The sequence below is a fragment of the Oncorhynchus keta genome, chromosome 17, assembly GCF_023373465.1.
Source record: "Oncorhynchus keta strain PuntledgeMale-10-30-2019 chromosome 17, Oket_V2, whole genome shotgun sequence".
In the NCBI taxonomy this organism is placed as follows: Eukaryota; Metazoa; Chordata; class Actinopteri; order Salmoniformes; family Salmonidae; genus Oncorhynchus; species Oncorhynchus keta.
This window is the reverse complement of record NC_068437.1, coordinates 28,730,880-28,802,968: the sequence shown is the minus strand read 5'-3', so window position 1 is coordinate 28,802,968 and position 72,089 is coordinate 28,730,880. Positions and strand designations below refer to the sequence as shown.

General features: G+C 44.3%; 3 protein-coding genes across 12 annotated transcripts in view; 2 read left to right on the top strand and 1 right to left on the bottom strand.

The window, feature by feature from the left end:
- The first annotated feature begins 13,657 nt into the window (after nt 1-13,657).
- On the top strand, nt 13,658-35,678 carry LOC118371319 (protein FAM107B-like). 10 transcript variants are annotated; one of them, XM_052465827.1, is made up of 6 exons: nt 13,660-13,898; nt 14,142-14,252; nt 14,351-14,407; nt 29,680-29,854; nt 34,734-34,890; nt 35,081-35,678. In XM_052465827.1, the coding sequence occupies exons 4-6, from the start codon at nt 29,727-29,729 to the stop codon at nt 35,198-35,200; spliced, it is 405 nt and encodes a 134-aa protein (XP_052321787.1). In that variant the 5' UTR covers nt 13,660-13,898; nt 14,142-14,252; nt 14,351-14,407; nt 29,680-29,726; the 3' UTR covers nt 35,201-35,678. The 10 variants fall into 10 exon arrangements, with proteins under 10 accessions (XP_052321794.1, XP_052321791.1, XP_052321788.1 ...); XM_052465834.1 differs by lacking the exon at nt 14,142-14,252 and having other exon boundaries at nt 13,658-13,898; nt 29,720-29,854; XM_052465828.1 differs by lacking the exon at nt 14,142-14,252 and having other exon boundaries at nt 13,659-13,898.
- On the bottom strand, nt 35,522-44,804 carry LOC127908457 (TATA-binding protein-associated factor 2N-like). Its single transcript, XM_052466997.1, has 9 exons — nt 44,770-44,804; nt 37,133-37,337; nt 36,951-37,059; nt 36,770-36,915; nt 36,644-36,734; nt 36,405-36,477; nt 36,222-36,368; nt 35,915-35,954; nt 35,522-35,677 (listed from the first exon to the last, which is right to left on the bottom strand). The coding sequence occupies exons 1-9, from the start codon at nt 44,802-44,804 to the stop codon at nt 35,522-35,524; spliced, it is 1,002 nt and encodes a 333-aa protein (XP_052322957.1).
- Nucleotides 44,805-60,375: 15,571 nt separating this feature from the next.
- LOC118396254 (FERM domain-containing protein 4A-like) overlaps nt 60,376-72,089 on the top strand; it is a 232,967-nt gene continuing 221,253 nt past the window's right edge. Inside the window, exon 1 of the mRNA XM_052465817.1 lies at nt 60,376-60,645. Within this exon, the coding sequence (XP_052321777.1) occupies nt 60,601-60,645 (45 nt within the window). The 5' untranslated portion in view covers nt 60,376-60,600. The remainder of the gene's footprint in view (nt 60,646-72,089) is intronic.

Sequence of the window (72,089 nt, the reverse complement as noted above, 5' to 3'; positions counted from 1 at the left end):
CCGGCCCAGAAGGCTTCCCTAGCCGCGTCCTCAGAGCAAGCGCAGACCAGCTGGCTGGTGTGTTTACGGACATATTCAATCAATCCCTATCCCAGTCTGATGTCCCCACATGCTTCAAGATGGCCACGGTTGTTCCTGTTCCCAAGAAAGCTAAGGTAACTGAACTAAATGACTATCACCCCGTAGCACTCACTTCTGTCATCATGAAGTGTTTTGAGAGACTAGTCAAGGATCATTTCACCTCCACTCTACCTGTCACCTTAGACCCACTCCAATTTGCTTATCGCCCCAATAGGTCCACAGGCGATGCAATTGCCATCACACTGCACACTGCCCTATCCCATCTAGACAAGAGGAATACAACCAGTTGAAGTCGGAAGTTTACCTACAGTTGAAGTCAGGGGTTTACCTTCAGTTAGGTTGGAGTCATTAAAACTCGTTTTTCAACAACTCCACAAATGTATTGTTAACAAACTATAGTTTTGATAAGTCGGTTAGGACATCTACTTTGTGCATGACACAAGTCATATTTCCAACAATTGTTAGCAGATTATTTCACTTAATAATTAATTATATCACAATTCCACTGAGTCAGAAGTTACATACACTAAGTTGACTGTGCCTTTAAACATCTTGGAAAATTCCAGAAAAAAAGTCATCATGGCTTCAAAAGCTTCTGATAGGCTAATTGACATCATTGAGTCAATTGGAGGTGTACCTGTGGATGTATTTCAAGGCCTACCTTCAAACTCAGTGTCTCTTTGCTTGACATCATGGGAAAATCAAAAGAAATCAGCGAAGACCTCAGAAAACAATTGTAGAAGTCTGGTTCATCCTTGGGAGCAATTTTCAAATGCCTGAAGGTAACACGTTCATCTGTAAATACACAATTATAAACACCATGGGACCACGCAGCCATCATACCGCTCAGGAAGGAGAAGCGTTCGGTGTCCTAGAGATGAACGTACTTTGGTGCAAATTGTGCAAATCAATCCCAGAACAACAGAAAAGGACCTTGTTAAAATTCTGGAGGAAACAGGTACAAAAGTATCTATATCCACAGTAAAACGAGGCCTGTATCGATATAACCTAAAATTACCGCTCAGCAAGGGAGATGCCACTGCTCCAAAACTGCCATAAAAAAACAGACTACGGTTTGCAACTGCACATAGGGACAAAGATCGTACTTTTTGGAGAAATGTCCTCTGGTCTGTTGAAACAAAAATAGAACTCTTTGGCCATCATTATGTTTTGAGGAAAAAGGGGGAGGCTTGCAATCCGAAGAACACCATCCCAACCGTGAAGCACGTGGGTGGTAGCATCATGCTGTGGGGGTGCTTTGCTGCAGGAGGAACTGTTGCACTTCACAAAATAGATGGCTTCATGAGGAAGGCAAATTATGAGATGTTGCTTCAATATATCCACAAGACATCAGTGGTCGCTAATGGGTCTTCCAAATGGACAATGACCCCAAGCATACTTCTGAAGTTGTGGCAAAATGGCTTAAGGACAACAAAGTCAAGGTATTGGAGTGGCCATCACAAGGCACTGAACTCAATCCTATAGAAAATGTGTAGGCAGAACTGAAAAAGCGTGTGCGAGCAAGGAGGCCTACAAACCTGACTCTGTTACACCAGCTCTGTCAGGAGGAATGGGCCAAAATTCACCCAACTTATTGTGGGAAGCTTGTGGAAGGCTACTCGAAACATTTGACCGAAGTTAAACAATTTAAAGGCAATGCTACCAAATACTAATTGTGTATATAAACTTCTGACCCACTTGGAATGTGGTGAAAGAAATAAAAGCTGAAATAAATCACTCTCTACTATTATTCTTATATTTCACATTCTTAAAATAAAGTGGTGATCCTAACTGGCCTAAAACAAGGAATTTTTACTAGGATTAAATGTCAGTAATTGTTTTAAACCGAGTTTAAATCTATGTGTCACGACTTCTACCGAAGGTGGCTCCTCTCCCTGTTCGGGCGGCGCTCAGCGGTTGGCGTCGTTGGTCTACTAGCCATCACCGACCCCTTTTTCCTTTTCTGTTTATTTTGTCAGTGGTTCTTTTTCACACCTGGTTTCATTTACGTTAATTTATGTGTGTATATTTGTAACCTGTTGCCTGCCTAAATTTGTGTGGGATTAGTCTTTTATTGTGATGTGCTCGGTTGGATTTACCGTTATTTGTTTTCACGGTTACATAAATTGTATGAGTGTCAGAACATTGTTTGTTCCTCCGTGCATTTGCACGGGTTCTCTGTTAACGAGGGCGTTGTCCTTCTCGATTGTGCCATTTCTGTGTTGGTGGACTGTGTTATTATAGCATGCTTCTCAGACATCCCTGCTCTCCTGCGCCTGACTCCTACACCTACCACTTAGACGCACCTTATCACAGTATGTAAACTTCCAACTTCAACTGTACATGTTTCAAGCAGACTTCCATAGTCCCTATGCCCAATAACACGAAGGTAACATGCTTAAATGACTACCGACCCGTAGCAATCACATCTGTAGCCATGAACTGTTTTGAAAGGCCGGTCATGGCTCACATCAACACCATCATTCCAGAAACCCTGGACCCACTCAAATAGCATACCGCCCCAACAGATCCACAGATGACGCAATCTCTATTGCACTCCACACTGCACTTTTCCACCTTGACAAAAGGAACACCTTTGTGAGTATACTGTTCATTGATTACAGTTCAGAGTTCAATACCATAGTGCCCACAAATCTCATCACTAAGCTAAGGCCCCTGGGTGTAAACACTTCCCTCTGCAACTGGATCCTGGACTTCCTGATGGGCCACCCCGAGGTGGAAAGGATAGGTAACAACGCATCTGCCATGCTTATCCTCAACATGGGGGCCCCTCAAGGGTGCATTCTTAGTCCCCTCCTGTACTCCATGTTCACCCATGACTGCGTGGCCAAGCAGGACACCAACACCATCAATAAGTTTGCCGACGACACAACGGTGGTAGGCCTGATCACCGACAATGATGAGACAGTTTAAACAGAGACAGGTCAGAGACCTGGCAGTGTGGTGCCAGGACAACAACCTCTCCCTCAATGTGATCAAGACAAAGGAGATGATTGTGGACAACAGAAAAGAAGGGCAGAGCACACCCCTATTCCCATCGATGGAGCAGGTCAAGAGCTACAAGTTCCTTGGTGTTCACATCACCAAAAAACTATCATGGTCCAAACACACCAAGACAGTCAGGAAGAGGGCACGAAAATGCCTATTCCCCCTCAGGAGACTGAAAAGATTTGTCATGGATCCTCAAAAAGTTATACTGCTGCAACATCGAGAGCCTCCTGACTGGTTGCATCAACACCTGGTATGGCAACTGCTCAGCATCAGACTGCAACAGGCTACAGAGGGTAGTGCGTACGGCCAAGTACATCACTGGGACCAAGCGTCCTGCCATCCAAGTATTCTATACCAGGCGGTGTCAGAGGAAGGCCCTAAAAATTGACAACAACTCCAGCCACCCGAGTCATAGACTGTTCTCTCTGCTACCACATGGCAATTGGTACCGGAGCGCCAAGTCTATGTCTAAAAGGCTCCTTTACAGCTTCTACAACCAAGCCATAAGAATGCAGAGCAGCTAATCAAATTGCTACCTGGACTACTTGCATTGACCTCCCCTTTTTACGCAGCTGCTACACACTGTTTACTATCTATGCAGTAGATTGGCCTGTACTGAAGAGCTCAGTGACTTTCAACGTGGCATCATCATAGGATGTAGCCCTTTCCAACAAGTGGGGCGGCAGGGTAGCCTAGTGGTTAGAGCGTTGGACTAGTAACCGAAAGGTTGCAAGTTCGAATCCCTGAGCTGACAAGGTACAAATCTGTTGTTCTGCCCCTGAACAGGCAGTTAACCCACTGTTCCTAGGCCGTCATTGAAAATAAGAATTTGTTCTTAACTGACTTGACTAGTAAAATAAAGGTAAAAAAAAAAAAAGTCACTTTGTCAAATTTCTGTCCTGCTAGAGCTGCCCCGGTCAACTGTAAGTGCTGTTATTGAAGTGGAAACATCTAGAAGCAACAAAGGGGTAGGCCACACAATCTCACAGAACAGGACCACCGAATGCTGAAACGCGTAGTGTGTAAAAATTGTCTGTCCTCGTTTGCAACACTCACTACCGAGTTCCAAACGGCCTCTGGAAGCAACTTCAGCATAAGAAAAGTTCGTTGGGAACTTCATGAAATGGGTTTCCATGGCCTAGCAGCTACATACAAGCCTAAGATCACCATGCCATGTGCAATGCCAAGCGTCGGCTGGAGTGGCGTAAAGCTCGCCACCATTAGACTCTGAGCATGGGAAATGCGTTCTCTGGAGTGATGTATCACGCTTCACCATCTGGCAGTCCGATTGACAAATCTGGGTTTGGCAGATGCCAGGAAAACGTTACCTTCCCAAATGGAAAAGTTGAAGGAGGAAAAATGGTCTGGGAATGTTTTTCATGGTTTGGGCTATGCCGCATAATTCAAGTGAAGGGAAATCTTAACGCCGCAGCATACAATCACATTCTAGATGATTCTGTGATTGCAAATTTGTGGCAACAGATTGGGGAAGGCCCGTTCCTGTTTCAGCATGACAATGCCCCCATGCACAAAGCGAGGTAGATACAGAAGTGTTTTGTTGAGATCAGTGTGGAAGAACTTGACTGACCTGAACAAAGCCCTGACTTCAACCTCATCGAACACCTTTGGGATTAATTGGATTGCCGACTGCAAGCCAGGAATAATCGCCAAACATCCTTTCCCGACCTCACTAATGCTCTTGTAGCTTAATGGAAGCAAGTCCCCGCAGCTAGTGGAAAGCCTTCCCAAAAGAGTGGAGGCTGTTATTGCAGGAAAGGGGGGACCAACTCCATATTAAAACGTCTTGATGCACCCATCCCGTTGCCGGAATCATTTTCTTCAACATCCGCTGAATTGCAGAGCGCCAAATTCAAATTAAATTACTAAACATATTTAATTTTCATGAAATCACAAGTGCACATCACAAAAACACAGCTTAGCTTGTTGTTAATCCACCTGGCGTGTCAGATTTCAAAAAAGATTTTAGGCGAAAGCATACCAAGCATTTATGTAAGGACATCTCCCTCAGTAGACGAAACATTACAAACAGCTAGCAGCCAAGTAGATTGGTCATGAAAGTCAGAAAATAAATAAAATGAATCACTTACCTTTGATGATCTTCGGATGTTAGCACTCACGAGACTCCCAGTTACACAATAAATGTTCCTTTTGTTCCATAAACATTATTTTTACATCCAAAATGCCTCGATTTGGTCGGCACGTTATGTTCAGAAATCCACAGGCTCGAGCGGTCAAGACCGGGCAGATGAAAATTCCAAATAGTATCCGTAAAGTTCGTAGAAAGATGTTTTTTATAATCAATCATCAGGTTGTTTTTACAACATATAATCTATAATATTTCAACCGGAACTGTAGCTTCTTCAATAGGAGAGAGAGAGAAAATGTCTGCTCCAAGCTGTTGCGCATGCAAAACGCTGCTGGCACCCAGCCATCCAATTCCGTGATATGATCTTTCTCGCTCATTTTTCAAAATAAAAGCCTGAAACTATGTCTAAAGACTGTTCACACCATGGGGAAGCCATAGGAAAAGGAAACTGGGTGATATCCCTTTAAATGGAGCGAAGGCAGGCTATTGAACAGAGAGCTTTCAGGAAAAACAACACTTTCGGATTGGATTTTCCTCAGGTTTTCGCCTGCAATATCAGTTGTGTTATTACTCACAGACAATATTGTGACCGTTTTGGAAAATTTAGAGTGTTTTCTATCCTAATCTGACAATTATATGCATATTCTAGATTCTGTGCCTGAGAAATAGGCAGTTTCATTTGGGTAAATTTTTCATCCAAACATCAAAATACTGCCCCCTACACTCAACAAGTTTATGTCTATGCTTTTGGAATGAGATGTTCAACAAGCAGCTGTTCACATACCTTTGGCCATGTAGTGTATGTAGGACAGGCTTCCAGTCCTTCACAACTAAGTCACACAGAGAAGGACTTTGTGTAATTCACTATTTATCCATCAACATGAGGGCATGCTGTCCGGTCCTCTGGCAGTCTCTATGGGGGTGCCGCAGGGTTCAATTCTCGGGCCGACTCTTTTCTCTGTATATATCAATGATGTTGCTCTTGCTGCGGGCGATTCCCTGATCCACCTCTACGCAGACGACACCATTCTATATACTTTCGGCCCGTCATTGGACACTGTGCTATCTAACCTCCAAACGAGCTTCAATGCCATACAACACTCCTTCCGTGGCCTCCAACTGCTCTTAAATGCTAGTAAAACCCAATGCATGCTTTTCAACCGATCGCTGCCTGCACCCGCATGCCCGACTAGCATCACCACCCTGGATGGTTCCGACCTTGAATATGTGGACGTCTATAAGTACCTAGGTGTCTGGCTAGACTGCAAACTCTCCTTCCAGACTCATATCAAACATCTCCAATCGAAAATCAAATCAAGAGTCAGCTTTCTATTCCGCAACAAAGCCTCCTTCACTCACGCCGCCAAGCTTACCCTAGTAAAACTGACTATCCTACCGATCCTCGACTTTGCCGATGTCATCTACAAAATTGCTTCCAACACTCTACTCAGCAAACTGGATGCAGTTTATCACAGTGCCATCCGTTTTGTCACTAAAGCACCTTATACCACCCACCACTGCGACTTGTATGCTCTAGTCGGCTGGCCCTCGCTACATATTCGTCGCCAGACCCACTGGCTCCAGGTCATCTACAAGTCCATGCTAGGTAAAGCTCCGCCTTATCTCAGTTCACTGGTCACGATGGCAACACCCATCCGTAGCACGCGCTCCAGCAGGTGTATCTCACTGATCATCCCTAAAGCCAACACCTCATTTGGCCGCCTTTCGTTCCAGTACTCTGCTGCCTGTGACTGGAACGAATTGCAAAAATCGCTGAAGTTGGAGACTTTTATCTCCCTCACCAACTTCAAACATCAGCTATCTGAGCAGCTAACCGATCGCTGCAGCTGTACATAGTCTATTGGTAAATAGCCCACCCATTTTCACCTACCTCATCCCCACACTGTTTTTATTTATTTACTTTTCTGCTCTTTTGCACACCAATATCTCTACCTGTACATGACCATCTGATCATTTATCAGTCCAGTGTTAATCTGCAAAATTGTAATTATTCGCCTACCTCCTCATGCCTTTTGCACACATTGTATATAGACTCCCCTTTTTTTCTACTGTGTTATTGACTTGTTAATTGCTTACTCCATGTGTAACTCTGTGTTGTCTGTTCTCACTGCTATGCTTTATCTTGGCCAGGTCGCAGTTGCAAATGAGAACTTGTTCTCAACTAGCCTACCTGGTTAAATAAAGGTGAAATAAAAAATAAAAAAATAAAAAACATTGACTGGACTGCATACAAGCTTACATGGAACACACACACAAAACAGATAGCAACAGTGAGAACAGTGAGACTAATTGCTATTAGTATTGTTTCACATTGTAGGCTATAACTACATTACTGGGTTCAGCTCTGATGTTTAGTCTAGCTATTGAAACTATCATGGACTGAAAGTCATTAGAGCATATGATTTCCACATAGCCTATTAACGTTTTTTAGGAGACATGTTCACTACATTTGTCAATAACTGCATAGAACAACCAAAAGCAACGTACCAACTAACAGTCATGAATAACATGGTTTGGAGAGTGCAATAATCTGGAAGGAACAGAGAGAGTCACTATCACTCACAGGAAGACAACCCAGTTACCATGTTTTAAGATAACCACCACTTCCTGTTTAAAGAGAAGGCCCTTGGTGGTCTCAGGAGCAATGGTTGTAGCTGAAATCACACACACACGCACACACACACACACACACATAGTCAGTTTGTGGGAAAGACTCCTGTGATGATAGTAGAAGCAGCTGTGTCTGAGATATGAGATAGTCAGACAGGGCCAAGACACACACAGTGGAAACACAGCTTGCCAGTCAACAGCATCCCAGTGAGAACAAAACAGTATTTGAGGTCAGAAACAAATACATACGTAACAGACCCACTATACTGTATCCTTACGGTATACACTACAGGTCAACCAAGGGCATGAGAGGAGATGGCTGACAAACCAATGTGTTTTGTGCAGAACGCCTTCTACCCTTGGCAGACTTCGGAGACTCTCGGGGGAACTCGGGTAGTCTCGGGTTCTCTCGGCAACAGAGCCGTCGGGGACTTCCAGGATGTCTCGAAGGCGAGGTGGAAGCCATGGGCGGGAGAGAGAAATTGAACCTCCTCTCCTTCCTTGGCTCCCATAGTCGCCCATCGATCCGAATGGTCAAGGCGATGAACGAGTCAGTGGCAAGCTCGTCCTTTACTTACTCTATGCGGTAACATGTCGAACAGCGCTTCTGGGTTCCAGGCACTCTCAGTTTGCCAACGTGCGGAATTCCACTGCATAGTCTGCCACACTGTGGGAGTCTTGCCAAAGCTGGAGTAACTTCCAGACAGCCTCTCTCCCGGACAGTGGAGCATCAAAACTTTCTTCATCTCCGCCATGAACTCCTCCAGACTGAAGCATACTGAGGCTTACTGTTGTTCCCATACTGCCGTAGCCCAAGCGAGAGCCCTCCTGAAGTAACAAACGTTTATTAATAGAACAGGGGGCAGGCAAAACGACAAGTCAAGGTCAAGCAGAGGTCAGTAATCCAGATCAGAGTCTAAAAGGTACAGAACGGCAGGCAGTCTCGGGGTCAGGGAAGGTGGAGATCAATAATCCAGGGTGGTGTGACAAGGTACAGAACAGCAGGCAGGCTCAGGGTCAGGGCAGGCAGAATGGTCAAAACCGGGAAAACTAGAAAACAGGAACTAGAAAAAGACAAGAGCAAGGGGAAAACGCTGGTAGGCTTGACGAACAAAATGAACTGGCAACAGACAAACAGAGAACACAAGTATAAATACACTGGGGATAATGGGGAAGATGGGCGACACCTGGAGGGGGGTGGAGATGTTACGTCCGTCGTTAGATGAATGAGACCAAGGCGCAGCGTGGAAAGTGTTCATGATTTTTAATACTGAACTCCGACAAAACAACAAAATACAAAACCGAACGTCAAGTTCTGCAGGGCTAGACAGCAACTATGTAAAAACAAGATCCCACCATCTAAGGTTTGAAAAAGGGCTGCCTAAGTATAATCAGAGACAACGATAAACAGCTGCCTCTGATTGGGAACCATAATAGGCCAACAAAGAAATAGAAACATAGATTTGCCCACCCAAGTCACACCCTGACCTAACCAAATTGAGAATAAAAAAGTATCTCTCAGATCAGGGCGTGACAGGAGACAAGCACAATGACAGGTGAAACAGATCAGGGTGTGACAATGTTACTAATTTTTTGTGCTTAATATCCTAGAGTTGATCTGTAACAGAGATATCTATGACAAAGTTCACATGTAGCTGTCTAAGTTAGCATCAGGCATTGATTTTCCATTCCCGAGGCTTGAAAAACTGTCACCATGGACATGGAAATGTCTTGATTTTATGGGTTAATGGTATCAACAGTGTTTAGGGTACATAAATGACCTGGTATTTACTTAGAAATTAATTGGTAGATACTAGTTGTATAAAATTATTTTATGTATCAAGAATTACCCATTCATGACTTCCTTGTAAATGCCAGCTAATTTCTGTTTCATAAAATAAAGTATTCTAATGAACCACACAACTTTAACATTTTAGTCATTTCGCAGATTATCTTATCCAGAGCAATTAGGGTTAAGTGCCTTGCTCAAGGGCACATCAGCCATTTCTTTTCTTTTTTTTTACCTAGGAAGCTCAGGATTCAAACCAGCAACCTTTTGGTTACTGGACCAACGCTCTTAATCGGTAGGGTATAAAAAAGTATCCTAAACCTCCCGCTATAACAACCAAGCCTTACCCCAGAACCGAAGCCGTTGACAGATGTGTGTGATAAGACCTCTGATCAGTGGCATGCTTACCTTCCTACACTTAAACGTTTCCATGACAATCCTCAACTGAAAATTAAGTTAAGCAAGTCTTCAATAAACAATGACTACATTGCAAGACTATATGACTTCATATGACTGTCTGGATTTGAATCGGGTTTCATCTGCGCACAATAATAGAGTTTTAGCCCACTTAGCCAAAACCCAGGCATTAGTATAGGGACCTATTGCATGTCTTCAGGTTTAGGCAAGCTTACTCATCAGAGATCTTAGTGTACTTCTGTCGTCAGAAGCTCTGCATGAGTTATGCAATACAATATCAAGTAATATTTGCTCTCAATGATTAATCAGAGTCCTACCTGCTCTCAAAGATTGATCAGAGTCCTACCTTCTCTCACTCTCAATGATTAGTCATAATCCTAACTATGTACTTACACTATATTTAATTCCTATGATGTCTCTCTCTGTCTCCACCTGTTTCCTGAATGATGGAAGGCTGCAGTAACAGTGGTCTCTAGTGGGAGTGTCCTCTCAGTCAGTGGTGACCTCGTCATGACTCACTGCATTGTTCACACACACACACCACACACACACACACACACACACACACACGCACGCACGCACGCACACACACACACACACACACACACACACACACACACACACACACACACACACACACACACACACACACACACACACACACACACACTCACACTCACACTCACACTCACACTCACACTCACACACACACACACACACACACATGCATATTGACACCATACACTCACACATAGAAATTCTTTCACAATCTGCCACTCTGTTTATTATCTATACTGATTGCCTAGTTACATTTACCCCTACCTACATGTACATATTACCTCAATTACCTCAACTACCTCATACCCCTCCCTGCATGTTACTCGGTAAGGTAATCCTTGTACATAGCCTCATCATTGTTATTTTACAGTTTTTTTCGATTGCTAAACGACAGTGGACACAACTGGAGTCACAACACACACACACATATTACAGTATATATAGGTAGAGCTCAGAAAGACTCATTTTGGAAAGGGAACAAGGAAGATGGGTTCGTGGAGGGAGAAGGGTGGCAGGGAGAGGGTGGATGCGTGGAGGAAGACAAAGAAGACAAAGAGCTGTTATTTCAGATGAAATAAGGGCTACACTTATAGACCATGTCGTGAACCATGGTCTCTCATTGAGAGAGGCAGGGTTGAGGATGCAACCCAATCTGCAAAGATCCACAGTGGCATCTGTAATGCGAATTTTCCATCATGCAAACAGGTGAGAGTTACATCCTTACAGTAAATGAAAACATTACAGGAATCTATTTTGTATTGCAATTATAGAATATTTACACAGATATATATTACAGTAAATTTGACTGTAAAATATATTTTTACAACAGGACCAAAAGGTGCCCCCAAAAGGGGGAAGAGGAAAAATATTTTCAGATGCGCAGGAAAATGCTATTGTTGACATGGTTGTTGTCAACAATGCAATAAAACTGCGGGAGATTCAAGATAGAGTGCTGGCTGATAATGATATATTTGAAAATGTTAATTCTGTCAGCAACTATTGCTCGAGTCCTAAAGAAACACCAAGTTACAATGAAACAGTTATACACTGTACCGTTCGAGAGAAACAGTGAACGGGTAAAAGAGCAAAGATACCAATATGTCCAGGTAAGACGTCTGAGGTTACGTACACAGCTATAAAAAATATTTACAGTAAAAAAAAAACACTAGCATTTCTACAGTAAAACTGTGCACTTACTGTTTTTCAGAGAGTAATGGACGTGGAAGCACTGGAAAGACCACATTCATTTGTATTTATCGATGAAGCTGGATTTAACCTTGCCAAAACACGGCGCAGAGGAAGGAATGTTATAGGTCAAAGGGCCACTGTGGAGGTTCCAGGCCAAAGGGGGGGAAATATCACCATGTGTGCTGCAATGGCCAATGATGGTTTGCTTCTCAACACACCATTCATTGGCCCATACAACACAGAAAGGCTTATAGCTTTCCTAGAACAGCTCTATGCTCAGCTAGTGCCCGCAGAACAGGGGGAGCCAGTAAGAAACCCCCTAGTTTTTGTCATAGTTTGCGATAACGTTGCTTTTCACCACTCTGCAGCTGTCACAGATTGGTTTGCAGCACATCACAGTTTTGGTTTTGTACCTGCCTGCATATTCACCCTTCCTCAACCCAATAGAGGAGTTTTTCTCTGCCTGGAGGTGGAAAGTGTTTGGTCACTACCCACATGACCAAATGTCTCTTTTGGAAGCCATGCGTGCCGGATGTGAGGACACGAGTCCAGAGGACTGCCAGGGATGGATAAGGCACTCCAGAAGGTTCTTCCCCAGGTGCATGGCAAGAGAAAACATTAGATGTGATGTTGAAGAAAACCTGTGGCCTGATGCTAGAGAGAGGCAGGATTAGCCCCTCAATTATTTGTTCGAATTACAGTATGTACTTTTAGTTTCTACCTTTTTTTCTCATTACTGTAATTCTGTAAATTACTACAGACTATTGAAGCAAACTGCTAATTTTCATTTACCTTAAAGACTTGTTATGTTCTAAAAAAATGTATAAATCATGTGAAAGAATGTCACTCTTTTCTTTGAAGAAAATATTACTTTGTATGAAGTCACTGAAATTGTTCAAACTGTAAAGATGAAAAGTTTGTATTTTCTGTATTGGTGTTTGATGCTCGTGTTTTTACTCTCAGTGTGTTCTGAGTGACAGTGTGCGTTATCTCAGTGAGGGTTGTGCATAGTGTTTGGCTGCACTGAGCGTGTTTTGAGCCATGTGTTAAGAGTTGTGTTGCTTGGAATGAGTTCTGCAGGTGATGTGAACTGTTTAGCTCAGGTGACTGTTGGTAGTGCAGACTGTAGTTAGAGTTTTGCACATGTGACTCCAGTTGTGCCCACTGTTGTTTAGCAATCGAAAAAAACTGTATTATGTTACTATTAAAATTATAGATTTTTTACTTGTTAACTCTGCATTCATGGGAAAGGGCAAATAAGTAAGCATTTCATGGTAAAGTCTACAACTGTTGTATTCAAAGCATGTGACCAATAACATTTGATTGAACCTCTTTGGCCCCCTCTCACATGTTCAGTCTTCAGTCTCCCCAACAACACACACAGAATCCTGGACCACCATGCCTATCAGTGGGCCTGGCCATGTGGTCACCGGGGAGATAGTAGCCTGAAACGGGCAGATCTCTAGTTAAACTAGTGGTTTCATACAGCAGCTTAAACAGGAGGAGGTAGCTGAGCAGACCCAGTAGTGGCTGATCTGTATGAAGATTAACTACTCTACCGCAGCAACATTTATTCTGCTAACTAATACAATACAATACACACATGTTATGATAATAGTTGGGATATTTAGCATTTTTGAGCGCAAACGTATAAAATCAGTAGATGAAAAGTAGCTTATTAACCTTAAAGGTTTTCTATGTAACGGATGGATGCACTCTTTATATGTGGGTGCCGCTCTGTATTGTGTGTTGCGCGCGCCATCTCCCAGCCACAGCCCATCGCTACCCTGCCACGCCCCGCCCCGGGCGTAAGGGGTCTCCCCCATAGAATGTAAAAAAAATATGTCTCTCCCGTCAACAGCTTGAGCAGATAGAGAAAGAGAGGAGGAGTATGACATCACAATGGCCCGCCCATTCAGCATTAATCTATATTTTCTATGGGTCCCGAGTGTGTATGTGTGTGCAGTTGAACAGTTTCGAAGGAGAAAAGCAGAATAGCAGGGAAACCTAAACGGAGAAGTGATCTGGAGACGCACCAATGAGGTTAAAAACCACGTTGTCCTTTTAATTATTAAACTAGTCCATTTGGAGAAGTAACGTCGGGATCGAGTTTAGGTAGGTGTGTGTGTGTGTGTGTGTGTGTGCGTGTGCGTGCGCGCGCGTTTTTGTTCTGTCTGAGCGCACAGTACACAAAGCAGTGCGCCTGCTTTGGTTATAACATATACATTGGTCCGCGTGTAGTGTTCGATATATAATAATCTAGTTTTGTTTAATATTTTTTAAACAAAGCCGCAATGATAAGTGTTGTATTGGAGGTTATAGAAAAAAACTGAAACTCGGGGCTCATTGTTGCTTCAGAAGCGCATGTTGTTTTTCTTACGAACGGGACAGTGAAGAAAGAAGCAGCGTACATTTAGAATCAGACGGTTGTTTCGCCCATCTGTCTGCCTCCAATCAATCCTTATAAACGTGAGGAAGTTTAACCTATGAGTTTATGAAACATGTTATTTTAAATCTTATGAAGCAATGTGTGTGAGTGATTTTCTGTACTTATTTGATATCGACAGATAGGACTGCAAGCTACATATTGTTACTGAAGTGGGCTAAGATTCCCGCTTTATCAGGTAGGTGCCTTTTGTTATTTTGGAGTTGGATAGCAGAAGTCTGAGTGATCAACTGTTTATGAGATGGTGTGTCCCCCAGTGTTTGACAGCATCATATAGACATGCCATGATGAACTGCTCTGCTGTCTGGAGCACATGGCCCTAGTAATCACTGACACACTGGTCTATCACTGTCAACCAGAAATCCACTGTGTGTGTGTGTGTGTAGTCAGTAATAACATATAGACTAGGCTCCTTCTGACAGCTACAGTAGTCAAACTTGAACCATACTCAACTCAGAAGTATCTCATATCTATCAGACAGAAGTGAAGCAATGTATGGGGAGAGTCAATCTCCAGGTCAATAAAATATTATATTCTACAGATACTAGTTGGAATTGACTCAGAACCACATCTTAAGTAAACAAGTCATTGGGTCACAGAGGAAATAATTGTCTTGAGTAATTTCTCTGAAGTTCACTTACAGTAATCAGGGGCTGCCAGAGAGTTGGGGGGGGATACATACGAATAAAGGGTGAGCAAAAGAGAAGGAGATGGGAGAGATGAGTGAAATAGATGAATAAGAGAAAGGGAGAATATGAATGAGTGAGTTGCACTGTGTTCCAGAGTAGAGAGAGTGAGTGAGTGAGGAAGAGAGGGAAGTGCCAACACATGTGGTAGTCATTTAGAAGGCAGTTTGCTTTACATCTGTTTTCTGATCTTTGAACTACCCCCTCCTTTTCTCTCTTTTTCTCTCTCTATCTTGCTCTCGCTTCCCCTGATCCTGCTCTTTCTTTGTTCATCATGTTTCCCGTATGGGACACACACGCACGCACGCACACACACACACACACACACACGCACACGCACACACACACACACACACACACACACACACACACACACACACACACACACACACACACACACACACACACACACACACACACACCACACACACACACACGGGTTCCATGGGATCTCCATGGAATGAAGACATATCATCCCCAGTGATATATCAAGGATATACATTACCAACTGCAATGTGCAGCAATACGCCACAAATAGATGTCTGTCTCAGGTATTCTGGAATGGAATGTGTCCCTGTCTCAGGTATTCTGGAATGGAATTTGTCCATATCGCCGGTATTCTGGAATGGAATGTGTCCCTGTCTCAGGTATTCTGGAATGGAATGTGTCCCTGTCTCAGGTACTCTGGAATGGAATTTGTCCATATCTCAGAATGCACATGTGTGTTTAGGGCCCTCTAGGTATATACTGTACATCAATCAGTGTGCCATATTTCTCTGTGTTGCTGTGCGGTTGGAGTAGGACAACCATGTTCATTAGTCAGCAGACTATTCTGAGCAGACCTATACTGCCAATGCTGCACATACCTCCCTCTAGCTCTCTCTTGGTCTAGTTCTCTCTCTCTCTCTCTCTCTCTGATTTAGTTTCCACTAACCTCCTCCCATATGATTAGCATTTATGAGCCGTAAAGTCTACCTTGTTGCTTATGTGTCTTTGTCTGCGTATTCGTGTTTTTCTTTGTGCAAAGAGCTGGTCTTTTAGGGCTTGATCTGCCTCAGATGACTCCGCTAGTGTTGGAGGTTGTGAGTCTGATTGCCACATGCTCCACATATATATTTGTCTTGGATAAAATCATCTGATCATGTCATAATAAAGACTTGTCTTTGTTATGTGCTCCACAACCACTGGTTCCCTGACAGTAGATCACTTTGCTGAATATGATCTGGATATATGTGTATAGGCTAGGCTAGGCTACATAAGATACAGTGCAGATGCAAAGTTTGGTAACATAATGATTCTGTTACCAAACGTTGCATTTGTACTGTTCTTCAAGTGAAATGTGTTTTTGTAAAATGTTCTGTGTAAATTGTAAAACGTAGTCGTTGTGGATAGAGTTGTATGCTGTGTTAAAGTTCTGAATCAGCGTAATTCATTTACCATGGAATTGCCCATAACCTAGAACCCTAGAACACAAAGGATGTATTTACACCATGCTGGCGCTATGGTTGCCATGGATCCGCATTATGGCGGCATGGGGAGGAGGAGGGGGGGGATCTCTCCCCTTTCCTCTGTGTGTACTAGACTTGATGATAGAGCTGAGGGCTGGAGGCGGTCACACACATGCAACATGTTTGACTCTCTCTTTCTGCCCTACAAATGGTGTTCAATAACATTAATAAAACAGAAGATGGGGCCATACAGCATGTGCTTACACACTTACACACCAACACTGTTTTATTATTACATATTCATACACTACCTCTCTGAATGTTTATGGCATGGAACAAAGACATGAATGCATGCACACACACACACAACTTCTCTATGGTGTTGCATTGATTTCTCTTCATTGGTTTAGGAGGCTCAATCAGAATAAAGTACCATTACCACACCAGCCACTCTATATTTAAAAGAAAATGGGTTTACACACTGACACACACACACACACACACACACAGAAACACAGAGAGACTCTAAAAGCTCCCCTTCCCAACAGTAAGAGAGCTCATCGGGCTGAAGGATACAGGACAATGGGAGTTTGAGCTAAATTCATTAGATTAACACCTAGGCTGAATCATATGATAAGACATATGATCCTGTATTATTTAACACACACACACACACACACACACACACACACACACACACACACACACACACACACACACACACACACACACACACACACACACACACACACACACACACACACACACACACACAGTCTTTCTTCAGAATGGAGGTACATGACCGCATTACTGTACTCTTTGAGCTCAATCGGAAACTAAAGTCACCGAGTAGGCCAACTAACTAACTGTTCATAGTTATTATAATGGGCAAGAGTTTCAGAGCCGTAATTTGAATTTGTATTTATTATGGATCCCCATTATCTGCTGTCAAGGTAGAAGCTACTAATCCTGGGGTCCAGCAAAATTAAGGCAGTTCATACAATTTTAAAAACATTACAATACATTCACAGATTTCACAACACACTGTGTGCCCTCAGGCCCCTACTCCACCACCACATATCTACAGTACAAAATCTATGTATAGGTGTGTGTATAGTGCGTATGTTATCGTGTGTGTATGCATATGTATGTGCCTATGTTTGTGTTGCTTCACAGTCCCCACTGGTCCATAAGGTGTATTTTGATATGTTTTTTAAATCTAATTTTACTGCTTGCATTAGTTACTTGATGTGGAACAGAGTTCCATGTAGTCATGGACTATGTAGTACTGTGCGCCTCCCATAGTCTGTTCTGGACATTCTGTTCTGTTCTGGTGGCATGTCTTGTGGGCATATTAATATTATTAATATTATTTTTAATATTAGCACTCTGTGGACATCCAAGGGCCAGCCGTGCTGCCCGGTTCTGAGGCTAATGCAATTTTCCTAAGTCCCTTTTTGTGGCACCTGACCACACTACTGAACAGTACACCAGGTGCGACAAAACTAGGGCCTGTAGGACCTGCCTTGTTGATAGTGCTGTTATTATGGACAGACTTCTCCCCATCTTAGCTACTGTTATATCAACATGTTTTGACCATGACAATTTGCAAACCAGGGTTACTCCAAGCAGTTTAGTCAGGTCAACTTGCTCAATTTCCACATGATTTAGATTTAGTTGATGTTTAGGGTTTAGTGAATGATTTGTCCCTGCGGCTCTTTGTTAAGTGTTGCAGTCATTTTAGTTGCTGTAGTAGCTGACATGTATAGTGTTGAGTTATCCGCATACATAGACACACTGGCTTTACGCAAAGTCAGGGGCATGTCATTAGTAAAGATTGAAGAAAGTAAGGGGCCTAGACACCTGCCCTGGGGAATTCCTGATTCTACCTGGATCATGTTGGACAGGCTTCCATCAAAAAACACCCTCTGTGTTCAGTTAGACAGGTAACTCTTTATCCACAAAATAGTAGGGTGTGTAAAGCCATAACACATACATTTTTTCCAGAAGCAGACTATGATCAATAAAATCAAAGCCGCACTGAAGTCTAACAAAACAGACCCCACAATATTTTTATTATCAATTTCTCTCAGCCAATCATCAGTAATTTGTGTAAGTACTGTGCTTGTTGAATGTCCTTATCTATAAGCATGCAGAAAGTTTGTTGTCAATTTGTTTACTGTAAAATAGTACTGTATCTGGTCAAACACAATTTTTTTTACAAAAGTTTACTAAGGGTTGGTAATAGGCTGATTGGATGGCTATTTTAGCCAGTAAAGAGGGATTTAGGTAGCGGAATGACTTTTGCTTCCCTCCAAGCCTACTTTCTAGTAGGCTTAAATTTAATCTATGGCAAAATAGGAGTGGCAATATCGTACACTACTAAAAAATTACAATGCTTGTCTTTAATAATTTGGTCAGATATACTTGGATATGTAGTATCAGTGTTTGTTGCTGGCATTGTCAACAAAAGTTACCTCCATTGAGCTGCAATAATCATATAGCCAGTTGTGAAGAGAAAGACTCCTGCTAAAGTGTTCAATGCCACGATTCAGAGATGGCACAGAGCCAGATATGATGGGTCTTTTGTTAGTGTCTAGCAGAGAGTCAATCAGCTCTTTAAAATCCAGTTTCAACTGTTCAGAGCTGCCCTTCATAATGTTATTAAAAACACATGGACTATGATAGAATCGATTTCCATGTCCTGGCCTAGTACATTCGGGAGCAGCTTAGTAATTTAATTTACTCTCGCTCCTGGATAGGACATTGTTTTTGCATCAGGAACGGTCACAATTCTTACCATGGAGCTGCCCAAAATCACGGCTGGCGAGAAGGATGAGGAAATCCGTCCACTCCCATGCTTCACAGGATTCAAAGAACCCTTTATGGACTGGCGAGAGCCAGGATAACTTGAGCCCGTTGCTCCCTGCGCCTGGTGCAGGCCTCCGACAGATGGAGAAGTCCCGCTCGACCCAGAGCAGGGACGGAAGATTGACGACTTCAAAATCGTAGTAGTAGGCACTGAGGCTGCAGACACAGGCACCAGGACGGCAAAACTATTCGTTGTTTGTTTCCGCTCCGGGCCTCTCGTTGGGAGTGTCGACTGCTTTGTGGGAGGCCGCTACATTCAAACTTCCACAGCTCGTAACATGCGACCATCGTTGATTGCCTTGCCCCTCTTGCTGTGCACCTTTAACTCCACTATCAGATGGGGGAGCTCCGGGCAACACCGGCCAGTCAGATAATGACAAACGACAAGTCGGAGATGCACCCAACAAGCGTGAACGCTGTCCAACCACCGGTATAGAAAATGTTAACATTCCACTCTGCATTTTCCCCAGTTTCTTACATAGACTGGCAACCTGTGTCATCAAGGAATCCACCTCAAGCCTATAATCCTCTGGCAAGCAAACAATTGCCGCATTGAGTGATCGTTTTTTTCCCGAAACAAAGCTAAGAAGCGTTCATTTATTTCTCCAGACAAGGAGGGCTCCATTGCAAAACTCATCTGGTACCAACTTTGTTAGCTTGATGACTAGCAGCTTAGCGTCTCTGTCAAGCAGTATATTGAAAATAGCTTGTTGACAAAAAAGATTGAAAACATTTTTTGTCTGTATATTGTGTTTTGCTACATTACAACTCCGATTTGTGCTGCAATTTACAACAAAACACAAACGAGAACAAAGACAGTGTATGATGATAACTCCTATTAGTCTGCTATTGGGACACCTGGTTGTTTGGTGACAAATGTGTTCAATTAGTGTTTGTGGTTGTGTACCATTACCCTGTTCTGTGTGTGTGTTTTTGTGCCCCTGTGGTGCATGTGTATGTGTATCTGTCTGTCCCTCACTGTTATGGTATCAAACATGTTGCTAATGGAAACAGTTGTTGTTGATGCTGTTTTTTGCAGCAGCATGTAAACAAAGGATACCTAATCTGCGCTACCATACCCTCCATCCAATCAGGGCTTAGCTCACAATAAGAGATCCGCATGGGTCTGACTGTCTGTTCAAACGGTATGTGTGTTTGTTGAAGTAAGGTCATTCCTCCTCGCGGTGGTGTCTGACCTAAAGTGAAGAGATATGGTTGGTCAGATATACCTTGAGGATTCCTATGCACACATGTGTTGATCCCAGCTGTGAGGGGTATATGTGACCCATAGAGCTGCCATTGTGTCAGGGGGACAGGAGAGAGGGACAGCTGCCACCCAAAACAGCCCCCTCTACCCCACCCCCATCATTTGTGAGGCTGGTGTCCAGCAGGGGTGTCGGTGTGTGTGTGTGTGGTAGGGGGGGTTATGAACAGGCTTTGATTTCCCCTTGTCTGTCTGGAGGATAGTGGTTAGTTACACAGCCACCTGTGTATTTCACTCTACTATCCTCTGTTCTCTGAGGTGTGTACTGTATGTGTGGATGGGGCCGTGCTCCAGTATTACAATAGTTCTGCAGGTTCATCACATTCCTATGGCGGGACTCAAACTGATGCCTCTGCTCTTTCAATGAGCTCCATTCACTCTTTATTCTGCCTCTGACCCTGCCAGTCATAACGTGTGTGAGTGTGTGTATGATAACACAAGCCTCTCCTTGAAAAATAACCCTTAACAATGAGGGAGGAACATGACTTCACTTTTCCCTCCCAGTATATCTATTTCGTGTCAAACTAAGAGATATGCTAAAGCTCATGGATAAATACCACACTCAGTGCCTCAGAAAATCTGTTGAGTTAAAACAGACAGTTTGTCTTCACAGGTTTCAGAGATACATTGGGTTTTAATGTAGAACTGGCACCAGCGAGTTAGCTAGTTGGTTAGTTAGGTAGTTAGCTAGTTTGGTTGGTTAGTTACTTAGTATGACACAGAAAGCTCCTAACAACAGGAAGTACACATTAAGTGGAGCCATCTCACTGTACAGTGTGGAGATTGCCCCACAGGGCCTGGGTGTGGCAAAGAGAGGGAGAGAACATCTCTGTACAGATAGGTTTATGAACAAAGCTACATATATCCTCTGCTATAAACCCAACGTTGAATTGCATTGAATTCATTATACTGTATGTCGGGCAGAGATGAGCGTTTGAATCAGGAATGTTTCCTTTCAAGACCTCTACAAGCCGAAACGTGAAATGAAATAACCGGGTGGTCCTTTTGGCGGTAGGAATGTGAGACAATATATCCACCGGAAAGTACAATTACATCATGTGCACAAGATGAAAATACATGCACTAGCACATGCTTCAGGTGATATAAATCTGAACACACTACCAGCACTTTGAAATGTCGAAGAAATCATACTTTTTTATGGATATTTTATCTCAAATTCCTATCGCCAAAAGGAACAACCACACAGGCAACTGGTAAAATATTTCATTTTATTCAATGTTCTGGCTTGTAGAGGTCGTGAGAGGAAATGTTCCTGATTCAAACAGTCATTTCTGCCCGACGTAGAATTGAATCCTAACTCGAGCCGCTCGTACACTCTGACCATGGCATGTTAAATGCTCAGGTCATGGTTGGGAAATGCTGCTGTTGCACTTTCACTTCCCAGAAAAGACAAGTTTGCACAAGCTGCAATGGACAAGAATGGTGTACTTGAGGAAAGCAACATTCTCTGTGCCTGTAGACATGATGTTGTGGTGTGTCTCTTGGCTGGTAGCTATACTGCTAAATCCCTCAGTGGAAGGCTGACACTGATAGGATGTGTTGTACTTTGGCTGTCTTAATGTTTTCACTGTTCCCTGAGGAATGACATCAGGGCTGATTACAGTTCACAAATGTTCCATTTCACTGTTTCAGTATTCCCAGTGTTATGAATTTACAGCCTTACAGGGCTCCTCCTAGTGAACTGAAGTAGCGTTTGTAGTTCAGTTCACATTCCTAGTGTCTGACACAGAGCATGCCTGGCATGACTCACTCAGCTCTATGTGGGTGTGTGTTCTGAGAAAAGTCTGATGTATAGAACCAGAACCCCAATTTGACGTCATTCAGTGTGTGTGTGAAGGGAGCGGTGATCTCCCAGCAGTCATTCAGGGAAGAGACCCTAAAATTCCAGCCCTCTCCTCAGCCCCTTCAAATTCGAGCTCTGGGACAGGAAAAACTAACCAAACCTCAGCCACCCGAAACTCATTCTGGGTGTGTGAGCTTCGTGTGGGGACCTGAGTGAGAAACAGCATCTGAACTGCTAAATGTCACTGTTCCACATATTCCTCCGTTCCCCCTCCTCCTCCTCCTCCTCATCTCTCCATCTCGTCTCTGTCAGTTAGAAGGCTGTATATCTCTATCTTTTTCTCAGGGTTTTCTTCATAGCTAAATGTTTTTATTTATTTATTATTTCACCTTTATTTAACCAGGTCAGCCAGTTGAGAACAAGTTCTCACATACAACTGCGACCTGGCCAAGATAAAGCAAAGCAGTGTGACATAAACAACACAGAGTTACACATGGAATAAACAAACGTACAGTAAATAACACAATAGAAAATCTATATACAGTGTGTGCAACTGTAGTAAGTTTGGCGCCGAATATGAAGCGAGGGCCAGCCAGTGAAAGCATACAGGTTGCAGTGGTGGGTAGTATATGGGGCTTTGGTGACAAAACGGATGGCACTGTGATAGACTGCATCCAATTTGCTGAGTAGTGTGTTGTAGGCTATTTTGTAAATGACATCACAGAAGTCAAGGATCGGTAGGATAGTCAGTTTTACGAGGGTATGTTTGGCAGCATAAGTGAAGGATGCTTTGTTGTGAAATAGGAAGCCGATTCTAGATTTAATTTTGGATTGGAGATGCTTAATGTGAGTCTGGAAGGAGAGTGTACAGTCTAACCAGACACCTAGGTACTTATAGTTGTCCACATATTCTAAGTCAGAACCGTCAAGAGTAGTGATGCTAGACGGGCAGGCGGGTGTAGGCAGCGATCGTTTGAAGAGCATGCAATTAGTTTTACTTGCATTTAAAAGCATTTGGAGGCCACGGAAGGAGTGTTGTATCGCATTGAAGCTCATCTGGAGGTTTGTTAGCACAGTGTCCAAACAGGGGCCAGAAATATACAAAATGGTTTTGTCTGCATAGAGGTGGATCTGAGAATCACCAGCAGCAAGAGTGACATCATTGATGTATACAGAGAAGAGAGTCGGCCCGAGAATTGAACCCTGTGGCACCCCCATAGAGACCGCCAGAGGTCCGGACAACAGGCCCTCCGATTTGACACACTGAACTCTATTTGAGAAGTAGTTGGTGAACCAGGCGAGGCAGTCATTTGAGAAACCAAGACTTTTGAGTCTGCCGATAAGAATTAGGTGATTGACAGAGACGAAAGTATTGGCCAGGTCGATGAAGACGGCTGCACAGTATTGTCTTTTATCGATGGCGGTTATGATATCGTTTAGGACCTTGAGCGTGGCTGAGGTGAACCCTTGACCAGCTCCGAAACCAGATTGCATAGCGGAGAAGGTACGGTGGGATTCGAAATGGTCGGTGATCTGTTTGTTAATAACTTGGCTTTCGAAAACTTTAGAAAGGCAGGGTAGGATAGATGTAGGTCTGTAACAGTTTGGGTCTAAAGTGTCTCCCCCTTTGAAGAGGGGGATGACCAGTGGCAGCTTTCCAATCTTTAGGGTTCTCAGACGATACGAAAGAGGTTGAACAGGCTACTGATAAAGGTTGCAACAATTGCGGTGGTTAATTTTAGAAATAGAGGGTCCAGATTGTCTAGCCCAGCTGATTTGTAGGGGTCCAGATTTTGCAGCACATTCAGAACATCAGCTATCTGGATTTGGGTGAAGGAGAAATGGGGGAGGCTTGGGGAAATTGCTGTGGGGGGTGCAGAGCTGTTGACCGGGGTAGGGGTAGCCAGGTGGAAAGCATGGGCAGCCGTAGAAAAATGCTCGTTGAAATTCTCGATTATCGTAGATTCATCGGTGGTGACAATGTTTCCTATCCTCAGTGCAGTGGGCAGCTGGGAGGAGGTGCTCTTATTCTCCATGGACTTTACAGTGTCCCAGAACCTTTTGGAGTTTGTGCTATAGGATGCAAATTTCTGTTTGAAAGCTAGCCTTTGCTTTCCTAACTCCTTGTGTATGTGTGTGTTGTGTGTTGTTGTGGGGGATAGGGGGGCACATCTCTCCCTCTCACTCTGAGGGCATTAGAACTACATGAACAAAGTGAAAGGGGTTCTCTCAACCTCCGACCTTGCAATAAGCAAGTGTAATTTCCCATGATTTAGATTATTTTAATCTAAATCATCTCACAATTTGCACTCAACTGTCATTGTTCCACCATCACCATGGTGACCAGTCATCACTCACACCCTCGGCACCAGGCCAACAACAGAAAGTTTGTGTGTGCATGCCAACATATGTGAGTGTGTGCGTGCATGTCTGTTGAAACTTGTAGTGCTGCTGTTAGTTCAGACCCAACGAAGAGCAAGCAATGCTGATGCAATATCCTAGTGCAGCACTCTGTGTGCTGTGCCAGGACTGTCATTCAATTAGCCCTAATGCAGCCTGCAAGGGTAGACACAGGGACGCACATGCACACCTCCTTTATACACACACTCACACCGTCATTCCCTCCCTTCCTTCATCCCTCTCACTCTTTCCTACTTAAAAATATAAACACAAATGGACACCCATTAGTTCACTCATTAGTATTTCTTTTGATATGTTGACACCCTCTGATTCTCCCCTCTCTATCTCTCTCTGTTTATTTTTACCTTTCACCCCTGTCTCCTACCCGCTGGTTTCCCAGTGTCACTCACACACAGGATGTGAGGTCATAGTCGCGTAGAGTTGGTGGCAGGGGTGACATGCAAAGAGTGAAAACTGCAGTTTGACTCCTCTCCTTTCCTGTGTGGGTAGTACAACAGTGTCCTCTGAACATATAGCAGTGTGTTTACAGTGTTAGTTCCTCTGTGTTGAGGTTGTCGGACATAACTGGATCTCAATTGCATGCTCGTCTCGTCTTCTCTACTCGCCTCTTCCTAGGTCCCTCCCCTCTGACATTCTCCTCCAATGGGTTTTGAGAGGGGGGCAAGAGGACACGAGAAGTATGCAATTGAGATTCTAAAATAAAAGCTGTCTGGTTCATACACCTATAAAAATTAAGGAGCTGTTTTAATTGGGATGCCTGGAATAGCAGGAAGTGCACTCCAGAAAATTAATGTACACACACACACACACACACACACACACACACACACACACACACACACACACACACACACACACACACACACACACACACACACACACACACACACACACACACACACACACACACACACACACACACACACACACACACACGGTGTTGAAAGCTTTGACCTATAAATGGTGATTGGGGCTTAGTGTTGACAGATATGTCCCACAGGACAAGGTGTGTGTGTGTGTGTGTGTGTGTGTGTGTGTGTGTGTGTGTGTGTGTGTGTGTGTGTGTGTGTGTGTGTGTGTGTGTGTGTGTGTGTGTGTGTGTGTGTGTGTTTTTTTTTACTGTCATGTGTGTCACCTTCCTAGGCAAAGGATTCATCTGGGGAGTATGACCACACAGACGGTCGAGTGACCAACTAGATGGGAAAGAAAGGACAGAGCTCTCTGTGACAGTATTGTAGTGCGTATGTCTGGTGGCAGTATGTCACACCTCTCTGAATGTCTGTCTGTCTCAGGCAAGAAGGGAGAGGACATGTCTCCATACTCCTCCCTTTTATTATTTTTTAAAAACCACAGGTAGATTTTCTGAACCATATTTTCACCAGTCCGGTCGTCCTTGATAATTGGTCACGAAGAAAAGGAGATGAAAAGGAGATGAGGATAGTAAAAGCAGACTATTGAGATGTAGCCCATCTGGGACTTTAGAGGGGGCAGTAGTTGAGTGTTGGCCCTTTCAACTCCCTATGTCACTTCCTTTTCCCATGAGGCGAGGAAGTGGAACTGCCACCAGATGTGTTAAAGCCAAACGGATGCTTTCTTAACACCCCCCACCTGCTTGCTCCACCCCCCACCTGCTTGCTCCACCCCCACCTGCTTGCTCCACCCCCCACCTGCTTGCTCCGCTACCCACCTGCTTGCTCCACCCCCCACCTGCTTGCTCCACCCCCCACCTGCTTGCTCCGCTACCCACCTGCTTGCTCCACCCCCACCTGCTTGCTCCACCCCCACCTGCTTGCTCCACCCCCCACCTGCTTGCTCCACCCCCACCTGCTTGCTCCGCTACCCACCTGCTTGCTCCACCCCCCACCTGCTTGCTCCACCCCCCACCTGCTTGCTCCACCCCCCACCTGCTTACTCCGCTACCCACCTGCTTGCTCCACCCCCCACCTGCTTGCTCCACCCCCCACCTGCTTGCTCCACCCCCCACCTGCTTGCTCCACCCCCACCTGCTTGCTCCGCTCCCCACCTGCTTGCTCCGCTACCCACCTGCTTGCTCCACCCCCCACCTGCTTGCTCCACCCCCCACTTGCTTGCTCCACCCCCCACCTGCTTGCTCCGCTACCCACCTGCTTGCTCCGCTACCCACCTGCTTGCTCCACCCCCCACCTGCTTGCTCCACCCCGCACCTGCTTGCTCCACCCCCCACCTGCTTGCTCCGCTCCCCACCTGCTTGCTCCGCTACCCACCTGCTTGCTCCACCCCCCACCTGCTTGCTCCACCCCCACCTGCTTGCTCCACCCCCCACCTGCTTGCTCCGCTACCCACCTGCTTGCTCCACCCCCCACCTGCTTGCTCCACCCCCCACCTGCTTGCTCCGCTACCCACCGCTGCTCTCACTTACGGTTATTGCTTTTGATGTACACAATCAGCACACGCACACCCACAGCACAGACACGCACACCCACAGCACAGACACGCACACCCACAGCACAGACACGCACACCCACAGCACAGACACGCACACCCACAGCACAGACACGCACACCCACAGCACAGACACGCACACCCACAGCACAGACACGCACACCCACAGCACAGACACACATACACACAGTATGCATGAGCACACACACTATTGCCTTCATATGAAATACACAGGGGTTATGTGTAGTTATGACGGCAAAACGTTTTGTTTTGTTCAAGTGCAATGTCTGCACATGTATACGCCACACGGTGTAAAAAACAATAGTCTCATCTCTCACATGATGGGATCTAAGTATCATCTTTCTGTTTTTCTTTGTCGACTGTTCCTCTCTGAGGATGTTCCTCTCATGCAAATTATTTATCGACTGTTCCTCTCATGCAAATACTTAGTACATCTGGCCCTCATCAAGAGAAAAACCCCATTCAAAACGTGTGGGAGACATGGTTGTTTATCCGTCTCTTTGTTATGTAACTGGCTCTTTGTTATGGTCTTCACTGGGATGTGAGGCAGCAGCGCGCTCTAGTGGTGAGATAGAAACATTACATATCTTCAGGGCACTTGTTTTTAATGGGACATACAGTATTACAGCTCCATGCTTGTGATGTTATTATTGATGAAAAAATATATATATTATGAATTAGGCTGCAGGCCTGTATTGCAGACGGGGTGTTTTTGGTCATGTAGCCGACACTGCGTGATGCTGATGATCCATTCTGAGAAATGCTTCTTATGTCATAGGCTATGAAATGTTACTATTGCCTAAGTAATGCCCACAGTTCTAACATCTCAGAGTAATTTTGGCCTAGGCTACTAATTCATAGAAACACATACACATTGGAATGCGACCAATTACACACCTAGCTCACCTTTGAACTCTGAGAAAGAGAATAGCTTGTTGTCGGTTATTTGACGTTTCCAGAGAGAGATAGAGAGATAGAGAGAGAGAGAGAGAGAGAGTGTGTGTGTGTGTGTTTTGTGTGTGTGTGTGTGTGTGTGTGTGTGTGTGTGTTAGTGTGTGTGTGTGTGTGTGTGTGTGTGTGTGTGTGTGTGTGTGTGTGTGTGTGTGTGTGTGTGTGTGTGTGTGTGTGTGTGTGTGTGTGTGTGTGTGAGTGAGTGAGTGAGTGAGTGAGTGAGTGAGTGAGTGAGTGAGTGAGGGGAGGGCGTGTGTGTAGTGGGCTGCTATTAGATAATAGTGCATCTCATCAAAGCTCATTCCAACCAGAGGCTCCATTCTCCCCTCAGTAGAATAGCTGCGTGCACACAGACCAGCAGGAGCTCCTCTGTTTTCTCTTCTCCTGTCCAGAGGTCATACCAGGCTATTGATAGTACAGTGCCACTATTATTATTATTATTATTACTATGACTTCAAATCAATAGTCCAGATGGCAACTATGTGTAGAATACCACTTTTTCCTCACCTCCTGCAGGGTAAGTTGAAGAGTTTGTAAAAATGTGCGTTGTTTGATGAACACTTGACGCCTTCTAGCCGGTCTTATTATGCATATGTTTTACTGATATAAGTGTATCTCATAACTTGTTATACCTGGCTCTGGTAATGAATGGATACGGGGTTAGATTTATGCATGTCTGTGTGGGTACTGTTATCCTGATTGTCAGGAGTTGTGGCGTTATGAAGTTATCTGATAGCCATATTTCATGTTCTATAATGACTTTTTGTCTCCAAAGGGGAAAAGGCTGTAGACTATATGAAATAGATATCTAGAACACATAGGCTACTATCCATACATAGCACTCATTCATTTGGTGGGTGCAGGAAATTGTGCTCTGATGATCTGAATAGATTACCAAATGTATGAAATGGAAATGTGTCGCCTTTATATTTGTATATTGAAAGCAGTTTGTGAGAATAGGTCATGAGATGAACTCCCTGTTTGATGATTGACGTCTGATTGGCTTCGCAACTAGTATTCTATGTGTGTAGTAATATATCCCAATGCAATCTCTGTATAGTATTTTAAATACAGAATATCCATACAAAGAAGTGGAGATTTGTATATGTTTGTATTGTTGTTCTCAGAACGGCATTTGAGAAACCTGCAGTGAGAGCAGTCTGTCTGTATGCAGATATGGTTCTCCTTATGGAGAATAGAACATTCCTGTGGTGGAAGGGAATGATTATATAACTCCAGACTCTGCCATCAGTAGTGGGGGTCGTAATGTCTGGGCACAGAAACACACAATGCCTTAAAACAGCTACATGTAATGGTGCCCAAAGTGAGGTGTGATTTTAGAATGTGTGTGTGCGTATGTGTGTGTATATATGTGTGTGTGTCAGAGCGAGAGAGAGAGAGAGAGAGAGAGAGAGAGAGAGAGAGAGAGAGAGAGAGAGAGAGAGAGAGAGAGAGAGAGAGTGTGTGTGAGTGTGTGCTTGTGTAGTTAACCATTACAGTAGTAAATTAATCAAGTAAATTAATCATATCATAAATGACTAATAACATAATGAATCCCTTCAGATCGGTGTGTGGACACAGGTCTGTCTCTGTCTCTGGGCAGGAGTGTAATGGCTGAGCCAGACTATCTGGAGGGGGACTGTGAGGAGCTGATCAAACCCAAGAAACTGTTGAACCCAGTCAAGGGCTCCAGAAACCACCAGGACCTCCATCGAGAACTCATGATGAACCAAAAGAGGTGAGGGTACTGGGGGCAACACTGGGGCAACACTGGGGCAACACAACACACACCTCTCCTTCTTCCCCTCCATTTCTCCTGTTTCTACTGCATTTTCTTTCCCAGTTGTCTGATTCCCAGATCACATCAAATCAAATCAAATGTATTTTTATAGCCCTTCGTTCATCAGCTGATATCTCAAAGTGCTGTACAGAAACCCAGCCTAAAACCCAAAACCGCAAGCAATGCAGGTGTAGAAGCACGTTAGGAAAAACTCCCTAGAAAGGCCAAAACCTAGCTAGAAACCTAGAGAGGAACCAGGCTATGTGGGGTGGCCAGTCCTCTTCTGGCTGTGCCGGGTGGATATTATAACAGAACATGGCCAAGATGTTCAAATGTTCATAAATAACCAGCATGGTTGAATAATAATAAGGCAGAACAGTTGAAACTGGAGCAGCAGCACGGTCAGGTGGACTGGGGATAGCAAGGAGTCATCATGTCAGGGAGTCCTGGGGCATGGTCCTTAGGGCTCAGGTCCTCCGAGAGAGAGAAAGAAAGAGAGAAGGAGAGAATTAGAGAACGCACACTTAGATTCACACAGGACACCGAATAGGACAGGAGAAGTACTCCAGATATAACAAACTGACCCTAGCCCCCCGACACATAAACTACTGCAGCATAAATACTGGAGGCTGAGACAGGAGGGGTCAGGAGACACTGTGGCCCCATCCGAGGACACCCCCGGACAGGGCCAAACAGGAAGGATATAACCCCACCCACTTTGCCAAAGCACAGCCCCCACACCACTAGAGGGATATCTTCAACCACCAACTTACCATCCTGAGACAAGGCAGAGTATAGCCCACAAAGATCTCCGCCATGGCACAACCCAAGGGGGGGGGGGGGCGCCAACCCAGACAGGATGACCACATCAGTGAATCAACCCACTCAGGTGACACACCCCTTCCAGGGACGGCATGCGAGAGCCCCAGCAAGCCAGTGACTCAGCCCCTGTAATAGGGTTAGAGGCAGAGAATCCCAGTGGAAAGAGGGGAACCGGCCAGGCAGAGACAGCAAGGGCGGTTCGTTGCTCCAGAGCCTTTCCGTTCACCTTCCCACTCCTGGGCCAGACTACACTCAATCATATGACCCACTGAAGAGATGAGTCTTCAGTAAAGACTTAAAGGTTGAGACCGAGTTTGCGTCTCTGACATGGGTAGGCAGACCGTTCCATAAAAAAGGAGCTCTATAGGAGAAAGCCCTGCCTCCAGCTGTTTGCTTAGAAATTCTAGGGACAATTAGGAGGCCTGCGTCTTGTGACCGTAGCGTACGTGTCGGTATGTACGGCAGGACCAAATCAGAGAGATAGGTAGGAGCAAGCCCATGTAATGATTTGTAGGTTAGCAGTAAATCCTTGAAATCAGCCCTTGCTTTGACAGGAAGCCAGTGTAGAGAGGCTAGCACTGGAGTAATATTGTAACGACGTTTGTCTGTTGAATGAAGAGAGTAGGACCGAAATGCAGCGTGTAGGTTACTCATGCCTTTAATGAATGAAAACTGTACATGAAATAACTGAAATACGAAAACAACAAACGGAACGTGAAACCTATTACAGCCTATCTGGTGACTACAACACAGAGACAGCAACAAACACCCACAAAATACAAAGCAAAACTCAGGCTGCCTAAATACGGTTCCCAATCAGAGACAACGATAAGCACCTGACTCCAATTGAGAATCGCATCAGGCAGCCAAGCCTAACAACACCCCTAATCAGCCGCGATCCCAAATAAACCCATGTCACACCCTGGCCTACCCAAACATATAACAAAAACACAAAATACAATGACCAAGGCGTGACAAATATGATCAAATTTTTTGGTTCTAGTCAGGATTCTAACAGCCGTATTTAGCACTAACTGAAGTTTATTTAGTGCTTTATCCGGGTAGCCGGAAAGTAGAGCATTGCAGTAGTTTAACCTAGACGTGACAAAAGCATGGATTAATTTTTCTGCATCATTTTTGGACAGAACGTTTCTGATTTTTGCAATGTTACGTACATGGAAAAAAGCTGTCCTTGAAATGGTCCTGATATGTTCTTCAAAAGAGAGATCATGGTCCAGAGTAACGTCGAGGTCCTTCACAGTTTTATTTGAGACGACTGTACAACCATTAAGATTAATTGTCAGATTCAACAGAAGATCTCTTTGTTTCTTGGGACCTAGAACAAGCATCTCTGTTTTGTCCAAGTTTAAAAGTAGAAAGTTTGCAGTCATCCACTTCCTTATGTTTGAAACACATGCTTCTAGCGAGGGCAATTTTGGGGCTTCACCATGTTTCATTGAAATGTACAGCTGTGTGTCATCCGCATAGCAGTGAAAGTTAACATTATGTTTTCGAATAACATCCCCAAGAGGTAAAATATATAGTGAAAACAATAGTGGTCCTAAAACGGACCACAGTGCTATGATGGGGTCTAAAACCAAACTGTCTTACCCTGTATTACTCAAAAGAGGGAAACTATAAACAAGTTTCTATTCATCAATGGAGGATAAACACCAGTTTAGCTTCCATTGACTGACCCACACAGGGCTTATCACTGTGTTATGATAGACATAAATCCTGGCCCTGACTGAGGATGGATGAAGTCCAAGACAATGAGGGTGGTTATGAACAGTTTATAACCCTCACCATCAACTCAGACTGTGTGATCTATCAGAGGTTTATGATCACCTACCGTTTCTGTTCAGAATCCAGTGTTTCCTCGGGGTCAGATAGGTTGTCCTACGTCTATTGGTTAAGGTTAGGAGAGAGGTTTTAGTTAGCTGATCCTAGATCTGTTGTTGTGACTGTGTGACAGCGTTCTACTGCGGCGTGTTGCTATGCTATGACATCCTGTATCGGGGGTCACCCCAGGGGAGACGCATCACAGTAGTGTTATGTCAAACTTAATGCATGAAACTTTAATAAGAACTATTATATAAAACCTTTAGTGCATTCTGCTGTCTCAGAACTATTACGTAAAAACTTGCTCTTACTGCATGGAAATGTTCCTCCTACCCGAACACTTTCAATATTAGTATAGCACAGAAGCACACGACAATCACAATCTATGACTTTATAATGGTGTTTCCGGTGAAAAGCTCTGCCTCTGCACTGAGTGGGTGGGTAAAATAAATGGGTGGGTCTTGGTAAATTCAGAATTGTATTTGATATTTTTTTGGGCTGAATGTTTTTGAAGTACCTTCAGTTGCCACTGGGAAAGATGTAAGTTACAAAATGGACTGTGGCAACAAATCACACTGGTTATGAGTGCATGCTCATTTGCGTTCATGTGTGACTGTGTGTGCGTGTGTTTGATAGCTTCAGTGCTGACGCTCAAGCCTGTCTTTTCTCATGTTGCTATGATAACACAGTGTGTACTGTTGACAGATGTTACATGACTGTGTCCTGCCTGTTAGCACGCTGCACAGAACCATGTGCATTATGGACATGAACACAGTGCTCTGGAGTATGGAGGGGTGGAGAGAGGGGGGAAAGAGTTAGAGGGAGTGGGTTAGGGGTGAAATAGAGATGGACAAGAATTGTGTTTGTGTTATGTGTGTTTCAGTGTTGGTATGAGCTATATACGTTAGACTCTATTGATTTAGAAATGATATGAAAGAGGAGATGTTTTGACTGGGTTTTAGTATTCTTTGTGGAGGAGATGAGAGGAAAAATACATAGGAGAGAGGATAGGAGAGGAGAAGGAGAGGAAGAGGATGGAGAGAAATGTTTGGGGTGTAGAGGATTAGTGATGATGAGAGAGATGGATGGGTGAGAGAAAGAGAGATGGATGGATAGATGGAGGGAGAGAAATGTTTGGGGTGTAGCGGATTAGTGATGATAAGAGAGATGGATGGGTGAGAGAAAGAGAGATGGATGGATAGATGGAGGGAGAGAGGGGGGAGGGAACGTTGTGCAAGGAGGATTAGAACACCATCTCCCACAGAGGGTCTCTCACTCTCCTCAACTACCTCTGATGTTCAGTCACACATACACACGCGTGTGCACAGAGAAGAGAACTGCATCTTTGAGACTCTAATTGAACCTCTTTTGAAATCAGTTACTCAGGTCAGACTGAAAAAAAGTTGAAATGGACAGGGATGGAGGTCAGGCTATATATAACACACTATTCTATCCTACTAGATATTGTCTATTCAGAACACTCATTTACGTTCTCCTGTTTTTGTCCTACTGAACAACATTTTCAATTAAAACCAGGGCAATCAATAATGTAGTTAGACACTGCATGAATGAATTGAAAACAACAGTGTTTGAGGGTTCAGATTTTAGGCTTTAATATAATGGTAATATTGTAGTCATCTCACTAATAGGTGTTTGTACTCTTTCAGATTGAATATCTGAATCCTAAATCCCGAACTTTACACAGTAGTATAACAACAAAACGTAAACGCCTGTTTCATCAATGGCATGTCATCTCTGGCAGAAGGGACAGCTCAATGAAAGAAAGGGATAGCTATATTAGGAAAGAGGTTGATATGATTTGTAGACAGGTGGATACTTTTGATTGGTTGATATTCACTAATTGTGTGTCTCAACACTGATCTGTGTGTATGGTCAATTCAAGACCCGCCGCCATCATACATATCATCACATAATCTCAATCTCCTAGTCTCAATCCCAATTCCTGTCCAGTCCAGCCATGGCCCCTAGCTTGCCTAAGATTACTAGATGTAGGCTAATCTGGGATGGTTTAGCTTTATGTAACTTTCTCTGAATATGAAGTGACAGATGTAATCAGGTCAATTATTAGTTGTGTGTGTCTGTGTAAGTAAAGTGCCTTGTCATTGGCTGTGGAAGTACTATAATAACATCTGTGATTGGTTGCTTCTCCAAGGGGCCTAGCTCCCCAGAACAAACCAGAGCTCCAGAAGGTTCTGGAGAAGAGGAAGAGAGAGCAGGTCCTCAAGGCCCAGAGGGAGGAGCAGGAGGCCCACACCAAGAGGAGCGACCTGGAGATAGAGCTCATGAAGAGACAACAGAAACTAGAACAGGTAGACACACACACACACACACACACAGTGTTACTTATACACACCCAACACTGTAAAGATGGACAGACTGACAGCATTTGAGAAAATAAATACAGAGAGAGAGGGAAAGGACAGTTGGGGATCACACACAAGCTAACATGTACTTGTACTAACATGTAACCTAACTTTCTTGTTTATCTTGTATGTTTAGCTTGAGTTGGACCAGCAGAAGGATGAGGAGGAGCAGGAGAACACCCCTGAGTTTGTGAAGATGAAGAGCAACCTGAGAAGGACCAAGCAGGAGGCCAATGGGGAGGAACTTACCACTTAGGGAGCCATGGGTGGTGTGTTTGTGTGTGTGGAAAAATAGAAAGCAACTGTGTACTGTACATAGAGGAATGTTTGTGCATATGTGAGTGTGTGTGCCTGTGTGCAGATTCAATGGCACATGTTATCTGATATGGACTTCCTGATTTATCTGACCCTGTTGAGAAAGACTTAAAGACTACAGACCAATTTGTCTGCCCACTACAGACCAGCAGTACTACATACCTCTTTGTCTGTCCACTACAGTACTCCCCTCACCACAGTACTCGCCTCACCTCAGCCAGAGAGGAGACTTAGCCACCTGTACTCACCTCAGCCTCTCCACTCAACACACAGGGACAGAGAGGAGACTTAACATGAACGTGCTACACGTGAAGAACAGCCAGTCAATCTTCTGGGGAGGTCTGATGCAGGGACCAACAGAACCAACACAGAGTTTCCATCCCCTCTGTCTCCTGTCTTCCCCTCTGTCTCCTGTCTTACTGTCTCCTAGAGGAATGTCTTGTCTTCCCCTCTGTCTCCTGTCTTCCCCTCTGTCTCCTGTGTCCCCCTGTCTCCTGCAGATTCAATGTCTCCTGTCTTATCTGTCTCCTGTCTTCCCCTCTGTCTTATCTTCCCCTCTGTCTGAGAAAGTCCCCTCTGTCTCCAGTCTTCCCCTCTGTCTTGTCTTCCCCTCTGTCTCCAGACCCTCAGTCTCCATACCCTCTGTCTTGTCTGTCCCCTCTGTCTCCTGTCTTCCCCTCTGTCTCCTGTCCACCCTCTGCCTGTCCACCCTCTGTCTCCTAGCCACCTGTCTCCTCACCCTCAGCCTGTCCACCCTCTGTCTCCTGGGACCCTCTGTCTCCTGTACCCTCTGTCTCCTGTCCACCCTCTGTCTCCTGAACCCTCTGCCTGTCACCCTCTGTCTCCTGTCTTCCCCTCTGTCTCCTGTCCACCCTCTGTCTCCTGTCCACCCTCTGTCTCCTGTCCACCCTCCTCTGTCACCCTCACCCTCTGTCTCCTGTCACCCTCTGTCTCCTGTCCACCCTCTGTCTCCTGTCTTCCCCTCTGTCTCCTGTCCACCCTCTGTCTCCTGTCCACCCTCTGTCTCCTGTCCACCCTCTGTCTCCTGTCTTCCCCTCTGTCTCCTGTCCACCCTCTGTCTCCTGTCCACCCTCTGTCTCCTGTCTACCCTCTGTCTCCTGTCTTCCCCTCTGTCTCCTGTCCACCCTCTGTCTCCTGTCCACCCTCTGTCTCCTGTCCACCCTCTGTCTCCTGTCCACCCTCTGTCTCCTGTCCACCCTCTGTCTCCTGTCTTCCCCTCTGTCTCCTGTCCACCCTCTGTCTCCTGTCCACCCTCTGTCTCCTGTCCACCCTCTGTCTCCTGTCTTCCCCTCTGTCTCCTGTCCACCCTCTGTCTCCTGTCCACCCTCTGTCTCCTGTCTTCCCCTCTGTGTCTCCTGTCCACCCTCTGTCTCCTGTCCACCCTCTGTCTCCTGTCCACCCTCTGTCTCCTGTCCACCCTCTGTCTCCTGTCCACCCTCTGTCTCCTGTCCACCCTCTGTCTCCTGTCCACCCTCTGTCTCCTGTCCACCCTCTGTCTCCTGTCCACCCTCTGTCTCCTGTCCACCCTCTGTCTCCTGTCTTCCCCTCTGTCTCCTGTCCACCCTCTGTCTCCTGTCCACCCTCTGTCTCCTGTCCACCCTCTGTCTCCTGTCCACCCTCTGTCTCCTGTCCACCCTCTGTCTCCTGTCCACCCTCTGTCTCCTGTCCACCCTCTGTCTCCTGTCCACCCTCTGTCTCCTGTCCACCCTCTGTCTCCTGTCCACCCTCTGTCTCCTGTCCACCCTCTGTCTCCTGTCCACCCTCTGTCTCCTGTCCACCCTTTGTCTCCTGTCTGTCTCCTGTCCACGTCTTCCCCTCTGTCTCCTGTCCACCCTCTGTCTCCTGTCTTCACCCTCTGTCTCCTGTCCACCCTCTGTCTCCTGTCCACCCTCTGTCTCCTGTCCACCCTCTGTCTCCTGTCCACCCTCTGTCTCCTGTCCACCCTCTGTCTCCTGTCCACCCTTCTCTCCAGCCACAGAAAGCTCTCCTTTATGTTGTTGTTTTCTTCATTATCAGAACCCAGAATAGAAAAGCGGACACTGGATGGACTCTTGAAGCTGTGTTGTGTAAAAATGCCAAATTAATGTACTGTTGTTATTTATGTTTTTAGTATTTTAGCCCCATGTAGGGAGATATAGACATCTCAGATTAGTTTTACAGCTCAGTGTGTGGAGCGTGAACAGAGGGATATACTACAAAGCAGGATCAATGAGTCAGCCAGCTAACTTTGATAAACAACCAGAAATAACTTCGATTTTCTGGTTAATTAAGGAATTCTAATTTTAGATATGTGTTCTTGGTTGTTAAGTCAATTAGAGCATGGCATTTCAAAATGATTAAAAAAAGTAAGTTATTTCAGAATATTTGGGCAAGTTAGCTGGCCAAGTCATTGATCCTACTTTGTAGTATATCCCTCAGGAGAGGACAAGTGTGTGGTTGTGTGAAAAAAACACCCAGATAGTTTTTTAAATTTTAAACATGCCACTTCTTCAGCTAATGCTATTTGAAGCAATACTAGAACTCCCCAAAGTGTGCAAGTAGTATTTTATTTCTATAATTGTAATAAATAGATTTTTTTTAAAGGAATAAAGGAGATATTAAATGAGTCTTATTTTGGATGTGAGGTCGGCAGAGATGATGTCATGTACCAGGAAGTAAGTGGACATGGGAGCCAACTTTTCCAATAATTGCATTTGGTTCTATGCTTCGTTTATGTGCTTCTCTGAATCTCTGGGTAAGATTGTAAGACAATCCTCTCCTCTGTCCCTCTGCAGATTTTAAATAAATATCATTTAACTGCTCACACTCCTCTGTGTGTCGTTCTTCAAAATGTGCTTATATATACTGAACCAGTCAAAAGGTTGGACACACCTACTCATTGAAGGATTTTTCTTTATTTTTTTGTATTTTCTACATTGGAGAATGAGACATCAAAACTATGAAATAACACATATGGAATCACGTAGTTACCAAAAAAGTGTCAAACAAATCTAAATATATTTGAGATTTGAGATTCTTGAAAGTAGCCACCACTTCCTTGATGACAGCTATGCACACTCTTGGCATTCTCTCAACCAGCTTCACCTGGAATGCTTTTCCAACAGTCTTGAAGGAGTTTCCACATATGCTGAGCACTTGTTGACTGCTTTTCCTTCACTCTGCGGTCCAACTCATCCCAAACCATCTCAATTGAGTTGAGGTTGGGTAATTGTGGAGGCCATGTCATCTGATACAGCATTACATCACTCAATCTTGGTCAAATAGCCCTTACACAGCCTGGAGGTGTGTTGGGTCATTGTCCTGTTGAAAAACAAATGATAGTCCCACTAAGCGCAAAACCAGATGGGATGGTGTATTGCTGCAGAATGCTGTGGCAGCCATGCTGGTAAAGTGTGCCTTGAATTCTAAATAAATCACTGACAGTGTCACCAGCCAAGCACCATCACACCGTTCCCCCACTCTGCATCTCACAAAGGCACAGCGGTTGGAACCAAAAATCTCAAATTTGGACTCATCAGACCAAAGGACAGATTTCTACCGGTCTAATGTCCATTGCCCGTGTTTCTTGGCCCAAGCAAGTCTCTTCTTATTATTGGTGTCCTTTAGTAGTGGTTTCTTTGCAGAAATTTGACTATGAAGGCCTGACTCACACAGTCACCTCTGAACAATTTACATTGAGATGTGTCTGTTACTTGATCTCTGTGAAGCATTTATTTGGGCTGCAATCTGAGGTGCAGTTAACTCTAATGAACTTATCCTCTGCAGCAGAGGGAACTCTGGGTCTTCCTATCCTGTGGCGGTCCTCATATGAGCCAGTTTCATCATAGAGCTTGATTGTTTTTGAGGCTGCACTTGAAGAAACTTCAAAGTTCTTGACATTTTCCAGACAGACTGACTTTCATGTCTTAAAGTAATGACGGACTGTCATTTCTCTTTGCTTTTTTTTGCTGTTCTTGCCATAATATGGACTTGGTCTTTTACCAAATAGGGCTATCTTCTGTATACCACCCCTACCTTGTCACAACACAACTGATTGGCTCAAACGCCTTAAGAAGGAAATAAATTCCACAAATGCACTTTTAACAAAGCACACCTGTTAATTGAAATGCATCCTAATGAAGCTGGTTGAGAGAATTCCAAGAGTGTGCAAAGCTGTCATCAAGGCGAAGGGCGGCTACTTTGAAGAATATCAAATATAAATATATGTTGATTTGCTTCACACTTATTTGATTACGACATGATTCGGCAGGCTATCCAATTGGTAGTTACAGTCTTTTCCCATCGCTCAACTCACGTATGGACTCGGGAGAGACGAAGGTCGAGAGCCATGCGTCCTCCAAAACAAGACCCTTCCAAGCCGCGCTGCGACACAGTGCTTGCTTAACCCGGAAGCCAGCGGCACCAATGTGTCAGAGGAAACACCGTCCAACTGACAACCTCCACAGGAGTCACTAGAGCGCGATGGGACAAGGACATCCTGGCCAAAACCCTCCCCTAACCAGGACGACGCTGGGCCAATTGTGCGTCACCTCATGGGTCTCCCAGTCACGGCAAGCTGTGACACAGCCCAGGATCGAATCCGGATCTGTAGTGACGCCTCAAACATTGCAGTGCCTTAGACCGCTGTGCCACCCTAGTTGTGCAATTTTACATCACACTCCCACACTCCCATCCACTCCCATCCATCATGTTTTTCTTGGTCGACAATGTATTTCAATGGAGACGAGAAGCAGGTTCAGGGAATGAACATTTAATGAAACACGGACATGAAACAGAACAGGAACAGCGTCTGGGGAAAAATAACATCAATGGTGACACAGGGAACAAAGACAGTGTCACGCCTTGGTCTTAGTATTTTGTGTTTTCGTTATATTTTTGGTCAGGCCAGGGTGTGACATGGGTTTATTTTGTTGTGTTTCGTATTGGGGTTTTGTAGGCATTGGGATTGCGGCTGAGTAGGGGTGTCTAGCATAGGCTTGGCTGTCTGAGGCGGTTCTCAATCAGTGTCAGGTGATTCTCGTTGTCTCTGATTGGGAACCATATTTAGGTAGCCGGGGTTTCACTGTGTATTTTGTGGGTGATTGTTACTGTCTCTGTGTAGTTGTTCACCAGACAGGCTGTATAGGTTTTTACGTTCCGTTTGTTGTTTTTGTATATATATAGTTATTTCATGTATCGTTCAATTTCATTAAAGGACATGAGTAACCACCACGCTGCATTTTGGTCCGATTCTCCTTCAACAGACGAACGCTGTTACAGACAGGAGCAGACAGATATAGGCTTTATCACATCCAGCCGTGATTGGGAGTCCCATAGGGTGGCGCACAATTGGCCCAGCATCATCAAGATTTGGCCCTGGTAGGCCTCATCATTGCAAATAAGAATATGTTCATAACTGACTTGCCTAGTTAATAAAATAAAGGTTACATTTAAAATATAGAGGGGGTAATCAACAAAGTAATGTAGTCCAGGTGAGGCCAATATTGCACAGCTGTGCGTAATGTTGGTGACAGGTGTGAGTAATGAAGGGCGAGCGGGAACAGGTGTGACAGAAATATGCAGACAGACGGATTTACATTGTAATACTTCTGACAGCCAACTGTCTAGCTCCGTCCATAACTTTTGGACTTTATAGCATTCACAGAAAGTATGGATTATTGACATGACTCTGCCTTTGTGCTGTAGAATTTGTGAAATTTGTCTCTTGTATAATACATTCTATACAATTAGTTTAATACAGAATTAGGCGTACATTTTCGTTAACTGTAAATTCTTTAGTTGTGATCCAACTTTCCCTCCATCTTGTGCCAACATTTATTTTTATGTCTTGGTTCCAATAGTTTACAGAGATTGTCAGTTGGATATGCTGTCTGCAAGGTTTTGTATATATTCCCTATCATATGAACATCCTTTTCTGACTAAAATAAGATTCCCTCAAGGTTGCTCTGATGTCCAACAGATTTCAAATGTACATTTTGTGATTTGAACTGACTTTTAAATCAGTCCAAAATTACTTTTTTTTCTGTCATGCAAATACATTTATGGTTTATATGCCTTTAGTTTTCCATGTGTATCACTGTATCGGTAAATTCTGAAAAGTGTTCTTAACTATGAAGTTGTTAATTTCTTAGCTTTATCCTTTGAAAATCGAATGGAAATAGGCATGAGCATGTGCATCTTCAATATGTACCCATTGTTCATCTTTAGTGCATTTAAATATATAATTCCAAATCTGGAAGGTTAATATCACCTGCAGGAAGATGTCAAACTTTCCTTTTTATTCTATTAATTTTATTGGCCCATATAAAGTCTGTTTTGACCGAGTATACTTTTTTAAAGATTGTCTTCAGTGGGTAATTGGTATTACCAAAACGAAATAGAAAAACTTTGGCAGCCATGCTATTCTAAAGAGGTACAGTCTATCAATAATAATAATGGGAAGATTATTCAATTGAATTAGATCTGCTTTCATATTGTTGAGTAATGGAATAATGGTATCTTTATATATATTTGTTGATTGTTGTCACTTATTAAGCATCCTAAGTATTTCATATTTTTTTATGGTCCAATTAAAGCATCGCTGTAGATTGTGAGTTATTGTTTTTACTTTTTCTATTGCCATTATTTCATTTTTTCACATACATTTTATATTCCTGTCTCTGTGTTTTTCCTATTCTCCTGCTTTTTGCTATTCTCCTTTTTCTAGTCCTCCCGGTTTTTGACCCTTGCCTGTTTCTGGACTCTGTAACCGCCTGCCTGACCATTCTGCCTGCCTTGACCACGAGCCTGCCACTATGTATCTATGTATCTCATGGACTCTGTAACCGCCTGCCTGACCATTCTGCCTGCCTTGACCACGAGCCTGCCACTATGTATCTATGTATCTCATGGACTCTGATTTGGTTTTGACCTTTTGCCTGTCCACGACCATTCTCTTACCTACTCCTTTTGGATTAATAAACATTGTAAGACTCCACCCATCTGCCTCCTGTGTCTGCATCTGGGTCTTGCCTTGTGTCATGATACTTTCTAAAGCAATATCATCAGATAATGTACTATTTGTGTATATTTTTGATTTAGGACATTTATACAATATTTGTATTAAATGTATTATTTCAGCTGTAAAGTTGAAAGCTTCCAAACTGTAGAATAGAAAAGGCCATTCAGGACATTTCGGCATCAACAGCCATTATTGATAAATCTATATTTAATTTGTGTTGCATTAAACTGAAAAATGTTATTGTATTTGTAAGTGTCTATTTTAAATAAACCCTGTTTGATTGATATGTATCAAGTCTGGTAAGCTTTGTTATTTTATTCTCACAATGTATTACATTTATGGGACTATAATTAGCAGGGGACTCTCCAGATTTGACTGGTTTTAATATAACTGAAATCATTTGTGTAAATAGGGGGGCTACTTTGTCCCAAAATGTTGACATTATTTGCATTTTAGGTGCTAAATGAAAGGTGAAAATAGGTGTTTTTAACATCCGTACTTTCAACATCCTTTCATTCAGCACCTACAGTGCACCCAACATCATCGTCTGGAAAATAGCTATTTTTAACATCCTCTAATTCAGCACCTACAGTGCACCCAGCATCAACGTCTGGAAATAGCTATTTTTAACATCCTCTCATTCAGCACCTACAGTGCACCCAACATCATCGTGTCCTAATTCGGTGTCCTGTGTGAATCTAAGTGTGCGTTCTCTAATTCTCTCCTTCTTTCTTTCTCTCTCTCGGAGGACCTGAGCCCTACGACCATGCCCCAGAACTACCTGACATGATGACTCCTTGCTGTCCCCAGTCCACCTGGCCATGCTGCTGCTCCAGTTTCAACTGACCTGAGCCCTAGGACCATGCCCCAGGACTACCTGACATGATGACTCCTTGCTGTCCCCAGTCCACCTGGCCATGCTGCTGCTCCAGTTTCAACTGTTCTGCCTTACTATTATTCGACCATGCTGGTCATTTATGAACATTTGAACATCTTGGCCATGTTCTGTTATAATCTCCACCCGGCACAGCCAGAAGAGGACTGGCCACCCCACATAGCCTGGTTCCTCTCTAGGTTTCTTCCTAGGTTTTGGCCTTTCTAGGGAGTTTTTCCTAGCCACCGTGCTTCTACACCTGCAATGCTTGCTGTTTGGGGTTTTAGGCTGGGTTTCTGTACAGCACTTTGAGATATCAGCTGATGTACGAAGGGCTATATAAATAAATTTGATTTGATTTGATTTTGATTTGATCATCGTCTGGAAAATAGCTATTTTTAACATCCTCTCATTCAGCACCTACAGTGCACCCAACATCAACGTCTGGAAATAGCTATTTTTAACATCCTCTCATTCAGCACCTACAGTGCACCCAACATCAACGTCTGGAAATAGCTATTTTTAACATCCTCTCATTCAGCACCTACAGTGCACCCAACATCAACGTCTGGAAATAGCTATTTTTAACATCCTCTCATTCAGCACCTACAGTGCACCCAACATCATCGTCTGGAAAATAGCTATTTTTAACATCCTCTCATTCAGCACCTACAGTGCACCCAACATCATCGTCTGGAAAATAGCTATTTTTAACATCCTCTCATTCAGCACCTACAGTGCACCCGACATCATCGTCTGGAAAATACTTAGAAGAGATGTCTTTTCAACGTCATTGTGCTTAATGGTTATGATAACTTTGATTGTGTTAGATGAAAATGATAGCCCCTTCCATCGCCGCGGGAAGATGTCTGGGGTTGGGGGTGCTGCTAATTTGGGAGAAAAGCATTTCTCCCTGCGCTACAGACTGCTGTAACGGTCCGCTAATACAGGAGTAGTAAAAGCCCAGTGCACTACTTTTGTGGGGGGGGAAATCCAGGCCTGCAGAGGGCTATATCAGTCCACTAATACAGGCATAGCGGGCCACTCATTAGGCAGTGTTACATGGTCGTCTATGGCGGCAGATTGAAGAGGGCAACATTTTCTGAGCTAAACTGACCTAGACGCACCTACAACAACACATAAAACCTCAATAAATTCTGTCCCAAAACAATAAGTTCTCTCAACCAGTGGCATATGGGCTCTTTAGGTGAGTGCTGATGCCGCTGTGTGATAAGCAGTGCTTTGTCAAAGGCAGGGGTGCAAAATATTTTGCTTGTCCATTCCCAGTGCCCCTCTCCACGGTGCTGTTGGAGAGATGCATCATTGCAGCACTCCACCAATGTTCCGTAAAAAAAATAATACAGCATAAATTATAGCCTATGTAGGATATGGTAGAAAGAGTATGTGGCCTTTTCTGTAACCTACAGGCTGGAGATCAAATGGATGACAATGTATCAGACAGACACTTTTTACATCATGCAGATTTTTCCAAACAAATAGCCTCACCTAAATGGTACCCAATCAAGCAAAGACATTTGCTGACATGTAATCAAACAACATATCCTAAAAACAGGACGTGTCAAAGTAAAATGGACAATATTGAATGGCTACTCACAACTGCTGTCCAAGAGTTTCATTGTAGTCGTACATTTTTGACGAGCTGATCATAGCGAAAAATGAAATAATTACGCATTTCTAACTCCTGATAAAGTTCGGTAGCTGATATTCAGAGTTTAAATAACCTAAATTGATTAGTTACAGGAATCCGGACAAAGAAAGCCAATTCAACAGCCAGTTCTACAAACGGTGGGCCTGACACATGGACAGGCATTAAGACAATTATATTGCAGGTCGACATCTTTTGGATGTGTTTTTTTGGTCTTGTCTGGACTAGTAGTCTTTTTTTGTGCAGTCCAGACCAGTCTTCATTTCAATGTCCACAGACAAAGATTTTTGGTCCAGTCCGAACCAAAATAGATTTTTGTATGATTTCAATGTCTGGAAAATACGTATTTTCAACATCTGGAAAATATGTATTTTCACCTTTCATTCAGAACCTAAATTGAACCTAACTTCAACGTCTGGAAAATACATATTTTCGATTTTTAGTTACTAATAAATTTCATTCTAGTTTTGGGGAGGTTGCAATATATTTGTATTGACCAGGGCAGCAGAATGGCTGTCATGCCTTGGTCTTAGTATTTTGTGTTTTCTTTAATTATTTGATCAGGCCAGGGTGTGACATGGGTTTATGTTATATTGTATGTTCGTATTGGGGTTTGTAGTAATTGGGATTGCGGCTGAGTAGGGGTGTTGTATGGGCTTGGCTGCCTGAGGCGGTTCTCAATCATAGTCAGGTGATTCTCGTTGTCTCTGATTGGGAACCGTATTTAGGTAGCCTGGTTTCGCTGTGTATTTCGTGGGTGATTGTTCCTGTCTCTGTATAGTTTCACCAGATAGGCTGTAATTAGGTTTCACGTTCCGTTTGTTGTTTTGTATTTGTATAGTTATTTCATGTGTCACTTTCTTCATTAAAGTCATGAGTAACCACCACGCTGCATTTCGGTCCGACTCTCTTTCTACAAACGAAGAACGCCGTTACAGAAACACCCACCACACACGGACCGAGCAGCGTGTTAACAGGCAGCGACAGCTTGAACAGCGAAGGGAGGACGTTATGGACAGCAGAGGCATGGAGTATACGACGTGGGAAGAAATCGACAGGTGGGCGGCCGACCCAGAGAGAGTGCAGGAGCCCGCCTGGGATTCGCTGGAACAGTGCGAAGAGGGCTATAGGCGAATGGAGTCAAAAAGAAAGACACGGCGGCGCAGAGCGAAAACCAAAAGTAACCCCCAAATATTTATTGGGGGAGGGCTCAGAGAGAGAGTGGCTGAGTCAGGAGTCAGACCTGAGCCAACTCTCCCTGTTAATTGTGAAGAGCAGTTGCAGTGGGAGAGGCTGCACCACTTGGAGAATTGGACATGGGAGGAGGAACTGGACGGAAAAGGACCCTGGGCTCAGCCTGGTGAATATCGCCACCCCAAGGAGGAAATAGAGGCGACAAAAGCGGAGAGGCGCTGGTATGAGGAGGCAGCACGGCGACGCGGATAGAAGCCCGTAAAGCAGCCCAAAAAAATTATTGGGGGGGGACTTAATGGGAGTATGGCTATGCCAGGTAGGAGACCTGCGCAAACTCCTTGTGCTCACCGGTGGGCTAGAGAGACCGGGCAGACACCGTGTTATGCTATGGAGCGCACAGTGTTTCCAGTGCTGGTGCATAGCCCGGTGCGGTTCATACCAGCCCTTCCTATTGGCCGGGCTAGAGTGGGCATCTCGGTGCTCAAGAGCTCCAGTGCGCCTGCACGGTCCGGTCTATCCAGAGCCACCTCCACACACCAGTCCTCCAGTAGCAGCTCCCCGCACCAGGCTTCCTGTGCGTTTCTTCAACCCTGTAGCACCAGTTCCAGCACCACGCACCAGGCCTTCTGTGCACCTCGCCTGTTCAGCACAGCCAGAGCCTTCCTTCCCTCCTGCGCTGTCGGAGCCTCTCGCCTGTTCAGCACAGCCAGAGCCTTCCTTCCCTCCTGCGCTGTCGGAGTCTCCCGCCTGTTCAGCGCTATCAGAGCCTTCCTCCTCTACAGCGCTGCCGGAGCCTCCTGCCTGTTCGGAGCAGCCTGAGCTGCCAGTCTGCAGGGAGCTGTTAGTCTGCAAGGTGCTGTCAGTCTGCATGAAGCAGCCAGAGCTGTCAGTCTGCAAAGAGCTGTCAGTCTGCAAAGAGCTGCCAGTCTGCAGGGTGCTGTCAGCCTGCATGGAGCAGTCAGAGCTGTCAGTCTGCATGACGCAGCCAGAGCTGTCAGTCTGCAAGGAGCTGCCAGTCTGCAAGGAGCTGCCAGTCTGCAAGGAGCTGTCAGTCTGCAAGGAGCTACCAGTCTGCAGGGTGCTGTCAACCTGCATGGAGCAGTCAGAGCTGTCAGTCTGCATAAAGCTGCCAGAGATGTCAGTCTGTATGAAGCAGTCAGAGCTGTCAGTCTGCATAAAGCAGCCAGAGCTGTCAGCCTGCATGGAGCAGTCAAAGCTGTCAGTCTGTTCGAAGCAGCCAGAGCTGTCAGTCTGCATGAAGCAGCCAGAGCTGTCAGTCTGCAAAGAGCTGTCAGTCTGCAAAGAGCTGCCAGTCTGCAAGGAGCTGTCAGCCTGCATGGAGCTGCCAGAGCTGTCAGTCTGCAAGGAGCTGTCAGTCTGCATAGAGCAGCTAGATCCGCCAGTCAGCCATGATCTTCTAGATCTACTAGTCAACCAGATTCTTCCAGATCTGCCAGTCAACCAGTCTCTTCCAGATCTGCCAGTCAACCAGTCTCTTCCAGATCTGCCAGTCAACCAGTCTCTTCCAGATCTGCCAGTCAACCAGTCTCTTCCAGATCTGCTAGTCAACCAGAATCTTCCAGATCCGCCAGCCAGCCAGGATCTACCGGAGCCTTCATCTCAGTACTGGGCTTCCTCTCAGTACTGGGCTTCCTCTCAGTACTGGGCTTTCTCTCAGTACTGGGCTTCCCCTCAGTTCCGGGCTACCCCTCAGTTCCGGGCTGCCCCTCAGTCCCGAGCTGCCCCTCAGTCCCGAGCTGCCCCTCAGTCCCGAGCTGCCCCTCAGTCCCGAGCTGACCCTCAGCCCCGAGCTGCCCCTCAGCCCGAGTTGCCTCAGTCCCGAGCTGCCCCTCAGTCCCGAGCTGCCCCTCAGTCCCGAGCTGCCCCTCAGTCCCGAGCTGTCCCTCAGTCCCGAGATGCCCCTCAGTCACGAGCTGCTCCTCAGTTCTGTGGGGTTCTGGGTGAGGACTATTAGGCCATGGTCGGCGGCGAGGGTGGATTATCCCAGGACGCGAAGGGGAGGAACTAGGACATTAATGGAGTGGGGTCCACGTCCCGAGCCGGAACCGCCACCATGGACAGACGCCCACCCGGACCCTCCTTATGGTTTTGAGGTGGGTCCGGGAGTCCGCACCTTAGGGGGGGGGTTCTGTCACGCCTTGGTCTTAGTATTTTGTGTTTTCTTTAATTATTTGATCAGGCCAGGGTGTGACATGGGTTTATGTTATATTGTATGTTCGTATTGGGGTTTGTAGTAATTGGGATTGCGGCTGAGTAGGGGTGTTGTATGGGCTTGGCTGCCTGAGGCGGTTCTCAATCAGAGTCAGGTGATTCTCGTTGTCTCTGATTGGGAACCGTATTTAGGTAGCCTGGTTTCGCTGTGTATTTCGTGGGTGATTGTTCCTGTCTCTGTGTAGTTTCACCAGATAGGCTGTAATTAGGTTTCACGTTCCGTTTGTTGTTTTGTATTTGTATAGTTATTTCATGTGTCACTTTCTTCATTAAAGTCAAATCAAATCAAATCAAATCAAATCAAATTTTATTTGTCACATACACATGGTTAGCAGATGTTAAATGCAGTGTTGCGAAATGCTTGTGCTTCTAGTTCCGACAATGCAGTGATAACCAACAAGTAATCTAACTAACAATTCCAAAACTACTGTCTTATACACAGTGTAAGGGGATAAGGAACATGTACATAAGGATATATGAATGAGTGATGGTACAGAGCAGCATACAGTAGATGGTATCGAGTACAGTATATACATATGAGATGAGTGTGTAGACAAAGTAAACAAAGTGGCATAGTTAAAGTGGCTAGTGATACATGTGTTACATAAGGATGCAGTCGATGATGTAGAGTACAGTATATACATATGCATATGAGATGAATAATGTAGGGTAAGTAACATTATATAAGGTAGCATTGTTTAAAGTGGCTAGTGATATATTTACATAATTCCCATCAATTCCCATTATTAAAATGGCTGGAGTTGGGTCAGTGTCAATGACAGTGTGTTGTGCAGCCACTCACTGTTAGTGGTGGCTGTTAAACAGTCTGATGGCCTTGAGATAGAAGCTGTTTTTCAGTCTCTCGGTCCCAGCTTTGATGCACCTGTACTGACCTCGCCTTCTGGATTATAGCGGGGTGAACAGGCAGTGGTTCGGGTGGTTGATGTCCTTGATGATCTTTATGGCCTTCCTGTAACAACGGGTGGTGTAGGTGTCCTGGAGGGCAGGTAGTTTGCCCCCGGTGATGCGTTGTGCAGTCCTCAACCCTCTGGAGAGCCTTACGGTTGAGGGCGGAGCATGCCGTACCAGGCGGTGATACAGCCCGCCAGGATGCTCTCGATTGTGCATCTGTAGAAGTTTGTGAGTGCTTTTGGTGACAAGCCGAATTCCTTCAGCCTCCTGAGGTTGAATAGCGCTGCTGCGCCTTCTTCACGACGCTGTCAGTGTGAGTGGACCAATTCAGTTTGTCTGTGATGTGTATGCCGAGGAACTTAAAAGTAGCTACCCTCTCCACTACTGTTCCATCGATTGATAGGGGGTGTTCCCTCTGCTGTTTCCTGAAGTCCACAATCATCTCCTTAGTTTTTGACGTTGAGTGTGAGGTTATTTTCCTGACACCACAGAGGCACCTCCTCCCTTAGGCCGTCTGTCGGTTGGTAATCTGACCACTGTTGTGTCGTCCGCAAACTTGATGATTGAGTTGGAGGCGTGCGTGGCCAGTCGTGGGTGAACAGGGAGCAGGAGAGGGCTCAGAACGTTATGGGGCCCCCGTGTTGAGGATCGGGGAGGAGATGTTTTGCCTACCCCTCACCACCTGGGGGCGGCCCGTCAGGAAGTCCAGTACCCAGTTGCACAGGGTCGAGACCCAGGGTCTCGAGCTTCATCACTGGAGGGTACTTGAATGCCGAGCTGTAGTCGATGAACAGCATTCTCAAGGTATTCCTCTTGTCCAGGTGGGTTAGGGCAGTGTGCAGTGTGGTTGAGATTGCATCGTCTGTGGACCTATTTGGGAGAGCAAACTTGGGTCTAGGGTGTCAGGTAGGGTGGAGGTGATATGGTCCTTGACTAGTCTCTCAAAGCACTTCATGATGACGGAAGTGATCGGGGCGGTAGTCGTTTAGCTCAGTTACCTTAGCTTTCTTGGGAACAGGAACAATGGTGGCCCTCTTGAAGCATGTGGGAACAGCAGACTGGTATAGGGATTGATTGAATATGTCTTAAACACAGGCCAGCTGGTTGCGCATGCTCTGAGGGCGCGGCTGGGGATGCCGTCTGGGCCTGCAGCCTTGCGAGGGTTAACACGTTTAAATGTCTTTCACCTCGGCTGCAGTGAAGGAGAGACCGCATGTTTCCGTTGCAGGCCGTGTCAGTGGCACTGTATTGTCCTCAAAGCGGGCAAAAAAGTTATTTAGTCTGCCTGGGAGCAAGACATCCTGGTCCGTGACTGGGCTGGATTTCATCTTGTAGTCCGTGATTGACTGTAGACCCTGCCACATGCCTCTTGTGTCTGAGCCGTTGAATTGAGATTCCACTTTGTCTCTGTACTGACGCTTGGCTTGTTTAATAGCCTTGCGGAGGGAATAGCTGCACTGTTTGTATTCAGTCATGTTGCCAGACACCTTGCCCTGATTAAAAGCAGTGGTTCGCGCTTTCAGTTTCACTGGAATGCTGCCATCAATCCACGGTTTCTGGTTTGGGAATGTTTTTATCGTTGCTATGGGAACGACAGACGCACGTTCTAATGAACTCGCACACCGAATCAGCGTATTCGTCAATATTCCCATCTGACGCAATACGAAACATGTCCCAGTCCACGTGATGGAAGCAGTCTTGGAGTGTAGAGTCAGCTTGGTCTGAACAGACCTCAGCGTGGGAGCCTCTTGTTTTAATTTCTGCCTGTAGGCAGGGATCAGCAAAATGGAGTCGTGGTCAGCTTTTCCGAAAGGGGGCGGGGCAGGGCCTTATATGCGTCGCGGAAGTTAGAGTAACAATGATCCAAGGTTTTACCACCCCTGGTTGCGCATCGATATGCTGATAAAATTTAGGGAGTCTTGTTTTCAGATTGGCTTTGTTAAAATCCCCAGCTACAATGAATGCAGCCTCCGGATAAATGTTTTCCAGTTTGCAAAGAGTTAAATAAAGTTCGTTCAGAGCCATCGATGTGTCTGCTTGGGGGATATATACGGCTGTGATTATAATCGAAGAGAATTCTCTTGGAAGATAATGCGGTCTACATTTGATTGTGAGGAATTCTAAATCAGGTGAACAGAAGGATTTGAGTTCCTGTATGTTTCCTTCATCACACCATGTCCCGTTAGTCATGAGGCATACGCCCCGCCACTCTTCTTACCAGAGAGATGTTTGTTTCTGTCCGCGCGATGCGTGGAGAAACCCGTTGGCTGCACCGCCCTGGATAGTCTTCCCAGTAAGCCATGTTTCCGTAAAGCAAAGAACGTTACAGTCTCTGATGTCCCTCTGGAATGCCACCCTTGCTCGGATTTCATCAACCTTGTTGTCGAGAGACTGGACATTGGCAAGAAGAATACTGGGAAGTGGTGCGCGATGTGCCCTTTTCGGAGTCTGACCAGAACACCGCCGCGTTTCCCTCTTTTCGTAGTCGTTTCCTTGGGTCGCTGCAAGCATCCATTCCGTTGTCCTGTTTGTAAGGCAGAACACACCGTCGCGGAAAACATATTCTTGGTCATGAGTAACCACCACACTGCATTTCGGTCCGACTCTCTTTCTACAAACGAAGAACGCCGTTACAATGGCCAGGACCAGCCCTGAGTAGTAAAGGCCTTTTGAAAGAAAAAAAACATTTTTTTTTTATTAATATATTTTTTTATATTCAGATTTTTCTGAATATCAAATTCAGATTTCTCTTCCCATGACAATGAACCTTTCAAACATTGTGTGCAACATTAGAGTTGTTAAACAGGAGGGATGACAAGTGTGTTGATATAGCAGTAATATTGTACAAATTCTGCTTTTTTTTAACAATCATCCAAATTGGATTTAAAAAAGGTTATGCATGGCATGCCAAGAAATTAGGCAATAATTAAGAGTAGGCTAGGCAAAGTGATATTTTCAAGCAAAAATTATATTGATTGTTTCAATGTTGCAACATTTGATGTACAGAGGCATTTACTGTGGTTGTCTGAAGCGTGCTATAGAGTTCACAGCTGGCCATTTGCAATTGGTTATTCCCCATCATTTGCAACAATGTCTATGAGCTTCATCACTATCTTTCCTTAGTGGTACATCAAACGGTTGTGATTACCAACAGAGATAAACTTTTATGAGTTGACTGTGGGCAGTATCTTAACGTCATCCTGAAACCTACTCTGAGCTGGGACTTTTTGCGGTCTTAAAATGGTCTTCAAACAGGATTCCTTGGACATTTTTTTAGATGCTTTTCGGATACGGGCCCAGGTTTCCATAATCAGCTGTTAGTGTAAGACAAGCCTGTCACCAATGAAATAGGGAGCTGTGGCTTTAAGCAAACTGTTGTTGTAGATAGAGATATACAAACTCTTACAACAGCATTCATTACACAGCTTAGGTTTGCAGGCTTCAACAAATACAACGGTTCTATTCTCAGGTGAAAACAATCACACTTACGAAGGCATGTCTTTGGATAAATGGAAATTATTTTCCACAGTAAATAATCAGATCAACTAGGGCCCTCTGGTGGTGACAGGAGTTACTACAGGACTACGCGTTTGTTTTTTATGTACAGGTCTGTATTTTTTATTTAACCTTTATTTAACTGTAATGGCTGCTGGTCTCTAAACTGAGAGAAGACAGTAACAATGTATACAAAATAGTGATGATTTGTGTTTACAAAGGGCTTTTCGAGAGAATGCAGAGCGCCTTTAGTCAGTTAGACAGAGTAGAAACACCCTATCCAACACTTGGTCCTGAACACTTACCACATGGCTGACACTTTACTATTGGGTCATAATAAAATGTTTAAAATGTAAACATACATGTGATACATGGGCAGAATGCTGTAGAAAGGTATTCAGAAATCGTATCTAAAAATAATACTAATATAATTATCAGCTATGAAGGTAAGACCCAGATGCAGACCACGTCGAATACACACATGTTTAATATTCCAAGAGGGTCATGCAATAGACAGGTCAGGCAGGGTTCAGTAAACCAGAGGTGGGGCAACAGTACCGGGTGGCAGGCAGGCTCAGGGTCAAGGTAATGGCAGAGGTCGGTAATCCAGAGGTGGGGCAACAGTACCGGGTGGCAGGCAGGCTCAGGGTCAAGGTAATGGCAGAGGTCAGTAATCCAGAGGTGGGGCAACAGTACCGGGTGGCAGGCAGGCTCAGGGTCAAGGTAATGGCAGAGGTCAGTAATCCAGAGGTGGGGCAACAGTACCGGGTGGCAGGCATGCTCAGGGTCAGGGTAATGGCAGAGGTCAGTAATCCAGAGGTGGGGCAACAGTACCGGGTGGCAGGCATGCTCAGGGTCAGGGTAATGGCAGAGGTCGGTAATCCAGAGGTGGGGCAACAGTACCGGGTGGCAGGCAGGCTCAGGGTCAGGGTAATGGCAGAGGTCAGTAATCCAGAGGTGGGGCAACAGTACCGGGTGGCAGGCAGGCTCAGGGTCAGGGTAATGGCAGAGGTCGGTAATCCAGAGGGGGGCAACGGTACAGGTCGGCAGGCAGGCAGGGTCAGGGGCAGGCAGTGTGGTCAGGCAGGCAGGCTCGGAATCAGGACAGGCAAGGGTCAAAACCATTATACTCTGAGGTACTTACCATATACCTGTGACTGTGTCTGAGAGATGATGTTCCCCGTAGCTCACTTGTTTCTAAAATCACTTCAGTCTATACATTCTTGTTTCCAACACCTACTGTTTGTTAGTGGGTGAAGTCAAAGGGGTTGGAGTTACAGTTGTACCATAGAGTTTCTAAACCCAGAGACGCAACATCGTGAGACTTCCAAGAACGCTTGTCAAACAGACCAAGCAGACCAGGCCGGGGTGGGCTGTTTGGGGTTCGAGAAGTCCTTGAGAGACGTGAACATTTTTATTTATTTTTTAATCTAAAGGCACAACCTAGATTTGAGCGTCAATCTAAGAAACATAACAAAATAATCCTTGTAAAAATATGTCAGTTTAAACTGGAGATATCAGTTTATTTTAATGGGCTGTGTCTCAATCCAAAGCATTCACCTGGCTGAGCTACAGTTGTATATGTCAGACCGTAAGGCATCCCGAAAATGGTATTTTCACAAAAACATCCGACCGGTTTAGCCTACAGACTATTATGACCACTCTATGGAAAGGGAAGACTCTCACAAACACGATGGCGTCCTCCGTTTCTATCTCATTTGAAGGTAACCCACAGAAATCAATGGGAGTATGGAGGTAGTTTTGTGTCAACAAAAATAAGGGGTTATACTGTACTGTCTTTGGTTGTATAGTCAAGACTTGACTAGTATCCTCCACCAGCTGGTACTCTCTCTGGTAGCATAAACTGCTGGACAGGGCTTAACCCACATGAGCTCTTAACTGGCCATCCAATGAACGTTCCTTTACAGTTGGCTGATTCCTACACCCCCACAGGAGAAGACTCCTGGTTCCCATTTGGGTGGCTGAAAGATAAACTAGGAAATATTTAAATTGTTTACCATTTTGGTTCCATTACTGCTCCCACTGATCGTTTTGTTAATTTGCATTTGTGCATCTGTGCAGCTGGCATATGTGTACTTCATACGGCTATGCCAGGCGTGTTAATGCTTCATGTTCCTCATCCTCTAGACCCTTATTTCTATCCTCAATCTCCCGAGGATTGCTTGCAATCGAATGCACCTTTTCTGGATGATTCTTATAATCACTATGCTTGAGTTACTTCGCTTTTGTTGAGGCCTGGTGGTCTCAGAGGGGAGAATGAAGGGGTTAATGGGTATAGGCGTCCCGCTAGCAGGACATCAGCCAACAACATCTGGTGAAATTGGAGGGCGCGCAATTCAAGTAAATAATCAAAATATTAAACATTCATGAACATACAAGTATCTTATATCATTTAACCCAAGACCTCATACATTTTAAAGGGTTAATAAATTGTGTTATGATATTCTGTAAGGTCTTCTCTTCAGGAGACCTCTGTGTGCGTTAACATCTGTTTTGAGTGTTGTGCCATTCAGAATCTATCAGAAGGCGGAAACCGCCTATGTTCATATTCCTTCTGTCTGGGCCCCACCTGACTATCGGAGGTTCTGAGAATATTACTGGTTTCCTGAGAACACAAGGCTGCCACAGGCCTGATGAAAACAGTCACTTGTCAGAAGATGCTTGTACTCGTTCACGTTGGATGACCCTATACTTGTGATGAAAGGTCAAGTTTCGGTCAAACCCACTTCTGAGATTTTAATTGCTGACAAGATGGTCGTCCAGGTTTGGCCGGGGTAGGCCGTCATTGTAAATAAGAATTTGTTCTTAACTGGCTTGCATAGTTAAATAAAGGTTAAATAAATAAATACATAAATAAATAAATATATATTATTAATGTTTGCTCTTTGTGTACATCCAAGGGCCAGCCGTGCTGCCCTGTTCTGAGCCAATTTCAAAAGTCCCTTTTTGTGGCACCTGACCACACGACTGAACAGTAGTCCAGGTGCAACAAAACTAGAGCCTGTAGGACCAACCTTGTTGATAGTGCTGTTAAGAAGGTAGAGCAGTGCTTTTTATGGACAAACTTCTCCCGAGTTTAGCTACTGTTGTATCAATATGTTTTGACCATGGCAGTATACAATCCAGTGTTACTACAAGCAGTTTAGTCACCTCAACTTGCTCAATTTCCACATTATTTATTACAACATTTTGTTGAAGTTCAGGATTTTGTGATGTATCTGTCCCAAATACAGTTGCTTTCAGTTTTTGAAAGACTAACTTATTCCTTGCCACCCATTATGAAACTAACTGTAGCTCTTTGTTAAGTGTTGCAGTCATTTCAGTTGCTGTAGTACCTGAGGTGCGTAGTGTTGAGTCATCCGCATACATAGACAAACTGGCTTTACTCTAAGCCATTGGCATGTCGTTAGTAAAGATTGGGGCCTCGACAGCTGCCCTGGGGAATTTCTGATTCTACCTGGATTATGTTGGAGAGGCTTCCAATAAAGAACACCCTCTGGGTTCTGTTAGACAGGTAACTCTTTATCCACAAAATAATAGGGTGTGTAAAGCCATAACACATACGTTTTTCCAGAAGCAGTCTATGATCGATAAAATCAAAAGCCCCACTGAAGTCTAATAAAACAGCCCCCACAATCTGTTTATTATCAATTTCTCTCAGCCAATCATCAGTCATTTGTGTGTCTTTGGCATCATTAAAGGTGAAGACTTATTTTACCAAATCAATTCTCTGTAATTATTATTACATGCCAATTTAATTAACTAGGAAGTCAGGGCACCACAGAAACTCTTCAGATTACAAAATTATACTTTTCCGAATATAACTTTCAGATATTTTATATCTGATCAATTAGTCTTCTATTAATGAATGATTCTTTACCTCACGTCAGTCTCATCTGAATGTTGGTTATCTGCACGAACCCAGCATTTACTATAAATCATCTACACACCAATTGGCTTAATCATTTATTTACTGACTGTCTAAATGATCACAGAAATGCATAAACAAACCAACAGTAGATATTGGTTACTAACCATGATAGGGAACATTCCCTTGTGGGCTAAACTGATATGATGGCTTGGTGGACACAGGGAAAGGGGTGTGGACTGAGAAAGAGCGGGAAAGACTAAATGGATTTATTTCAGTAGTTAATTACTTTTTTTGCCATGTAGCGGTATAGAACTGGAACTATACACTACTTTAAAAAATAAATTATATGGGCATCAGACCTGCCTAATTCTCACATGAAAGTTTTTGTGTTTGTGTTACATAGGCCTAATTACACATTCTGTTAACATCTGACTCAAGAGTGAACTATTTTGCAATTTGTAGTCCATGACATTTCAGATTTAGATACTGTATGGTGATTTACAGTGTATTCAGAATGTATTCAGAACCAATGACTTTTTCCACATTTTGTTACTTTACAGCCTTATTATCAAATTGATGAAAAAAAAATGTTCTTCATCAATCTACACACAATACCCCATTATGACGAGGTGAAAACAAGTTCTAGAAATTTCTGCAAATTTATTAGAAATACATTTTCAGACTCTTTACTATGAGACTTGAAATTGAGCTCAGGTGCATCCTGTTTCCATTGATAATTCTTGAGATGTTTCTATAACTTGATTGGAGTCCACCTGTGGTAAATTCAATTGATTGGAGATTATTTTGAAAGGTCCCACTTTTGACAGTGCATGTCAGAGCAAAAAGCAAGCCATGAGATCGAAGGAATTGTCCGTAGAGCTCTGAGACAGGATTGTGTCAAGGCACAGATCTGGGGAAGGGTGACAAAACATTTCTGCAGCATTAAAGGTCACCAAGAACACAGTGCCAAGAGGCACCTAAAGGACTCTCAGATCATGAGAAACAAGATTCTCTGGTCTGATGAAACCAAGATTGAACTCATTGGTCTGAATGCCAAGCGTCACATCTGGAGGAAACCTGGAACCATCACTATGCTGAAGCATGATTGTGGCAGCAGCATCGTGTTGTGGGGATGTATTCCGGCGGCAGGGAGTTGGAGACTAGTCAGGATCGAGGGAAAGATGAATGGATCAAAGTACAGAGAGTTCCTTGATGAAAACTTGCTCCAGACGGCTCAGGACCTCAGGCTGGGGCAAAAGTTCACCCTCCAACAGGACAATGACCCTAACTAAGCACACAGCCGATACAGGACTGGCTTTGAGACAAGTCTCTGAATGTCCTTGAGTGGCCCAGCCAGAGTCTGGACTTGAACCCGATCGAACTGCTCTGGAGAGACCTGAGAAAAGCCGTGCAGCTGTGCTCCCCATCCAACCTGACAGAGCTTGAGAGGATCTGCAGAGAAAAATGGGAGAAACTCCCCAAATACAGGTGTGCCAAGCTTGTAGCGTCATACCCAAGAAGACTCGAGGTTGTAATCACTGCCAAAGGTGCTGAGTAAATGGTCTGAAAACTTCTGTAAATGTGATATTTCAGTTTTTTTCTAACATTTCTAAAAACCTGTTTTTGCTTTGTCATTATGGGGTATTGTGTGTAGATTGATGAGGGGGAAAACACATTTAATCCATTTTATAATAAGGCTGTAACTTTCAGACTGCACTGTATCACAAAGTAGTTTGAATGTAGTCAACTGCTTTTTCAAAGTAATTTTAGTTAAGGGTAGCTTTAGTGTAGCTACTTCAAATGTGTAGTAATTGCTAGCTTGGTAAACTATATTTCAGAGTACTTCCCTCATAACAACAAATTAAATAAATAAAGTATAGTAGGGAGAAATGGAGACATTTTTTACGTTCAGCATCACTCTGTTAAGGGAAATGTAGTACTCTTTCTAACAAAGATGTCTACATATAGGATATTGTGAATCAGAATTCATTTAAACATTATAGTTTTGAAAATAAAGCTTGTCCAAAAAAGTGGTCTCTTGGCACAACTTACCCCAGATATGGGGTAAATTGAGCTGTATGACAGGGTAAGTTAAGCCGACTACAAATTCCTATACTGAATTAAATATGACCACTACCTTTTTAAAACCATGTCTATATTTATTTTCCAAACACAATTCAACACAATCACAATCACTTAACCAACACTTTGTTTTTGAAAATTGTTTTCAACATTGGCCTTTTTGTTGCTTCATATCCCAGCAATACTGCCTGGCATTACGCCTGTGAAGACAACGCTTGCCATTGGCTCAACCATTGGTTCAAGTTACCCCATAGCTATTGACACTCCCTACCCCAAGACAAACATTTAGACTATTAGCCCACACAGCTACAATGATGCACTTTCATGCTAGGTTTAGGACCTCATATTGAAGCTTATAGACACCCCAATTGATGTATAGAACAATCTTGACATTACTTTGCAAGCATCATGAAGTCTCTAACACTATACATTCATTTGATTTGGTGAAAATCTGTTTTTTGGACCAAACTCCAATAAATGACGACTTCTCCCTAAATATTTGGTCAAATGATACATTTTGTGAATGGTTCTCTAGAAACAAGGGTGGCTCAAGTTACCCTTTGGCTCAACTTACCCCACTCTCCCCTACAAATGCAGGATCTTAATTTGAGTCAGTTTTATACACCAGTTAAATAATACTGAGACTCATGGCTGCAACAGATGACAGTAATACTGTACAGTGTTCAGTTCTCACTGTTACCACTGTAACCATATGCACACTCTTTATCCCCCCCAGAGAGAGAACAAAAGCCATGCTGAGACAGTGTTTTTATCTGAATTATTTATCTGCCATGCTGCTGTCAGTCATCTCTTAAAAGACATCTGAAAACAGGTGATTTTACTTGTTGATACTCTATGGCTAAAGTGGTGATAACACACACACACACTTGCACCCACAGACTCACACAACCACATGCCGTATACACCCCATTCATTAAGCGAGCTGAGGTGTGTTTGCCCAGCTCTCATACTCCTTTGCATTGTCTGATCTACTATCTGCTGTTGTCGATAGGCGCGGTCTGCTCTCTCTCTCTCTCTCTCTCTCTCTCTCTCTCTCTCTCGCGCTCCCTCTCTCTCTCTCTCCCTCCTCCCACCCTTGTACTCTTTCTGCTCAGCATGGAAATCTCTTACCGGTGACTCGCTGACTCCCTCTACAGCTCCCTGTCTATCTCTCATACACGCTTGCTCTCCCTCACTCTCCCTCGCAGTCTTTCTTCTCGTGTCATGCTTTATAAGGCAGGGATCAGCGTGAGCATGAGTGAGTGTGTGTGAGCTCTGTCTTTGCTGCAGCATCCTGGGTCTCTGTGTGGAGGAGAGGAGGAGAGTTCCTGCTACTCTCCCAGCAAAGAGCACTCTAGGTGGGGGAACATCGTGGCCAGAGAAGGGGTTGTCTTGACCAGAAACAGTACAGTCCCAGGACAGAACGGACAGACAGAGACGCGTGGTGACTGGAGAGGAACGAAATAAGAGATCAAGAGGAGAGGAGCGTATTGCTGCCTCTCAGGCTTTTGTGTTGTGAGAAACTAAGGGAGAAAAGAGGGGAGGATAGGAGGGAGGGGGGCACACTCCTGAGATACAGGGATCCCAGGAGGTTTCAGCAGGGGGGAGAGGGCTGTACAGGAGGGGTGTGTCAAAGCTGAAGAGGAGGGGGTCTTCTCTGCTTATCAAAGACAAGAAAGACAGAAGGAGAGGAAGAAAAATAAGTGAAGAGTGAAGGAGAGGTAACGGTTTCGCCTCAGTGTCAGGAGTTGAAGAGGGTCTCGAGGGGGTCATGGTGAGAATGAAGAGGGAGAGAGTCTGCTGAGAAAAAGGAGAGTAGAAACAACAAGCAGAAGGTAAGGACAAAGGGATGTGTGCTCATTGAGTGAAGACTTGGTTTCCGAGGAAGAAGAAGAGGAAGAGGAGAGGTCTCTCTTGTTGAAGCGTCTGGTTGTTTTCCCTGGTGAACTTCAGTCAGTCTACAGGACCCCATCATGGCCGTCCAACTCATGCCCGAATCAGCTGTCTGTTTGCTTATGGTGAGTAGGAAAGGTCCAGGTATTTTTACACACACACACACACACACACACACACACACACACACACACACACACACACACACACACACACACACACACACACACACACACACACACACACACACACACACACACACACACACACACACACACACACAATGGGAGATGTTGCATGAGCTCCTATGTACACTACTATACACCCTCCACAAATATCCCACCTTCTATCATAAAGAAATCAGTAGTTATGTAATATCATATTATCATCAAACAATGTACCATTTCATCAAACATTTCTGTGCTTCAACCCAATATGGGTACGTTTCCTTGCTTTGTCTAAATGCTCCACGTGCTCACAGGGATCTCTCTGCAGTGGGCTGGTTATGAGACATCACACGCAGAACAGATATCACTGTTACCAGATGGGCGATGTGCTGAATGTGCTGCTGATGTGTATGTGTGTGTGCATTCTTTTTTTCTCATTCATTATTGGCTAGAGCTTGATTTTGGCAGTCGTCTTCTCTTTCTCCATACTTAGAAAATATACCTTTTCTCATGAGAGGGAGAACACACACGACCCACAAACTCATAACACCACAAATGCAGCTTGTATATGTCATTTTTATCATTTAAAAATACAGTGACATTTCAAGATGCCTTCCCGGCCAGAAGTAGAAATAAAATCAATGGAGACAAAACACTAGACATGCAATAGTCCATTCTAGTCATTGTAATTCTATGTGCTTGTCAGTTTCCTCCATCCCAGAGGGGCTTCACTGAACTACTTGTTATCTCCTCCTGTTATAGCTGTCTGTAGCCATAGCAATAGGCCATGTTACACGCCCAGGGATTGGACAGGAGGAGGGGGTGGGGTGAGGGTGGATGTTAAGGGGGTCGGAGAGTGGAAGATGGAAAGGGGAAGAAAGGTGGAACATAAGTCAAAATATAGCTAGCAGCATATCTTTACCTCTGTCAAAATTACTGACTTGAAATAGTGTTAGCATCCTGGTCCAAACATACAAACAGTATTTCAAATATATGCATGAATGAATAAACCTCAACGGTGACTTCAGTCATGGACTCTGTGGAGAAACACATCACATCAATTGAAGATGTTACTGTAATTATTTCCGTATTATTTATAAAAAGTGGTTATCTGGTAACTGATCAAAACTCAGTAATACATGTTTTCATTACAACCGAAGATGTATTCATATTCACACAGTCATGATCAGAGCTCAATCCCATCTGAAATCGTAATGTATGTTTATGCAGTTTAGAGGTTTGTGTGTGCGTGAGTGCGTGCGTGCGTCAGTGCGTGCGTCAGTGCGTGCGTGAGTGCGTGCGTGCGTTTGTGTGTGTGCAGGGATTTATATTTAAGTCTCAAAGCCACTTGCCCATCAGGACTCAGGAGGATATGTTGGTTTCATGAAGATTTTGAGCACTTGTCCGAAAATGTAACTTAACTATTTACATGCAGAACTGCCATGTACAGTTGAAGTTCGAAGTTTACATACATTGGGATGGTGTTCTTCGGGTTGCAAGCCTCCCCCTTTTTCCTCCTCTTTTGTTTCATCAGACCAGAGGACATTTCTCCAAAAAGTGCGATCTTTGTCCCCATGTGCAGTTGCAAACCGTAGTCTGGCTTTTTGATTGCGGTTTTGGAGCAGTGGCTTCTGCCTTGCCGAGTGGCCTTTCAGGTTATGTTGATATAGGACTTGTTTTACTGTGGATATAGATACTTTTCTGCCTGTTTTCTTCAGCATCTTCACAAGGTTCTTTGCTGTTGTTCTGGGATTGATTTGCGCTTTTCGCACCAAAGTACGTTAATCTCGAGGAGACAGAACGCGTCTCCTTCCTGAGCGGTATGACGGTTGTGTGTTCACATGGTGTTTATACTTGCATACTATTGTTTGTACAGATGAACGTGGTACCTACAGGCATTTGGAAATTGCTCCCAAGGATGAACCAGGCTTGTGGAGATCTACAATTTTTTTCTGAGGTCTTGGCTGTTTTCTTAGCTGAAACTATAGTTTGTTAACAAGACAATTGTGGAATGGTTGAAAAACTAGTTTTAATGACTCCAACCTAAGAGTATGTAAACTTTCGACTTTTCATCTACACATTGAGGAGGAATCAGAAAGACCAGTACTGCAATTCTTTGTATTTTGGTTGTTATCAATAAACAGTGGGGAGGAACAGTGGGGAGGAACAGAAAATCAGTTTCAGGCTACTGGAATTCCTTGCAGTTTGGTTGTTTTAACTACTTGTTATCACCTACCCAATGGGGCAACCTCAAAGCATGCTCAATTTGTGTGACTGTTCAGTTCAGTTGCCCCAGGCAATAGGGAAACCCTTGTATGTCAGTCGCTGGTGTGTGTGTTTGTGTGTGGCATTGTGTCTGTGGCTGTGTGTGCATGTTTGCGTGGCTGTCTGTGGCTGCATGAATATTAATGACATTTCTGCTGTGTGTATTAATATTTCAGTTGAGGCAGTGATTATCTCCTGGTATAATTACAGGAAGTGATTTTAATAACACACAGACTCTGTAAACACCCACACAAAATACTGACTGCCACAAATAATACAAATAATAATAACCACACACAAACTAGATACCTGTAGATATATCTCCCTCTCTATCCCTCTATCTCTCACTTTCTCTTTTTCTCTCCCTATCTCCCTGTGTGTAAAGAAGGGCATCTGCTATTATGTTTGTGCCAAGTTCACTGAGGGAAGCCATCTCCTTGGTGGGTGTGGAGGCTGCTTACACAACGAGCAACAGAAGGCTCGCTCTTCCTCTTTCTCTCTCTCTCTGGATGTCTCTCTCTCTCTCTCTCTCTCTCTCTCTCTCTCTCTCTCTCTCTCTCTCTCTCTCTCTCTCTCTCTCTCTCTCTCTCTCTCTCACTCACTCACTCTGTCTCCTCTTTGGGGTCGCCTCTTGGAAAGGTTTAATGATATTTTCATTTTAATTTAGCATGTTAATGTCATTCTAAATCTAAATTATGTATGGGGCTCTGGGGGAAGCACATGTTGCCATGGAACTATTGTCAAAAGTCAGTTGTGATTAAGACACCTATCAGTTCGGTGTCTGTCTGAAAACATGCACGGTTTTATGAAGAACGTTGTTAAGTTTCACACTATACAGATTCTTAGCCACAGTATTACCCCCTCCCCCGAAATACACACACACACACTCAGACCCCCAACCCCAGACCCCCAACCTCCTCATCACCATGGTTACAGACCCCCAACCCCATTCCAGCACCACTGACTACGGACCCATCAACCTCATTAAATTAGTTGACAGGAAGTGACCTCGTTCAATTAGAGGGAACAGGAGAAATGACAGTGTGTTTGTGCTGGGGAGCCTTGTTGTTGTGGCTGATATAAATAAAGACATCCAGTAAATTGTGTTTTAGTTCTCCTCTGGGCTCCATCTGTCTGGAGCTAATGTGATTGGAGCTGAGTTACAGTACAGTAGCATTAATACTGAGTGGTCTCAGGCCTGTCATGGAGAGCAGGCCGAGGGGAGGCCAGATACAGCAAATATGATTGGATCTCAGAGCTGATTGACTGATGGTTTATGAGGGAGGGAGGGAGGGAGGGAGGGGGAGGGAGGGAGGGAGGGAGGGAGGGAGGGAGGGAGGGAGGGAGGGAGGGAGGGAGGGAGGGAGGGAGGGAGGGAGGGAGGGAGGAGGGAGGGAGAATGGTTATTACTTCATCCACAGCAAAGCAAAAGATAGCCATCATTTTTCAGCTGATGATGCCTTTTTGACTTGAAACTTGTGTCTCCAAATGAAGATGATATCAGTCATGGTTCTGTGTGCTTCTTTGTCTGCATGGCTCCTATGTGATCTATTTTAGTCCATGCATGAACGATGCTGAGGCAGTCGCAGACTAAATCAAATCAAATCAAATCAAATGTATTTATATAGCCCTTCATACATCAGCTGATATCTCAAAGTGCTGTACAGAAACCCAGCCTAAAACCCCAAACAGCAAGCAATGCAGGTGTAGAAGCACGGTGGCTAGGAAAAACTCCCTAGAAAGGCCAAAACCTAGGAAGAAACCTAGAGAGGAACCAGGCTATCTGGGGTGGCCAGTCCTCTTCTGGCTGTGCCGGGTGGAGATTATAACAGAACATGGCCAAGATGTTCAAATGTTCATTAATAACCAGCATGGTCAAATAATAATAAGGCAGAACAGTTGAAACTGGAGCAGCAGCACGGCCAGGTGGACTGGGGACAGCAAGGAGTCATCATGTCATGTAGTCCTGAGGCATGGTCTTAGAGCTCAGGTCCTCCGAGAGAGAGAAAGAAAGAGAGAAAGAGAGAATTAGAGAGAGCACACTTAAATTCACACAGGACACCGAATAGGACAGGGGAAGTACTCCAGATATAACAAACTGACCCTAGCCCCCCGACACATAAACTACTGCAGAATAAATACTGGAGGCTGAGACAGGAGGGGTCAGGAGACACTGTGGCCCCATCTGAGGACACCCCCGGACTAAAGAGAGACACAGTTTCATCTGATGTGAGAGGCGATAGATAGGATTACAACGGCTAACAGGAAATAGCCTATGGTCTGACCTCCACAGGACATGCTAGCATTGCTGGTGTGATCCCCATCAGAAACCTCAGCTATAGCGCAAGCTATGTCAGCTACCATACTGCGCTAGCCAAGGTGGCCAGGTGCACAGTGTTTCCTCCGGCGCACGTTAAGAAGCAGTGCGGCTTGGTTGGGTTGTGTATCGGAGGACGCATGACTTTCAACCTTCGTCTCTCCCGAGCCATACGGGAGTTGTAGCGATGAGACAAGATAGTAGCTACTACAACAATTGGATACCACGAAATTGGGGAGAAACAGGGGTAAAATTCAACAAAAAAAAGAAAAGAAAAAAATCACATCATATAATCACCACTGCACACAAAACGCACCTGTGTAGATTATGACAGAGAGAATTATCACCTCAGTCGATCACTTCTAAACCTGTTCACTTCTATGTCACACTGGTCAAATGCCATCAGTGAACATGTCAATACTAATCGCCCGCACACACAAACACACACGCAGCCAAGCCATTACTCATTGTGTATTTATTCCTTGTAGTGCTTTTATTGTGAAGTGGAAATGGCTAGAAGCAACAACGGCTCACGAAGTGGTAGGCTACACAAGCTCACAGAACAAGACCGCCGAGTGTCGAAGCGTGTAGCGCGTAAAAATCATCTGTTCTTGGTTGCAACACTCACTACCAAGTTCCAAACTTCCTGTGGAAGCAACGTCAGCACAATAACTGTTCGTCGGGAGCTTCATGAAATGGGTTTCCATGGCCTAGCAACGGCACACAAGCCTAAGATCACCATGCTCAATGCCAAACTCGCCATTGGACTCTGGAGCAGTGGAAACACGTTTTCTGGAGTGATGAATGGCACTTCCGTCCAGCGAATGAAGCTGGGTTTGGCGGATACCAAGAGAACGCTACCTGCCCCAATGCACAGTGTCAACTGTAAAGTTTGGTGGAGGAGGAATAATGGTCTGGGGCTGTTTTTCTTGGTTCGGGCTAGGCCCCTTAGTTCCAGGGATGTGAAATCTTAACATTATAGCATACAATGACATTCTAGAAGATTGTGTGCTTTCAACTTTGTGGCAACAGATCGGGGAAGGCCCTTTCCTATTTAAAGAAGGGGGATACTTAGTCAGTTTCACAACTGAATGCATTCAACTGAAACGTGTCTTCTGCATTTAGCAGAAGTGGGTGTCGAAATTGACCGACAAATCTATGTATATAGCAGCCAATAGTGTTACGCCCTCATCTGTTTCACCTGTGCTTGTGCTTGTCTTCACGCCCCTCCAGGTGTCACCCAGTTTCCCAATCATCCCCTGTGTATTTATACCTGTGTTCTCTGTCTGTTTGTTGCCAATTCGTCTTGTTCGTTCAAGTTAACCAGCATATTTTCTGTCAGCTCCTTTCGTTTCCCAGCCTCTCTTTGCTAGTCCTCCCGGTTTTGATCTTTGCCTGTCCTGACCCTGTACCCGCCTGCCTGACCTCTCTGCCTGACCCTGAGCCTGCCTGCCATCCTGTACTTTTGCTCCACCTCTGTATTACTGAACCTCTGCCTTGCCCTGGATTTTCGACCCCTGCCTGCCTTGATCTGTCTTTTCTTCCCCTGTTTGCTACAATAAACAGTGTTACTTCGACAGTCTACATCTGGGTCTTACCTTGATCCCTGATATTTAGCCTAATTTCGGCTCTAGCCCCCTTGGCGCTAGTAAAAGTCTAATTAAATTGAAGAAGTTGAAATGCCTACTCCAATGTGTGTTCCTTCAGCACCATGAGCTGTCCATTTCCCACTGACTGTGCTGCGGATGCTGCTTCAAGTTTCAGCACGACAACGATTCAAATATGGCTTATTGTAAGGTCAATAACTCAGATAAACTCATCATGGGCAAGAAACAAATTGTTTTTAATAAAATCAATTATAGTAGTAGCAAGCTATCAAAGTTGACCTCCGGTCCTCCTTCTCGTCTTCTCGCTCTCCTTCTGAAACTGAACAGAACATAAGATATAGGCTAGTTCGCACGCAAGGCCTATTTCAGGCCTCATCCCTAAATAAACATTTGGTTTTCCTCCTGAACTGCCACCGTAGGACCTTCACAGCACAGCCATTGGTTAGGCAGCTCACAAACACGTTTTTGATCAGCAAGAGCAGAGCAAGTTGCGGCTCAGGATTGGAATATCCATTGCTTTGTGTAATGCAGTCTAGTTTTATTGAGACGATACTAAAAAATAAGGTCAATAACTTATATTTTAGTGTGATATTGTGTGCCCAGTGGAAAATCAGAGATGAGGGGTTGCATCGGGCAAACATCGAGATGGATATATACTGTATAGCTCTCCTAATAAGCAACTAATTCTAAAACACAGAGAATTAGTGAAATTTCATTAATTACAAATTGCATGACCCTCCACTGGACTAGATAAAAAAATACTAAACCCTCCCCTTGACTGAAATGAAAAAAGCATGACCCTTCCCCATTTTCCTCCAGGTAAACCGACTAGCATCACTACTCTGGACGGTTCTGACTTAGAATATGTGGACAACTACAAATACCTAGGTGTCTGGTTAGACTCTAACCTCTGCTTCCAGACTCACATTAAGCATCTCCAATCCAAAATTAAATCTAGAATCGGCTTCCTATTTCGCAACAAAGCCTCCTTCACTCATGCTGCCAAACATACCCTCGTAAAACTGACTATCCTACCGATCCTTGATTTCGGTGATGCCATTTACAAAATAGCCTCCAACACTCTACTCAGCAAACTGGATGTAGTATATCACAGTGCCATCTGCTTTGTCACCAAAGCCCCATATACTACCCACCACTGCGACCTGTCTGCTCTCGTTGGCTGGGCCTCAATACATATTTGTCGCCAAACCCACTGGCTCCAGGTCATCTATAAGCCCCGCCTTATCTCAGCTCACTGGTCACCATAGCAACACCCACGCGTAGCAAGCGCTCCAGCAGGTATATTTCACTGGTCATCCCCAAAGCCAACACTTCCTTTGGCCGCCTTTTCTTCCAGTTCTCTGCTGCCAATGACTGGAACGAACTGCAAAAATCACTGAAACTGGAGTCTTATATCTCCCTCTCAAACTTTAAGCATCAGCTGTCAGAGCAGCTTACCGATCACTGTACCTGTACACAGCCAATCTGTAAATAGCACACCCAACTACCTCATCTCCATATTGTTACTTATACTCTTGCTCTTTTGCACCCCAGTATCTCTACTTGCACATCATCATCTGCACATCTATCACTCCAGTGTTAATGCTATATTGTAATTATTTTGCCTCTATGGACTATTTATTGCCTTTACCTCCCCTACTCTTCCACATTTGCACACACTGTAGATATATATTTCTATTGTGTTATTGACGGCATGTTTGTTTATTCCATTTATTCCATGTGTTGTTGTTTTTGTCTCACTGCTTTGCTTTATCTTGGCCAGGTCGCTGTTGTAAATGAGAACTTGTTCTCAACTGGCCTACCTGGTTAAATAAAGGTGAAAAAAAAAAAAAAAAAAAATTAAAATTAAATGTTGCTTGCAGCACTAGAAATGTGGGTTTGATTCCCACAAAGGACCAGTACAGAAAAAGTGTCAAAATCTAAGTTGCTCTGGATAAGAGTGTCTGCTAAGTGACTACACACAGGTGCACACAGGTGAATGGCAACTTGCAGCCATACACCTGTGAAATCAGTTACTGATACAGACATGGTGGTGTAGCAGGGAGATTGGAATGCTGTGAACCATTAAGTTGTGAGTTGAAATCCCAGCTGAGGACGTGTTTCATTTTAGTTAGTGTATAAATTAACATGCACAATGTAATCATGTGTGTCAATTATGTAAGTTAAAAGTACTGTGTGTGTAACTAGTTCCACAGCCTTTTTTTTAGGTAACATACCCAAATAATTTCTAGTTGAATGAACATTTGAGACAAATTGAACAAACACATCATTTTAAGTTTACATAATTTTTTCATATATTTTTTCATATTGGAGCTAAGCTTGGGCCAACATTTATTTTAAAGTTAAGGGTACCACTTTGACCAAAAAGTGTTGTGGAACCAGTTACTTACTATTATTTAGTTAAAACAACTAGATTTGTTTTACAGTGTGTCAAGAGGGCCATTGTCGTAGCCTGGCACTCTTTGTCATGGCTATGAATGGCTTAGTATGGCCTGGCATGATTGGGCATATTATCCAGGCTGGAGGCATGCTTGGGAGAGGCTGCCTGTATTGAGGGAGAAGGAAATACTGCAAACACAGACTTATTCATGGTTTAGATGCACTGTAAAACACAACCAAATCATCCATGTATATAATTACTCATATAGTGTAGTGTGTTCTGGAAGACTTGTTATTTTTCTCCTCCTGTCTCCACTGCTGCTCTGCATTCAGTTCTACTCTCTTCTGTCCATCCAGGGGAAAGAGAGAAAGAGAGAGAGTGAGATATTCACCTCAGACCCACCGGTGTGTGACTGCACTGCATGCGTTAGAATGCGTTCATTTACCCCTAATGCGTTATGCATTAAAGTATCTCAACATCAAATCATTTCTGGGTAACAATTAAGTAACTTACTATGATAGTTTTTAATTCAAATGTTCAAATATAAACCAAAAAAGCTTCTTACCAAAGAGTAATTCCTCAAGCAAGAATTTAGCAAGGGCTGTCTGACTATCCTCCCCCACCAAGCAAAGTCAATACTTTTTCTCTATAAGCTTGGCACATCTAGCCACTGGGATTGTTGCCCATTCTTCAAGGCATGTTTTAATAATGGATTTAATGCTTTGTGTAAAAACTACTTTAGTAAAAGTAAAACATTATTTGGTTTTAAATATACTTAAGTATCAAAAGTAAATGTAATTGCTAAAATATACTGCTTACATTGTGTCATTTTCAAGGCATCTTAATGGATTTACAAATTTGTGCATACACTTTAGTGAAAAGTAAAACATTATTTGGTTTTAAATATACTTGTATCAAAAGTAAATGTAATTGCTAAAATATACTTAAGTATCAAAAATAAAAGTAAAGATATGAATAATTTTAAATTCCATATATTAAGCAAACCAGACGTCACAATACTCTTGTTTTTTAAATTTATGGATAGCAAGGGGCACACTCCAACACTCAGATGTAGTTTACAAATGAAGCATGTGTGTTTAGTGAGTCTGCCAGATCAGAGGCAGTAGGGAGGACCAGGGATGTTCTGTTTAGTGAGTCTGCCAGATCAGAGGCAGTAGGGAGGACCAGGGATGTTCTGTTTAGTGAGTCTGCCAGATCAGAGGCAGTAGGGAGGACCAGGGATGTTCTGTTTAGTGAGTCTGCCAGATCAGAGGCAGTAGGGAGGACCAGGGATTTTCTGTTTAGTGAGTCTGCCAGATCAGAGGCAGTAGGGAGGACCAGGGATTTTCTGTTTAGTGAGTCTGCCAGATCAGAGGCAGTAGGGAGGACCAGGGATGTTATCTTGAGAAGTGTGTGAATTTGACCATTTTCTGTCCTGCCTAGCATTTGAAATGTAACCAGTACTTTTGGATGTCAGGGAAAATGTAAGGGGTAAAAAGTACATTATTTGGGGGGGGGGATTTAGTGAAGTAAAAGTTGTCAAAAAAATAAATAGTAAAGTATGGTACATACAGTATACCCCAAAAAACTACTCCACTTTCAGAGTGGAGTAGTACAGTGTACTTCACTATCAGCATATTCTCTCTCTCAGAGACAGAGATGAGGCCTACCCACACACGTGATAAGACCGATGAGTGCTTCAGCTTGATTATCATAGCAAACACGGTCTAACTGTCTATTGTAGTAATTGTCGTTCCTCCCCCTACCACCCATCTACTAATCCACAGAGAGACAGAGAGACAGAGATTACTTCTAATGCTGTAACTTCCTCTAATGGGAGATAGAGTACACTTAACCAGACCAAATTACTCATAGCCCTACTGCTCTGTCTAATTAAAACACTCCATTACCCATATTACTCTGGGGGCTGTTGCTCCTTCCTCCCAAAGTGTGCACTTGTTCACTTCACTTCCTTCGATGATTGGAAAGGAAATGACTGGTGTAAGAAACATTTAGCAAACTCCCACTAACACATGCCTCTAGCAATCCAATACTTTAATTTTGTAGGAAGTAGGCATAGTGAATGAGTGAACACTGCAGGAGAAAGGAAATATCATTGGGATGCACCCATGATGCTAGCTACAGATTGTAAACTAGAATAATGTGATATAACCAAAGATTTTACAGGGTTTTATTGCATGTTGTGCGTTTGAATTTAGAAAATACTCCATTATTAAAACGTTTTGCTCCATGACGTAGTCCAACAATGTGTACGACGGCATCTTGTCTATTTCAAATGTGTGTACACATTGTTGAATTACTTATGGAGCAAAAAAAGTATTGATAGCCAATGATGAGGAGACCAGTGTGGTGCCAAGACAGTTTGGTGCCAAGACATCAACCTCTCACTTAACATCAGTAAGACAAAGGATGTAATCGTGGACTACAGGAAACGGAGGGCTGAGCACGCCCCATCCACTTTGACGTGGCTGTAGTGGAGAGGATCGAGAGCTTCAAGTTCCTCTGTGTCCACATCCGTAAGGAATTAACATGGTCCACACTCACCAACACAGTTGTGAAGAATGCAATGCCTCTTCGCCCTTCAGGGGCCCTCAGATCCTCAAAAGGTTCTAATGCTGCACCATTGAGTGCATCTTGACCGGCTCCATCACCGTTTGGTATGGTAACTGCTTGGCATCCGACCGTAAGGTGCTGCAGAGGGCGGTGTGGGCAGCCCAGTATATCTCTGGGGCCAAGCTCCCTGCCATCCAGGACCAGGCAGTGTCAGAGGAAGGCCAGGAAAGTGTTCAGA

Excerpts from the sequence above, each read along its gene's own strand:
- LOC127908457 (XM_052466997.1), bottom strand. The coding sequence starts at position 44,804 with ATGTACGACTACAATGAAACTCTTGGACAGCAGTT. Across the intron at positions 37,338-44,769 it reads GAAACTCTTGGACAGCAGTT|CTTCAAGAGTCCATCCAGTG; the intron begins GTGAGTAGCCAT and ends TACACAACACAG. Across the intron at positions 36,369-36,404 it reads GGGTGGACAGGAGACAGAGG|GGTAGACAGGAGACAGAGGG; the intron begins GTGGACAGGAGA and ends CAGGAGACAGAG.
- LOC118371319 (XM_052465824.1), top strand. The coding sequence starts at position 28,588 with ATGGCAACTATGTGTAGAATACCACTTTTTCCTCACCTCCTGCAGG. Across the intron at positions 29,855-34,733 it reads CTCATGATGAACCAAAAGAG|GGGCCTAGCTCCCCAGAACA; the intron begins GTGAGGGTACTG and ends TGCTTCTCCAAG. Across the intron at positions 34,891-35,080 it reads GACAACAGAAACTAGAACAG|CTTGAGTTGGACCAGCAGAA; the intron begins GTAGACACACAC and ends TTGTATGTTTAG.